At 46.5% G+C, this 60,948-nt stretch overlaps 1 protein-coding gene, 4 long non-coding RNA genes and 1 pseudogene across 5 annotated transcripts; 1 reads left to right on the plus strand and 5 right to left on the minus strand.

Annotated features, from left to right (window-relative positions):
* The first annotated feature begins 42,316 nt into the window (after positions 1–42,316).
* LOC115320375 lies at positions 42,317–46,569 on the plus strand (annotated as a pseudogene).
* A 3,166-nt stretch (positions 46,570–49,735) lies between these two features.
* LOC115320376 lies at positions 49,736–52,260 on the minus strand. The gene is made up of 2 exons (XM_029980485.4): positions 51,466–52,260; positions 49,736–50,452 (listed from the first exon to the last, which is right to left on the minus strand). The coding sequence occupies exons 1-2, from the start codon at positions 52,217–52,219 to the stop codon at positions 50,232–50,234; spliced, it is 975 nt and encodes a 324-aa protein (XP_029836345.3). The 5' UTR covers positions 52,220–52,260; the 3' UTR covers positions 49,736–50,231.
* Positions 52,261–57,214: 4,954 nt separating this feature from the next.
* Positions 57,215–57,708, minus strand: LOC115333046. The gene is made up of 4 exons (XR_003920690.2): positions 57,653–57,708; positions 57,491–57,574; positions 57,332–57,409; positions 57,215–57,249 (listed from the first exon to the last, which is right to left on the minus strand). It is a non-coding gene; the product is annotated as an uncharacterized LOC115333046 (long non-coding RNA).
* A 130-nt stretch (positions 57,709–57,838) lies between these two features.
* Positions 57,839–58,160, minus strand: LOC115333049. Its single transcript, XR_005716460.1, has 3 exons — positions 58,143–58,160; positions 57,984–58,061; positions 57,839–57,901 (listed from the first exon to the last, which is right to left on the minus strand). It is a non-coding gene; the product is annotated as an uncharacterized LOC115333049 (long non-coding RNA).
* Positions 58,161–59,184: 1,024 nt separating this feature from the next.
* LOC115333048 lies at positions 59,185–59,677 on the minus strand. The gene is made up of 4 exons (XR_005716461.3): positions 59,609–59,677; positions 59,447–59,530; positions 59,288–59,365; positions 59,185–59,205 (listed from the first exon to the last, which is right to left on the minus strand). It is a non-coding gene; the product is annotated as an uncharacterized LOC115333048 (long non-coding RNA).
* A 268-nt stretch (positions 59,678–59,945) lies between these two features.
* On the minus strand, positions 59,946–60,748 carry LOC121837480. Its single transcript, XR_006078171.1, has 3 exons — positions 60,690–60,748; positions 60,190–60,243; positions 59,946–60,023 (listed from the first exon to the last, which is right to left on the minus strand). It is a non-coding gene; the product is annotated as an uncharacterized LOC121837480 (long non-coding RNA).
* Positions 60,749–60,948: the final 200 nt, after the last annotated feature.

Below are 60,948 nucleotides of genomic sequence, written 5' to 3' on the forward strand. Positions count from 1 at the left end.
TTTTCGTTTAAACAAAAACGTTGATATATTATCTGTCACAATGCAAGATTTATATTCTTATTTGAATTGAATATATTAGTTTTCTGCGTTAGGTTATAATCTATTTTTTGTTTACAATGTTGATATTTTTGCTCTTCCTTCGTATTTTAATCTGTCATGTGGAACTGTTAGGGAGTAGGGGGCTCCGTCAAGCTGTTAAACAGCTTTTTCCCCCTGTTTCGTCCATTCCTCTATCTCATGGGAAATAAACTTCAATATTTTTATTATTATTATTATTATATTTGAATTCGACTCATAGATTGGACACCATAATTACGTGAGCGCTTGATTTTGGCTCGTGATTATCAGTACCTCGAGAGGCATTCGGGTAGTGGCCCGCGTCCAATGGCTTTAATGGCGACAATAGCCGGACCATAACAACGTCTAGAACTCGGCGCATTTCCTGAGCTTTGCCAACCTCAGCACGTCGATATGATCAACATTGGAGGCATATAAATGGCCCCGTATCACCGCTTCTTCTGGCTGCAAGTTGAGGGGATGAACGCTGCTCGTTTTTGCTTTAATTTTTTTTCGGCTTTCTTTGCGTGTGGCGAAAACCGGACACGTGTTTCATAGGTCATTTACAAAAATCGTTGCATCGCGTTTCTAAGCTGAAACAAAGTATAGATATGCTTCTTAATGGCTGTTTGAAATAAATCCCTCATGCTTACTTTATTTCTATTGAAATATTGTAAGCTTGATTTAATTTACTTTAAATACAAAATAAATGCCTGTGGGAAGCAAACACTGGTAAACAAATGGCAAATAGAAAACATTTTCAATATTAAGTTGCGGAAAATCGTCACATCACCATTTAATTAATCTCGATATTTATTTTAACCTGCGTTCTCACAGAGGCTAAGTGCATCATCTTCACTGGAGGCAGTACCCGATGACCTTTGGGGCTGACTGACTTCCAGGTGTCTAAAGAAACACTTAACACTATCGCCTTCAATTAAATTCGACGTGTGAAGTGATGCGCTGCACACGGCGACCCGTCCTGGCAGCTACACTAAACACACAGAAAATACACTTTAAAAGACTACTTCAAAAGTTATAATATGCGCCAGATATATTTCCTGAATCGGTTTTTAAAAAAAGTGCGTAATTCGTATACTTTTAAACTGTTAGTTGTCTTTGCGAAGGGGCACTGTTGGGGTGGAAATACACGGACGAATTTTGATTCGTCAGAGCTCCGTCCAGAAGTCTGGGTCACGTCCTGTCGATGCGGCGGGTCCTGACCCGTGATTCGGGGCCCGGCTTAGGGCTTGGCGTCTGGACATTCTGCAGTCGACCTGACCCAAGCATCAGACTACGTGATCCTTTCTGAAGCGGCAGACCCCGATATTGGTCAAATAGTTCCCGTGCGGATTCAGCCTTTTTACTGCGATAAAATAAAGCGCTGAAGTAAGCGGTATTCTACTTCGAGCTTTAAATTCACGTAATAAAAATAAACCAAAGTGCAGTTTTAAATACGCAAACAAATGTGAATGGAAAGGTTTTACGGGCTTACTTAAACTTTATAAATTTCATCACCTGATTGCAGCTTAACACGCCTTAAAGGGTTGCTACAGTTAAAAACATATTGAACTTTTATAGACCTAGAATAGTAATATTGCCTGCCTTTTGGACAAGCGTTAGGAATGGTAGTGCCAAGTTTACTTGTGGGTAAAAATATATATCCAGAAACTCAGTTAGATATTTACGTAAGACCTGGAATGATAAGTACATTCTCTAAACTCTACGTCGACGTCGGTTGTTATAAGCATTGCATCTGCCATTAAAAGTGTTCCCGCATCTTAAATAAAATTTGGACTAAGAAACTTAAAGGAATAATTTTGACAGGAGATGTACGCAGGGGCGTGGGAACCGTATTGGGGGGAGATGGGAAGGGAATTTTTTTTCTGACATTTTAGGCATTGTTGTGAATTATGCAACACATGAGTAAGCATCGCCGCCCCCCCCCCCCCCCCTTTTGCTATTTCGGCGCATCGGTAGTTCCTCAGGTGTTAAAGCATGTAATTATGTCTGAAAGACATGTTTTTACAATTTCCTAGTGGGTTTTTATTTCGGTGGTTGGTTAGTGCAAGGAGCAGTTAAAACGATTCATATCAATTTAAAATGCATCGAGTTTTAGGTTGAAGAATGTGTCACAAAGAGTGCAACATTTTTTCTTGGGAGAAACAAACATGCAATCACTTTGAGACAAAATGTTTTATGTTTGCGCAGCAGTAAACGAGGGCAGTATCTTCCCGTGGTGCCCATAAATAATAAAAGCTCGGGGGTCGCTTTTTAGTCTTATGTTTGACGGTTGCGTTTCAATAAATCAGAACAAGTCAGAGTGCTCTTGGTCCGTTAAGTCTATTTACAACCAACATAAAACTAGCTGTTTTCCTTTGTCGGGAAGATTCTTCGGCCGTCATCCGTTTAAGTCAAAAACTCTAACTAATGCGCCAACATAATTATGCGTGACCGTGCGCTAAAGATAGGAATAAACAGAAGACGTAGAAGCGGTTTGATAAAGCGGAACTCTGTCTCATGCAAGCTGCAGTCGCAACCACCCTACTGCGAATGTTGGTGGGCAGTTCCGGTGATCCAGTAGAGACAGTCAACATCCGGACGCCCGTTGTGCCGCTACCAGCTTTACGTCCCCAAATCTCGCACTTCCCCATTTTCTTCCCGTGCCGTAACTTTCCATTTATCAACTCCAACAACTTGCAAACATCAACTCTGCCAGCGTGAACGTTCGAGATTTTCCGGGAGGAAGCGAGACCGAAAAAAACTTCCTGCAGACGAAAACGAAACAAAAAAAAAAAAAAAAAACGGTAAAGGAGAAAGTGGTGCCGAAGATGCTCTTGTTTTCGAAGACGGGAGATGAACGGAAGAATTAGAAAGAGAAGCGACAGAAAGAGGAAAGAAACGACAAGGAGAGTCGTTTTAAGGGAAAAGAGCGACGAACGGGTTACGCATAAGGGTCGGCGCAAGTAATCAAGCGTTAGCAATGCGCGTCAGCAAAGGGGAATGTTTAACTTTGAGAACAAACAGCGCCCTGATTCCTGCGCGATAAAGAAGAGCTCGGGAGAGAGAAGCTTGACGAGTGGAAGGAGGAAAACAAACCTTTCTTTCTCTCTTACCCTGTGACGCCTTGTTTTCCCCTGAATTTTAAGACAAATAGAAAAAAAGCGTACTCTCGAGCACGTGGCTGTGGTACGTGTGCGCAGCGAGGAAGAGGCGAGAACATGTTCGGACATCAACGAATCTGTATCTTTTAAACATAACTTCCAGGAACCTAGAACGGGCAGAGAATTGTTTAACAACGGCGCTAACGTAATTTTTAAAGACGGATATAAAATGATAGAAAAAAGGGAACGGGGTGCCTAATTATTAACGATGAAAACCGCACATAAAGCAACAGCAAAAAAAGGGTGGTGTTGATATTCAAGTTTTTTATTCCTTTCATATTTTTTTCTTGTATACAATCTTCTGTCGTACTTTTTTGTTTTTTTGTTGCTATTTTTGTTGTTTTTGGAAACGTTCTGTGCATGTGCGGCTTTTGCGCGTGATCCAGTATATATTCTGATCGCCCTTTAGCTGTCAGTGAGGTGGGAGCTACGCAGTCGTCGGACCAATCAACCGCCGATCTTTCGTCACGTGACTTCACACTCCGCAAGCAGTACGGCGGAAGCGTGATCACGTGTCGAAAGATAGACATATGACAGGTTCATCGAACATGTAGCTTCAACCACACCGTCAGCTCAGGAGGGAACGGGGTATGAGAGGTTTTAACAGTGGCGTGGGGGAATTCCTGGGTCACGTATAACCGCACAACCCTCGCCGAACAATAAACATAAGACCGCAAACACGGACAAATATACATAAATTTGGTTCTATATTAAATTAATCTTATCGAAGAGTAAAAATCATCAGTAAGGAAAAAAAATAAGTGAGGGCGATAATACAGGAATAGGAAATTGAGTTAAGGGGCACGCCACGAGCGCCGCGAACAGAGAGTCCGAAGCCTTTTGCGCAAATATCGGACTCGCGTCTGAAATTTAATTAAGCGAGAAAGGCGTAATTGTAATTTATTCGAAGCTAGGTCAGCCCCGTCTTCGGTCATTACTCCAATGGAGACGCGAGAAAGAAAGGTTTTTCCCACCCTCGTGCTTTCACGTTTCGTGTGTAAAGCCACGTAATAAAATGGAAGCTAGAAGAGTCAGTGAAATACGTTACACTTCAAACAACAAAACTGTAAACGCAAAAAAAAAATTACTTCAAGGACACATTTCTTGTCCGCAGTTCAGGAAACGTTTTGCTGGACGTTATGCGTTCTGTCCCAAGTGGAGAGCAGCTTTGTTGCCAATATCTGACCCTCATTCTCGTGGTTTCTATTTGTTGATGGAATATAATTATGTCGCACAGCTCAGAATCCGATGGAAGTCGAAATAAAAGTCATAGACCCGGCTAGAACTGCCGCGTCCTAGTGGCATCCGCCAAGTTTAGCAATGTTATCAATTATGCTCCCTATAGCAGCTTTAAAGATTGTGCATTTCCAGTTTTAGGAGAGCAGTTAATATATTGTTAGAGGCCGACGAAGAGGAGGACGAGGAGTAGAATGGTGCCCTAGAGAACGTTAAGTGGCATTCTGTCAGCCGGAACTGAAGTTGACTCCAATGAGCCTGTAACATTTTGGTGGCAGCGGTGGGATCACTTCTAAACTTCGATGACGAATCCACCTCACGCCACTCACCGCCCTCACGGCCCTCACGCCACTCACCGCCCTCACGCCACTCACCGCACTCACGCCCCTCACCACCCTTGCGACAGTGAAGGCGGTGAGTGGCGTGAGGGCCACTCACCGGCCCTCACGCCACGGAACTTCACAGGAAACGTGAACTTTTTTGCGAGAAGTTAGGCCACCTGAAGGCGGCATCAGTGGTCTCCGCGGTTAGAGGACAGAGGTCCATTCCGGAAAAAACACAACGTCCCATATTTCTGTTTCGATAGATTGCCTGTCATCCTCCGACATACTGCACGTGAAGGAGCACCCATGAGCAGTAGAAGCTGTTCGCGTGTGTTTCGCATTTTGCCACTTTTGAACGCGAAGAAGGCTCGACGATCTCAATAAACGAGATACACGTCGGCTTGATTGAGTGTTCGTTTTTGTTTTCAGGTGTTCTGGGGGCACAGTGGTAAGAAAGCAAAGATCGTGCCTCTTCCGGGACGTACGGAGCGATCGGCCACTGCATACATCGGAGCGGCCCCACAATTCCTTGCGCCGCACGGTGGAGTGTTGGGTCGCCAAGAGACCTCGGGAGATTTTTCGAAAAGGTGTATTACGTCAGCGTGGTAAGACTCCTCTGATGTACTGCTTAACGCCTGTTCACAACTTTGCGTTTGACCGTGAGCGAGTGCCTTGTGTCGGCTTGTAAAAGCTTAGGCCGAGAAAACACACTGGCACTCTAGCGCCATCTCTCGGTAGCCTCAGAACACTTCCGCTCTGCGTATAACTAGACTGAAGATTTTGCAGTATTTGCGAGGTCAAATATACTAATTGTATATGCAAAATAGCGCACCTACAGGATCGTCAAACTTGTTCAGAGCAAACTTTAAAAAATATCATGCGTTCAAAAACAAAATTTGAAAGAGAAACGCAGGTCGAAAGCGTTTCAGGGCTTCCTAAGAGATAGCACCAGCCTGGTGATTTCTCCTCGTAAGCGGTGACAAACGGACAAACGCTCCTCTGTGAACCAGGGCTGGGCAGAGATGCTTCAAAAAGTATTCGGAAATAGAAATACTGAGATACATGTGTTTTAAGGCCAAAATGCAGATACTGAGATACATTTGTCCTTTAAGCAACGGGATATCCCTGAGATACTTCCGCAATAACGGCAAAAAGTATTCCACAATACAGATACTCATGGAAATACATTTGTTCCCAATCGGTGCTCCGCGGAGAGGGTGCAGTTCGTGGCGAATGCGAAATGTAACTTATGCTTGTGCTCCTCTTTTTGTTTCATTGTATGCACTACCCATTACCTAGACCTCTTTATCTATCATTAACTCCGCTAAAAAACAAAAAACAAAAAATAAAATAAAAACATGTCACTCCCGTTGAACCTCATAGTTACAGAACGGTAAAGACTGCGTACCTCCTTGACAAAAGGCGTCTGCCCGAAATGAACCCTGTTTTGCCGTGAAGGCGCATCTCAAACTGCCATATTATAAGCTTCTGAGTCACCCATAGTGTAGGGAGGTTCGACAACAGGGCTATAGTTTTTCTCCACTCAAATCCTTTACACGCTCGCTCCGTTAAATTGAAAAGAGTGAAGGGCTTTGAGAAAGGAGCTGAACTTGTTATTCTTGCAATTGACCTTCTTCAGACCACAGTTTTTTTTTTTTTTTTTTTTTTTTTAGGGGGAAGCTTTTTAGGGTCTAGCCTTGTCCGTTTGGCGTCGGTGCTCACACAGATCTTGCTGGTGCTCGTGCTCGTGCTCGTGTTTGGGGTAAAAAAAATAAAGAATGAAAAAAGAAATTGTTTGCGTAGTCGAGAGGATTCGAACCTGTGCGGTGATTTCTAGTCCATCGCCTTAACCCCTCGGCCACGACTGTGGGAGGAGTAGGGGGCTCTGAGATGTGATAGTAACTCAAGAGCTGGGGATGTCGTGGATGAAACGTGTCATGTAGCCGCTCAAATTCTATACAGGATAGGGCGCTGCGGTCAAATGCGTATATAATCGCATTAAACTTTGCATGCGTTGGCTCAATGTTTATAGACGAGAGGGCGCAGCGGTCAAATGCTCAAATGCGTATATAACCACGTTCCATACCACACATTTTCTTTCTGAAATGGATGAAAAAGAACGAAAGGCTCGGCATGCTGCGGCACAGCGTCTACGAAGACAAGCACCACCAGATCTTCGCCCCAATCAACATCATTCACCACGTGGAGATGCGGTCAATTTCTTTATTGCTGGTTACTGAGATGAATTATGTTATAGGGCAGGTTTATATTATAAATTCCTAAGCAAGTTGCATAAAAAATATCTTTTTATCATTTAAATTTATCTCAAAAAGGGGAACAAGTATAACGAGATGCCTAAGTCGGGCAATGTATCGCGATATAAGCGATACATTGTAAATGCATTTCACTCCTGAGATAGAGATACATTTTACGAATGTATCTCGATACAGAGATACAGATACCCGAAAGTATCTCTAAGATACTATCGCGATTCATTTATATCGCGATACTGCTTAGCCCTGCTGTGAACCTACCTTTAACGTCTGCTGCCCAAGTGTATGATCAAACTCACCCCCAACACATTACAAAAAAAAAAAAAACACAGAAACAGGGGCGAGAATTAAAATCAACGAATTGAAGCGTACAGGTAATTTACAAATATAAAAGGAAATCGGCAAAAAAAAAACAATTCTCCTATTTTTTGAAAAAAAAAGAAGACAATGCGCAAATGACGAGGACACAGAGAAAAAGAAAGACACCGCGCTAGGCATGTATCTTTCTATTTCTTTGTGTCCTCGTCATTTCCGTGCTGTGTTTCATTTTTTGAAGGGCGAACCAACTAGCTCGCATTGCCACCCAAATTCGATTGTCGTGCCTTCATTCTTTTTTTTTTGGTGGTTTCCTTTTATATCTACATAACATCCAAACAAAAATTTAGAGCGCTTTTTTTTTTTTTTGCAAAAATAAAGCACGCATCGTTTAACACTCTGTCTTCAGCGAAATGTAGCGCTAGCGATCCGGACTGATGCTAGTATTGAAAAACCAACCGTTATTATATCCAAAAGTTATGTGATTTTCTGAAATTTTCAAAAAGGAAAGAGTGGAGTTATTTTTGGTAGGGTTCGCCATTTAGTCACACGTATTTGAGGGCGTTGTCGGCAATCATAGTTGCACTAAAATGTTTTGCGAATCCCTTTGGCAGCGGCAGCGGCGTCAATAGTACACATTCGGCTAAGGTTTTGCCTGTGTTGCTTTCAGTTTTCCAAGTTTTGCCGAGTGCTGGTGGCTGCTACCGGAAAGCTGCAGGCCTTCGGATCTGCTCCCGCTCCTCAACGTGGCAACTCATCCTCACAAATCACTCCACGTCATCGCCTTGTGCAATCCACCAATTAACTTTCAAAGCGTAGCCAGAGACACCATCGTCTGCGCTAAAAAGATCTGTTCGGAGACACGGACTTTCACTTTGGCAGCGGCAGTGGCGTCGATAGTATACAGTCGGCTAGCGTCTTTCCTGGGTAACTTTTACGTTAGTCTTACCGTTGATTTTATATAAATATGAATTAATTAAGTGATTAAGTGATTGCTGTTGCTGCTGCTACCAAACATCAATTTAGTTTGAATCCTTCCTTGCTTTGTTGTTTCTCGACGATGTAAGAGGAAGATTATGTTTTTTTTTTAAATATCGCACGGCGGGCAGCAGTGATGAAAATGCCTTGACGTGCTCAGAATGCGACTGTTTCTACCACTTGGGTGTTTGCTCTGGTGTAGCCGAGACAACGTATAAATCTAAAGGGGAGGGTTACAGGAAGTCTTGGCGGTACCCACGCTGCAAACCAGCGAAATCAAAGGGGGCATGCGGGAATCTTAATGTAGCGAGCTTATATGCGGATGTAAACCGTAAGCCGGACAGCCTGAAACATCTGAAAACGATCGTTGACAACATCAAAGGAAATATTCAAGAGCTTAATGACAAGTACGAAAACTTCCTAAAAACAATTTCGGTATGACAAAGAGAATAAAGAGTTGGGAAAACGCATAGAAACTTCCCAAAAGTGGAGCCCGGCTAAAGAAATCTAGCGACTGCAGAATGAAATCAGCAATCTTGAGTGTCAGTCAAGGAAACTTAACCTCCAGGTTCACGGCATTATCAAAACTGAAAATGAGAACTTCCTTGATATGGTCAATGAGGTTGCGTCCGGATTGCAACTTCCAGCCCTAAGAGTTAACGAGGTGGTTGCTATACAGGTATATTACCCACGAAACGAGATAGGGTGCAGGATATCTTCATCCGCATCACCAGACAAACCGCAAAAAAGGCTTAAAATAAAAATAAAAAAGTGGCGCGGAACTAAGCCTGAAATGTTTATTGTTGTAAATATGACTAAACAAAAACAGGGCACTCCTTTGACTGTCAAGAGAGAAGGCAAGAGGGGCTGCTTTTTGGTACGTATGGCAAGGCAGTGGGAGTATCTTAGTACGAAGGCAAGATGATGCCCGAGTGATTGGATTAGGGAGGCAGGATTAACTGTCCCTTTTTAGTAGGTGGACTGGTCCTACTTTCTCTCTTTGTCTTCTAATGTTTTTCTCTCCTTTATGGCGAGCAACGCCCTACTGCTCTACTGCTGCCTAACGAAGCAATACGCAATTTTGAGAACAAAAGTCGTTCCTATTTGACGTGTTTTCATTTAGATGTGCATTTATCGGTAAACAAAAAAGACTACACCATTGAACATTTTTTTTTCAATCTGTGTGTGTTTTTTTTTTACCGATACTTGTTACACTGATCATTCTGATGTCTTTCGTTTACCATCCTATAACACGTACTTTCTTTTTAAATCGTACTTCAAATTGTGGCTGAGGATTGGCTCTCCTGAAAAATAGAAGGCATAAACTGTGTTCTTCTGAGTGAATATGATAGGTTAGTTTAATGAATATTACCTCTGCGTCATTGTCAAGAAGGAAAAAATAAGGGGTTTATGTTTTTTTTTTTTAGAAAACCTTGCGTCTTTGAAGTAAAATTAATCAGCATGCCCCACTTTGCGCGCGGAGAATTGGAGGATAGTCACTCAGCGAAGAAACTATAGAATTCAAATGCTTAAATTTGCACGACCGGAATATTTAAACCTTTTTTTTTTCTTAAATATTGTGGATCTCGACTGTATAACTTTAAAGATTTAGGCTTGTATTTTTGTGCGTGATTTCTAGTTTTGTTTTTGTTTTCTTTCTTTGATAGGGTAAAATGCGTACTCAGGTGAGTTTCAATTGTTGCATTCTGTGTGTGTATTTCGGCATCTAATTCGCACCACATGCGCTACACTCGGTTGGAAACTAAGGACTGGTTCACACAAGCCGTTTTCATTTGCGTTACGCTACGTTACGAAAGCCTATGTTCAAGTCACCGGAAAATATGTGGATCAAATTCAGCGTGGCTATCAATTCAAGGAGATAGCTTGGTACGCGGCATTCTAAACACGAATGTTTCAGTGACGACGAGCTAAAACGATGAGTTACCGTGGCAACCAAAAACAGAAGGCTCGTCGTAAAGTAACGTAAACAATAGATCGATCTCGCCAAGCGCTCGGCGGATGCGTGACGCCGCCATAATTTTAGTTCGCAGGAGGCAGACGGCCGTGCATGCGAGGGCTCGTGCCGTCCTGTGTTCCACTCGCGCAGAGCTTCAGCGCGGTTTTAGCACTCGCAGAAAGACCTAAGTTTCCTCGATGCATTGCTGCAGCTGTGGCGTACTCAAACTGGCTGGTGAGATCGGTCTATTGAGCTTGGTTCAACTTTTCACACAGCACCGTTTTCTTACGTTACGTCTAAGTGACGGAAACATTTATGTCTCGAATGTCGCGTGCCATTTATACCACCACGAATTGGTAGCCGCGCTTGATATGAAGCACATGCACCCCGGTGGCTTGCACGCAACCTTACGTAACGTAACGTAAGGAATCGGGGCTGTGTGAACCAGCGTTAAGCGTTCGACGATGCGTCGCTTATTTGGAGAGTTAACAAAACAAACAATGTATCTTTTTATTATATGTTTCTGCGGGGACACCTTGCAAATTTAGAGCTTGTGATGTCTACTATTAAAATCGAACAGAACATTAAGTTACAATGGCTTGAGGTAATGGCCGCCTAACTCACTGGGTCAAGTCGTAGAGATCTTCGTTTAATAAGCTGAATAAATAAGACACCCAACACAATTGAATGCGAAATTTTTGTGCAGGAAACCTAAAGCATAACTAAATCTATGCAATATTAAACAAAACATGGCGACAGTTTTATTTTTCAGCTTCGTTTCAGGGAAACATTTATATGATGCACTCTCAGAAATGCCCAAGTGACCACTGCCACTCAGACTACAAATCTCTTCGTATAGCCGGTCATAGAGCCCCCAAAATTAGCCTTGCTACTTAAAATGTCAAGCCGGATGCCCAGCAATAGGCCATTTAGTAGGACGATAATTTCAGTGGCAATATTGATTCGCTAATGTGTGTACATGATAATTAGTGTGCTCGCCTTCTACAGTAGCCAAGGACTTTAAATTATTGATTGAATCCTCGAACGGTTTTGCAGGGCACTCCAAACGATGTAGCTTTTATAAAGCGAGAGAGAGAGAGAGACAGTGTGAGAGAGGAAAGTATAGGGTAAAAGGAGGATTGAAACAAATGCTTTGCCAGGGAATACATCTTATTCCGCGAAGATCCAATGGCTTTGGAAACGGCAAAAGTTGCTTAATTGGAACTGCTAGATGTGCCCAGCCTCGGAATTTTTCCCTTTAAAGTGGGAGGGGTGGACGCGTCCATCTACCGGCGTCAACAGCCTTGGAGACAGCGGAGACAGCCGTCTCTGCTGTCTCGGCGAATCCGGTATCTTGGTAGGTCTGCGGCAGCCGTTGGTAGGGCTGCGTTGTTCCGTGCTGCTCTTTGAGCAGCACGGAACAACGTCACAATAAACAGCGCGACGCGCATGCGCTCCTTCGGACGCGGGCTGTCTCTACCACTAGGGGAGGATACAGTGTTGTAGGCGCGCTATCTGACGCAAATTATTGAGCGGAGTAGAATGTATCATAGTAGTAAGTATATGAGTGAAATTAAGAAAAGTCAGCTTTAGCGATAGCATCTATTAAACCACTCTACCCTTAAGGGAAGTATTTATCGTACGATAGAACTGGGTAAGTTGAGTCGTGAAAGCTTTGCAAAATATAGTAAAATAAAAAGTGTAGAGCAAGGAGATATAGCGTTTCTATCTTCCAGCAAAAGCGTGGCTGTGTGCGTGTGTGTTTGTATTTTCGTTTTGTCTCCTGGAGTAGGAGTAATAGGCCCAACCGATGGAAGTTGTTTCACAGCAGGAAAAACAAGAACATACCGGAGGGTGTGTAAAAGGTTTAGGAAACCTCATTTCGGTTTTTACCTCTAAGTTTCTTTTTCTTCGCTTATAATCCCTTAAGGCGGTTTCCTGAACACTGTGCTGCTGACCAAACAGAATCAGTGGGGCGTAAAACGCACTTGGCATCGTTAGAAAACAACCCGATCAGAAATAAACACGAAACAAACCAGAAGCTTAACGAAAAAAATGACACACAAAAACTAGAAACTAAAAACCTACCAAGAACTGACTTTCCGGTCAAAAACTGCTGCCTCGCGTTTTCTTCTCTATAATGAAGCTAAAAATAAAAGCTTCATCAAATAGAATTTCCGGGTGAAAGAGAGTTAAATTAGAAAGACGGAATACCCAAAAGGCTTGGGTTTAGGAGCCTTATCTGCTGCTCTGACGGAAAGGTAGCTGATGAACCAAAATGTGTCGCAAGGCTTTTTACTTGATGAGACATAATATAATAGTAATTAACCGATAGCTGTTCAGTGAGGACCTGGGTCCTTGAACTTCGGAGATGAGCCGAAGTTTTGACATTCGCGATGGTTAAACAGCGTTCATCAATTCTAGAACAATTGAACAAACTGAAAAAGAACATTAATCTCATCCTCAGTACCATGACATAAAGAGACAGTCGTAAATACTGACATGTTCTACACGATGTGCGCAAGGACTTGCAGAAGGCTGCTCTTAGTTTTAATTAATAAAAATGCCTAATTAAAACCAAATGTTTATTTATCACCAAGCGTTTTCGCTGTAAATAAATGAAACGAATATACAGCTATAATGAAATGGCTGTAATAAAAGGCTCAAACGTGTCCTGAAGAGGTTTCTGAGATTGCCAAGATATGGCGAAAATTTCCTCTGCTGGCTCAAAGTATCCTAGAAATCAATTAATCCTCATGATACGCGTCCGATTTTCTCAATAAAAAGCAATCAAAGAACTTAACACCCCGAGGTCATCTCTGGCGATTGAAGGACCGTGTTCTGAAATCAGTCAGCGAATAGAAAGCGAAGGATGCTCGCGCATCCGACCGGTGGAACCGCGGAGTGATATTTCGAATGCCCGCGGCTAGGTGCCCATACAGCCCGAGCTAGAGCTCTGTACGGGCCGGGCCAACCCGGAAGCCAGGGACAGAAACGGCCCGCAGGCCGGGCCTGGGTCGGGTAGCGCGGATTGTTTCAAAGTTCGGGCCGTGTAGCACGGATTGCTCCCGGGCTCGGGCAGCGCTCGGGCTATGGTGTAGCATACTTTCGAAAACGTTGAGAAAAAAAAAATGCTAACGCATTGATCGTTTAGATTGAAAAGAAACGAAAAGCTAAAGTGAGAACTGGCAACACCTACACTAAAAACAAAAACAAACAAAAAATATTAAAAATAAAGAAAGCTGCCTTGCACTAAGCAAGTCCACAATGAGACAGAGAAAATCCTGGGGATTTTATCAGCATAGTAGAACAGCTGCCAGCAGGCAAGAAAACGAAGGCAATCCTGGCACAGACAAAAGTACGATGCCTTCCCCTTTCCTTTTCGAAGAATTAAGAAAATAAAGAGAGCCCTCTGGCTACCAATAACAAGTTTTATCTTGTATATTTGTGTAAGCTTCCGAAGGGCCACCACGTGACTGCGATATGACAGCGTCGTTCACCCAAATTAGTAAACCAATAAAATACACCTACAGTTTCCCAGGGAAGCTTTGAAATTAAGAGATGAGGCACGCCTTGGCCTCTCACCGGGCGGCCCCACACCGGGCCTGGTCAGGTAGGCATCCCATCGGGCCGGGTCCGGGTCGGGTAAGACTAAGAGCCGGCGGGCCCGGACCGGGCCGTGGCTCAAAAAGTAGGCATATGCAGTCCTCTAGCCCGTGCTACGATCCAACCCAGCGAGCGCGTGCTGGAGCGCTGAAGAGATGACGACTGGACAGATTCATGACCTCCTCTGTACTCATAAAGCCTGGCAGTTCGACGACGGAGCCATAGAGTGCCCGGTCGCAGATTTGGAGCGTATGGATCTGGTAGCGCAGAGCATCAAAGAGTCATTTCTCGAGGAACCTAGACGTCAGCGCACAGCTTTTGCAGCGGCGAGGACCCCAAATATACTTGTTCGCTCGGGAGAAATGTGTTTTGGTGTCTCGCCGCAGCGGGGCGCCAGTCACGTGGCTCTCTTCTCATTCGTTGTCTGCCGTTCCAGCTTTTCCATTTCGGCGGCCGCTTCTCGTGGCGATCTGCTAGATTTTGTCAGTTTATAGATTCAAACTCCCTTCGGAAAAACAACAACAACAAAAGGCCCGCGTAGTTTGCTCTTTTTGAGACAATGATTGGGGTATTATGTTCCCCCTCCGGCGAAGAATTAATGTTTTTCGACTACTTTTTACTTCCTTCTGTCATCTACAAAAGAATACAGATTTTGTAATAACAGCGTTTGCAATCTCAACGAAATGTCGCGTTTTCGTTGGTCATATGCCGTCCTGACTGCCGGTACGATGCCCATCGCCGGAGATGATGCTGATATTTGATGGCTTTTTAGATAGCGAAATCGGCCGCGGATCGTTGTTGTTTATAAATTTCTAGGATGCTTAGAGCCCGCGGGGTGAGTTATCGTCGAACCTAGGCGATCTCAGAAACCTCCTCTCACCTTTCAGGAAATATCGAAATAAAAACAACAACAATATATCTTTAATAAAAAGTGGAGTTTAGGTTTTACGGTGTTTCTCTAATTTTAAATCTTTATACTTCATATACAGAAATAATTAAGTGTCAGTTTTGATTGGAAAAGTAGTTAAGTACTCATTTGCGAGCCTCCCGGCCACCGAGAACGGCATGAACTTGAGTTATTTTTCTGTGCGTTGTTGTTGAAACTGTGACGACGCGGACCATCACATTTACATTGACAAGCAGACCAGGCCTGCCAGTTTTCATCGCAGTATGCTGTAGTTTCAATTTCTCGCAGACAATTAACAACATGCATTTATTTCCTCCGAAAAAAACGCGTTCGAATCTTTGGTAAGATTCGAACACGTTTTCCTCTTTATTTAACTTTGGGGGATCTTCACTGGTTGCTCACAATAATTTTCGTTCCCAGTATCGCCCTACCACAACCCTATTTCTGATGCATATACCTTAAAATATGTAGAATATAGCTTTTTGGGTTTAGTTAGAATGCATATTTGTTTTATATTTATGAATCATTTAAGAACTTTACTTTCCTTACGCCTGCAATGTTTAATTATTTAAATATAATATAAGGTTCGCAAAGGTTTTACCTTGTTCATTACACTCAGTCAATTAAAATGAGCGAGTATGTTTATTCTACTATGTTTTTTTAGCGTGTTGCCATGCCCAACCTGCGCGCAAGAACATGTTTCTTTATATTCTGAACGTGCATTGCATTTAAAATATAAAAACAAGCTTTATCAAACCTAGCACCAGATTTATAATAAGGACATCAAGCACTTGAATACCTTTCCCGCGCTTAACAGCTGGGCGAAAAATGCCGAGTCACTGAGCTGTGGATGCTTGCGCACCATCTGGTATAATAATCATAATGCTTTATTTTCGGTGTCCTCAAAGAGCTCTACGCCTTTTTAGTTGTGCACAACGGCGCAACAGAGCGCATGCTCAGGCGTTCCACAGCTCAAGAGACAAGGATGTTAGCGTGCCGAAGGCGATTTTTGGAAACGTCTATAGACTGAAAATTCCCTTTAGTTATCATAAATTGAAAATCGCCTAAGACACTTAAGACTGTTTACGTATAGGAATGCTAAAGGATTCCTACACGCTGCGCATTCGTACAAGCAGCGCGCCTTTTCTTTCTTTTTCACACGGCGCTTTGGCGGTGACACGTAGAGTTATTACAGCAAACGCTAGAGGCTCAGCTGGCGCTAGTGTGCTGTTGCATTTTGAAGCAGACAGCAAGCAGTCAGAAATTGACTTCCGGTAATGCATTTCTATGGGAAAAAGCGAGTGCATTTTTTCTCTGCGCTCGATTATAAGAGCAAATATCGCGAATAATTTGTACGTGCTAGGCACATTGAAACATTTCTCAGTCACGCAGACGAAATAATTGGTCAGTTACAGCATTTTTATTTGAAATGCGTGGCATGAAAAACGGTGTTAAAACCGCTTCGTACGTGTATTTATGTGCACTGTCGGACACTGTTAGCGCGAACACGGCGTGGACGGTTTCCAGCGTGGGAATATACGTGCCAAACGAACGAAGAACATGTTGAAAACCAAGAGAGACGGCAAGAACTACGCAGTAGCACTGGAGAAGTAACTCCTTGTGCACGCATACGATCAAAATATATTGAAAGCCACGTAATATAATCAGATTTGCAATAAATAAGTAATGCTTTATTCGTTTTGCTCATGAATATGTGCGAAGATGCTTGTTCTGGGATCAAATCATCACCCGCACGCTCCAAATCTTTGCAAATAGAGGAAGCCAGAGAGCAGGTGCCCGTTAAAAACTGCCCGACATAGGAAATAATAAAAAGACGCACCTTTCGTAGCTCACGTGCTTTATTTTTTATTTTGCGTTCGAATGTTTCTTTAACCGATCGTAAAGATGCACGGCAGAGTCATTTTCATCCAATGACAGGACGGGAATATTACCAATATATAAGCACCACCGAAATGTTAGCAAACCTTGAACACACTCTACATTCCTTTCGATCGTTATTTTGCTTAGAATCGTCGCTCGTTTTCACATACCTTCTTTGAAACAGAGGTTTGGGCCTGAAATAGAGCGACAGTTAACATCGTTCAGTGGTAAAAAAAAATGCTGCAACTAAACCAATTACACTTTCGCAATACCAATAAAGGTACATACTATCCGGTACAACCGAAATGACAAAAGCTATTCATGTTATTTTCCGGCGAAGAGACAAAATGCACGCCCGTTTTCCTATAAGAATACACAGGGAGGCTGGAAAAGTAGACTGCATGCTGTCTGCTTCAATTTGCAGCCGGAAGTGCCGTAGACACTAGCGCCAGCTGAGTCTCTAGAGTTTATTGTAATTATAACTCTACCACGCCCCCTGCGCAGGCGGGGCGCCCCCGCCGGTTCCACGGCTTCCGTGACGAAGCATCTGCGTCGCTCTGCTTTTCTTTGTGTTTTATTTCTGAGCCGCGTCCTGTTTGACCTTGAGTTTGATGACGTATTTTTATGGCCATTTTTCGGGCAGGACGCCCACGACTTTTCGCAGAATTACAAGCAAGGCTTTTGCCTTAAAAAAAAATTGTTTCACCGTGCCCCTGGCACATGCTTGTTTAACGCTACACTACATTCCACAGTATAGTCTGTATGTCCTACCACATGCAATGCTACTGCCCGTTATCACACGCAGGGAAAATAGAAGGCTTAATTTGCATTCACTGCACGTGATTGGTTCATTCGATGATAGAGAAGGCACAAAGACGATGAGTGCCGTGACGATGCACTTTTGGGTTTTCTCGATTGACGCCATTGGATCCTAGCGTTGGCTGCGCTAGGACTTAGAGTGAAGTAGAATTTGCAACTTTACATAATGAAATATGCAATCATTATTTGCGGAACACTCCAGTGGTCCTGAGGTCATTATCGTACGCGGGACAGAGCTAGCGGACGACGTTTTGAGTTCGATACTTTATAAATTAAACTAATCACGACAAAGCACGATTTGGAAAGTTCCTAGCGAGGATTGCACTAAGTAGCGCTTCCTCCAAACTTAGGGAAGGGACCAACACGCAAAGTTTGACCGCTCCTCCACCAATTATATTATTTCACATCACATTAGTTCGAAGCATCACACGTTCCAAAACGAGGACGACCGTAATTTTGAATCGAACAATCGCGGTTGTGTACTGGAGATGCCGGAGATGTTCGTCGAGGCGCGAGCCATCGACGCGTATCTTCAACAAACTCCTCGGCTCAGAAGTTAGCGCACTAATGGAAACTAATCTTGAACACACGTGATTTCAGAATGTGCTCGAAGAATCGCTTAGGTGTGTGGCGGACGAGTTTCACTAATCGTTTGCTCGAAACAACGACTCTGCAATGGTCGGAGTGGTAAATCGTTTGATGGTTCTAAGAGGCCAATGTACGTTTCGCACGTTCCACTTTTGCTTCCATCGTCATACTTCATATCATCTGCCTATTTTTTCTACCCCCCCCCCTCCCCTCTGTTTATCTTTTTCTCTTTCTCTCTCTCTCCTTCTTCCGCAGGATTTTGAGCTCTTTTCTATTTCATGATTAGCGCAAATTTTGTATTCGAGCGAGCGGGTGGCGCCTGAATGTTATTTTCGGACCCCCTTTTTTTGCAGCTGGCTACACTTCTTATAGGGTGCTTGCACCAGATTGTGATGCAACACTGATTCCGGCTAAACATTTTCGCCTAAATTTACCTCGGTGACAGCTAATTGTGTTCTTTCGTCCTATGACCGCTACGCTCGGAAGCAGTGTTTCCTAAATTGCTCGAGTTATTTCGCGTCATAATCGACTGTGCCAGCCAGAGTGGTCGGGATCCATACAAGACCAATCGGGTGGTATGCAAATTTTATGCACATCGGTTTTCATCGTAATTTACACGATCCGGCGCATCTGAACTTGGCTCGTCGGCTGCCAAAATGGCTCCAGCAGACACCACCGGGTGGTTCCAACGAGAGAGAGAAAAAAATATGCTTGGGCCTAGGCGTCACAAATACGTTCCTGATTGAGTTTTCTCATTGACTGAGCCGTCTGACTGCTCCAAAATCGACGCTAACGAATTACCGCACACGTGCATGCAATTACGAAAAGTAGCGAAAGATGTAGCGTGGGCGTCACCGACAGGGCCGCAGACGACTTATTGACGTTGGATTTCTTTGTTTGCGAACACGGTTTTCGGTGGCATATCCAAAGTGACGTCATGTGCAGGACCCCTATTGGAAGTGTGCGACAGTAGTTAGTGCCACGGTGCGGTTCCTAGCGGAAGTATTTTGCATTGACTACGGCCGGACTGCATATACGGTGTAGCAGCCAACCTTGAGGCTGAACATCATGGAGCGAACTACGCGACGAATAAGTGACGAACGCCGCCCGACGGCACGCTCGCTTTGCGCGTGACGTAGCAGCCACTGTGCTGATGCCACGCGCAGAGCAAAACCGGCCGGCGAAACTCGTCGATTATTCGCTGCATACTCGTCCCATGGAGTTCAGCCTTTAGTTTGTAATAAATGTCCGCTTACCCCAGCACAGCTCTACGCAACACGTTCGGGGCCACATTCGGCGCTAACTTTTTTTTACGCGAGACCCGGAGGTTGAGAAGACAGATCCCCTTAATGCACGGACGAAAACCGCAGTGATCATCTCAGTTCCAGTACCCGATCCGCAGGTGAGCGAAGAACAATCTGATGAATTGTGAGCGGAGCGAGACAGACTTATCATGTAGATTTTATCAATTATTGGTGCTGGTGAATGTCTTCCAGTAGTGATCTTCAGACCGTCGTACACACGAACGCTTCGTAAAAGCATATTCCAAGTTTCAAGTTTGAAGTTTATTTGTTCCTCTTCGTACAAAAAAGAGAGGGAAGAGGGTAAAAGCGCAGTACAAAGACTGATTGACAAAGCCCCCTCCTCCCCTACAGAAACAGCGGTAGCAGCATTTTATTGAAATACCTAAGGTAAAACATATCTTGTACATACAATCAACTTTTTATGTTTCATGTAACGAAACAAGTAGCGATAATACAGCTGTCGGTGGAGCACGTTCAATGCAAATACCTGGTGACAAAAAAAAATAGTTTAACACACTGGGGAGCGGATGCGAAGATAAACGGAAAATGAGCCCCGAAGATAAACAAAAAAAAAAAAACCGCTTCTAGTGTCACACTACGGTACAATCACAGCGATACCTGCGACAAATCACGGCGAAGTCGTAGGGCATCGCCGTCGTGTTCACGCACCGTGGGGTGTGTGAACAAACGCGTTTGGAACCAAATAGACATCTAATCATTTTGGTTAAAACGCTTTCGTTTCTTTTCTTTTCCGTAGCCCGTGAAAGCAGGTCTCCCGGCACAAGCTCTTGACACTGACAGTGCTACAGCGGCATTTTGTTATCCTCAATTTTTTTCCCGGACAGCGCCTCCACTGGGCTTCGGGTACTACAAGATCCCTAAGTATGAAGTGGGTTGTTACGTAGTGGCGTAAGTTCGTGGTAACGCCTCCGTTTTGCACGTAGCAGGCCCAGGTACAATTTCCGCGAGCGGCGTGCGATCCTTTGCAATGATTTGACAACATCGACAACGGACGCCCTACAACGCCAACTATAACATCAACAACGACGACAAGTACAACATAAAAGAAACTACAACAACTACGACATCAACAATGGGCATCATAAGAGCCCGTAACAACTATCGTTGCACTGGCGTATGTATACACTCGCGGATTCGCGAACGGGTCCGCGCAGGCGGAAATTCGATTGTGGAGGCGGGTGGCGAAATCGACTTGTCGCTGCAGGAAAACCTGGATATGTTTCCCGGACCGATCCAGATTTTCCGGCAGCGACAAAGGAGTTCATTTCGCCCAGCCGCCTCCAAAATCCACTCTCCGCCTTAGGCGATCCGCCCTCGAATTCGCAAACGTAAATATACCATAAAATATGGCAGTGTTTATTGCCGCCCTTGCCGCATGAAACTGTGGGACGCACAATCGAACTCGAGCTCATGTGCAACTACTCCGGGTCCAATGACGGAAAATGCATCCAGAGGAACGCTGGACGTGGGTAGGTTTTCAAATGTCAAGGTGCCAAACATTTACCCCGGAGCGAGATCGAGACCGTGTTCCAAACTTTACTCGATTTCACTCTAGAGCATATATTGTGTACATTAAGTTCGAAAACCTGCCCCCCTCCAGCGTTGCACTGTCTATCTTGACACGTGCCATGATACACTGGAGTAACTCGGATTCATTCGAGTAAGATTTGGAACGCAGACCGAGACACACGGCCGCGGGAAAGCGCATGTAGACGCGGCTAAGACGTTGCGTAAGGAGCCTGGAGCGCGCCTTCTTCTCCTCTGTCTAGCGTCCTACGCTTCCGATACTTCAAAAGTGGTTCTGAAGTGTCAACAAAGGACTTCACAAAAGCCGAAGTGTCATGTTGTTGCATGTCGCGGTGCTGGCGGTTGGTGATAAAAATTCTAACGAGAAGCTGCGAGTAACGCAACCGAACGCGAGTGTCGCTGTCGCCCCGGCGTCCCAACTTCTGGCTGCCGAAGCTTCAGTGGACGGCTTTACTGGAGGACGACCTCCAGCAAAACAGCGCCTGCCGCACACGCCACAGCTATTAGGACGCCGCCAGGATCGCGACCTGAGACACCATGACACTGCTATAACGTGATAGGGTGGAAATTGAGGAACCACTTTTTTGGACGCGGTAAACACACCAGTCGGAGACGCGTTCCAGGCAACATAGCGCTGCGGGCGCATTAAAACAGGTTGAAGCGGTCAGCACCTCACTACATTTCGACGCAACGCGGACGATGTCGTTGGTGGCGCTACCAACCAGATCCCACTAAAGCCTCTCAATGTGTTTGCGCTGGCTTGCAAGTAGCGTCAAATGCGCGAGTGCACGAGGCCCATGTCTCGAGCGGCCCTTAGAAGCAAATGGCAGCGCAGCACTGAAACGAGCGGGCCTTGGAAGCGAATGGCGGTGGAGCACCCGCTCATGGCCCGTGTCTCACGCGCTTCCACAACAATGGTTGGCGGTACTTGTAAAAAACGCTTTTATCAAGGGGCTTTAGATTCCACTAAATAGACGTTTAAGAAAAAAGGAAAATGAAAACACTGGTTATGTGGCGCAAGCTGCCTGCCTATTAAAATGTATCAGCCCCATCACAGACTATCCTATACTCACAAAGCCTGCCAGTTCGACAACGGAGCCATTGAGTGCCCGCTAACAGATTTGGAGCCCGAGTATCTGGTAGCACAGAGCATCAAAGAGCCATTTTTTGGTGAACCGGACGTCAGCGCAGCTTTTGCGCTGACGTCAGCACACGTCAGCACAGCTTTTGCAGCGGCGAGGACCAGAAACACACTTGTTCGCTCGGGAGAAGCGTGTTTCGGCGACTCGCCGCAGTGGGGCACCAGTCACGTGGCTGTTCTCTCATTCGTTGTCTTTCGGTGGCCGCTTCTCGTGGAGAGCTGCCAGGCTCTGTCAGTGTATAGGAGGCTATGGCCTCACCTATTGATCCATCCTAGGCAGAGCGGCGCGCCCCCTTTAGGTGTCGCACGCCCCCAAAAAATGTTCGCACGCAGCCAGATTTCAGTCTAACCTGGCCAGCGTGCATAAAAATGCTTTGTTTGGGTGCCAGGCTCGCAACCGTGGGCACGCCTTAGCGATGCATGACTGTCACACGATCTGCAAGCGCCGGCAGCAAGATGGCGGCGCCCAGAGGCTGTATTTGCAAACCTCCATATCGAAAAGGAGGAAACTAAGAGGTTCTTTTCCCTCACAGAAGGTTGAAGTTCTACCGTTATCTTACACTCTAAACAAAAGTGCCGATATGACGTTTTTTGGGGTGTAAGTGGCTTGCCACTGAATCCACTCTTTTAAAGAGTAACTCTAACTCTTCGAAGGCAAGTGTAGCTTTAACTCTTTCGATTAACTCTTCTACACAGAATGACGGCAATACTTCTTCAAGAGTACAGTCAACCTCTAAAGTAAAGTCGTATATACTCTACAATGAAGAGTCAGGGCTACACTCTCCGCAAGCGTAGCGAGAACCCTAGGTTAACCCTTTCACGCAGATTAATGGCCGCACTTCTACAAGAGTAGAGTCAACACCTGGAAGTAGAGTCGTAGATACTCTGCAATGAAGAGTCTCGGCTACACTCTCTGCAAGAGTAGAGATAACCCTTAAATGTGCGTTAAGGTTGCCCTAGGTTAACTCTTCCGCACAGAGAAACTGCAGCACTACTACAAGAGTGGAGTAGATCCTAGAAGTAGAGTTGCATTTACTCTCCAATGAAGAGACAGGGCTACACTCTCCGCAACAGTAGGGAGAACCGTTAAATTTGTGTTGAAGCTACCCTATGTTAACCTTTCCACTCAGACTAACGGCTGTACTTCTTCAAGAGTAGTGTCAACCCCTAGAAGTAGAGTGATATCTACACTACAATGAGGAGTCAGGGCTACACTCTCCGCAAGAGTAGGGAGAACCCTTAAATGTGTGTTGAAGTTACCCCAGGTAAACTCGTCTTTACAGAGTAATGACAGCACCTCTACAAGAGTCAACTCCTGGAAGTAGTCGTATCTACTCTACAATGAAGAGTCAGTGCTACACTCTACAAGACTAGAAAGAACCCTGAAATGTGTGTTGAAGTTACACTAGATTCTCCTCCATACAGTGTAATGGCAGCACTTCTACAACACTAGAGGCAAGCCCACAGAGTTTTATGCTCTACAAGGGACATATCTGAGAGAGCTCTTCAGTAGTGTTCAAATTACTCTTTCCTGCTAGGAATTATGTTTACCCCCTTGAGCACTGTATTCAGACTCTCCTTCAAGTGTAACCGGCACATCAAACAAGTAGCAACTACATATACTACATGAAAGGGTCACAACTACACTAACTACATCAAGGATAAGGGAAGTGTTCCTAAAAGGTAATGCTACACGTGATTACTCTTTCAAAGAGGGTACACTTAATCTATTGAGGGGTGAAGGAAGCGTTCCGAAGAGCTCGAAAAAGTGTTGCGCACACTACACAATGAGCTGTCGCTCTCATTCTCTTATCAAGTGAAAATGAACCTTTTGCAGTGCCAATATAAACCCCTTATACTAGGGCAGAAACGCAGTGAAAGGATGTGTGAAGAAAGAGTATTCTATCTTTTTTAGAAAGGGTTTCATGTACTCATATAAAAGGCACGTGTTTTCCCACCCTGTCAGTGAACTGGAGGTATTCTTATCACGATCTCTCCGGAGTCAGATCTTAAAAAGTTATGGATGTAATCACGGGCGGATAGTTGGGAAATATCCCTGTTCCAAAATCTCGACGTTGGAAAGACGATGGAAAAACCTCACACAAGCGTAACCGTAATATGGGACATCGTATACCGGCGAAAAGGCGGCCCCAGTATAGTGGATTAAGTCGGAACGATACAGGCCGGCGGAACCATACAAGTGTGTCTTATTCTGGGACATCCTATACCAGCGTAGTGGATTATGGCGGAACCATGGAGGCGGACGGAAGCATACGTGCACAACGTAATATGGGACATCCTATACCAGCGAAAAGGCGATACCACCATGGTGGAGCCATATGGCTTCAACATGTTGCTATCGCCTTTTCACTGTTGCACAGGGCGAGTTTTTTAAGCTTTACATATTTGTTTAGAAAGGTCGTGTAAGCTAAATTAAAGCGGTTTAGGCAGGCGAGCTATACGGCCAGGCGTACGTAGTATAGGAGCCTAGTTGTAACGATCAGTCAGATAATTAAATACAATTTGTTAATTAACTTTTTAATTAGTGAAAATTAACATATTGTTTCAATTAGAAACTTGCTCAGTCATTGAAAACCACAAGATCAACTCTTTTTGGAAGGATATAATGCAGGGGTAGCGTTTTACGCGTTCTGTAAAAACGCTTTATTTGGGCGAGTTTCTAGGTTTCAGTTTCTTATCGGAGCGCATCTCTGCGCCCACGGTCCTGTTCCCCAGAAGCATAGACGCGCAACACACGTGCGCCTTGCTTCCCTCCATCCTACGAGGGAGGCAAGGGGGCGGGGCTTCGCGCTGCGGTCACCGGGCAGCAGGACCGCAGGCGCGAAGATGCGCTCCAGTAAGAAACCGAAGTCTGGAAACGCGTCCAAATTGACCATTTTTTTAGAACGCCGTAAAATGCTGCTTTTGTCTGATATCTTCACAAAGAAAGTTGATTTAGTGTTTTTGATGACGCTTAGCGAGTTTCTAATTGGAACCATGGGTCTATTTTCACTGATTAAAAATTTCAGGAACATACTATACTTAAAGAGAGGCTGAAGCGGTTTTGTATTTGACAAAACACTTTTAAATCTTCTTTATTTGACCTCCAGAATCTCAAATATCAAAAGTATTTGGTAATTTGGTGAATCGAGGCTGCATAGAATCATTTTTAAAGCGCTGTGAAGGCACTTCCCCAGAGAGTGACGTCACAGAAGCAGCTTTCGAAACCTTTGCTCACGCATATTCAGCGCCTATCAAAGCTATGCAGGCACATGCTATATTTAAAAGGGCAGAAAAATAGGCCACGACCGGTGCCAGTGAGGGAGAATATACCTAGAAAACTTGCGAATGGACGCGCGGCCCTTAAGCGATACACGCCTGGCGGCCGAAAGGTCTTCTTACGATGTCACTACTGGTCGGATGTTTTTTTTTGTGTTTTCTCACGTTTAGTTATCTTTGTGGAAAACTAACAGGATATTCATATTCGTGGGAGAAAACTGCGCTAGAATCAACCTCCATCTAGCTTTCTGAAAGAAGTCTGCAACTTCTCTGTAATAAGCCAACTGATCATTACGAATTAGCCTTTTATACTATGCCGCCCTGGCCAAATAACTAATGTGCACGTACCGCGTAAATGTAGCTTTTACGGCTTTTTTTAAATCTGTAAAACATACAAAAAACACCCTGTAGAATGTCCCCTGATACAATACGAGTGTGTGGTTCCTTCCCCGCTTGCATCGTTCAAGAAAGACTTGTGGACATCCAGCGTTTCATTGGAATGCTGGATGTCAGCGAGTCTCTAGATCAGTGAGTGGTTCCAAACAAGCATGATGTTTGCACACCAGTAAGCTCTTATCCGAGACCCTCCAGGAGCACTAAGAGCAGAGGCGAAATGTAGTGACCAGTAAATTTAGTCGCAGGTATTTATTTTTAGAAGAATTGCATGCAGCAAAGCTTAACATTGCTCAAAAAAAGATAATTATAAATGCAACACTGAGCAATGGTGTCCCTTGAGCTGTCAGACCGAACTCCCACTCTTGCCACTCAGGAGTTCCTAAATTATGCGTAGAGGATCAGCACAACCCAGATTTGTGCTGCGAGCGCACCTGCAATATAAAAGTTGAATAAACATGCGATGAAAAATGAGACGTTTAAAATTCTCTGTAATGTCAAATTAGAGCGCAGATCTTAAAGAGGAGGATGGGTGGGTATGCCCCTCCTCCCCTCCTCCTCTTCTGCTCCATCCCATTTAACGGGAAATTGGCCTGAATTTAGCGGGAAAATTTCCCCACTAAATTTAGCGGGTTACGTTTCCCACTAAATGTACCGCGGAAATAGATGTCACGTGACCTGAACACAAATGCAGTTTTCCAGCTAAAAGTAGCGGGGAAAATGACGTCGTATGACCGTGTGATGTCATACATAAAAAAAATTCAGTTTCTCAGCTAGACTTAGCGGAAATATTAACATCACATGACCGCAACATTCATTCAATTTCCTGCCAAGTTTAGTTGGGCGGTTACGCCGACAGCGACTCCGCGAAACGCGGAAAGGGGTGCTAAGAGTTGTGCTAAAAAAACTAAATACACCAGGTGAAATAAAGTGAAAATTAGAGATAAGAAAAGGTAAAGAGAATCTAAGATATCGCTCTCAGATCCTTCCTTTTGTCCGTTCTCAAATGTTCTGATTTCAAGAAATGTTTTTCTCTTTATTCATACCCAGAGAACCCCTCCCAGTTTCAGCATGAATGCAATAAATCAATGCAGACTAGACCTTGTAAAGTATAATGCACAAGAAAATGAATGTTTGCCACATAGTCATGTATGAATCAGTGGCTCAGATCTCGAAATACATTTGTAGTGAGGAATATTCTTGAATAAAACTTCTAGGCTTCGACTTCGACAGTTTGAACTTCCATAAGAAACACTGTATAGCACTGATTTTTCTTGTGTGACACATCAGAAACGGCACAGCACTGTCATCCTGGCATACCTAACAAGAATTAGTTTTTTTTTAGCATGTAATGTGCTATTCTAATACCCATACAGGTCCCTTTAACAAAGTTTCTTTGTAGGGCTTTTTATTGGTTCTTATTTAACTCGCACGACAGATTCGGTACCTTGAATTCTCACTCGCCATCAACAGTTTTGTATATTGATGTAATAGCGAAAGACAAGATGTATGGGCTTGACTACGGCTCAACAGGGACAGATGTTGAGAAAAGTACTGTCGAAAACTCAAATGTCAAAATAAAAATTAGGTAGAATGTGGATACAATTATGGATATGGTCACGAATACAGTAAGCAGATTCAATATGAAGAATATGTGTTAGACGCACGCTCAAAGAAACCTGTTGCATCTATGTTCATACAAATTACTTCGCAGAACCCAGCGCTGTAGTCTCGGGTGAAAGTTCGCTGAATGAGTCTACTGAAAATAAGTGTAGACGGAAAAAGCAGTTTGATCGGCGACAATGAGCATTACATAAGCAAGTGACATGTCATTATTACTGTTACAGTGCCGAATGTTTCAAACTGCCAGTCGCATCATTCTGTGAGTTCCCTCTGTTCATTTACAGGGTTTGGCTCTCTCGAATGTTTTGCGAGAAAAATGATGAACTGGAAATGTCTAGCGTAGTTCTAGAAAAACTACTTCTAGAATCTTATTTCAGCATCGTAAAGAATATAAAAAGTTTCTGGAGATAATGTTAGTTCAGGAGTTGAATAAACTAAATACTTAGTTTTGCGAAACCATCTTGCCGAAGTAAACGTATAAAGATCCCCTAGGTAGAGCTAGTCATTACGGGTGATTGTGCCCATTGCATAATATAAAAATTTAATTTGCGACCTACAATATTTAGAAACTCAATTAACTCTGAATAAGTGGAACATTTGGCATTAAAGATTGGTCTCACCATGACTGTCTGCAAACATCCACATAATAATTTCCATAAGCCTACGTATTTCAAGAAAATATTTGGTGCGAGCTGTTTAAAACGCCAGAACCCTTTTTAACACTAATGGAAAGCCTGTAGTGGGCCACAACTTGTGGGGTTCTTTACGAAGGTCCACTACTATCAATCGCCGCCCGATCGGTATACGTTCCGCCCGTCACCCAGGGAGTTACCCACTGCAACGAAAAGACAGTGAACGGGCTTACTGTACCTCTCGGTTGCCCGTCGTCGAGAGCCGGCAGTCCGGGCCCGTCGACCTTTGTTGTCGCCCGTCAATCAGAGCTCACAGTCGGGGCCCGTGTCCAGGCCTGCGGATCGCCTTTCCCACGCCAGCGCTGCGTAGGCTGGCTGTCCCGGGCCATCAATGCCCGAGTCTCGCTGCGGAACCACCCCGGGATCGTCATAGCCCAGGTCATATGGCCCGGGCTCGCCGTTTTCACCGGTCTTGCTCCAGACCTCGCTGGTGGACCGCTCCGGGGTTCGTCATGGGACAGGCCAGGCCAGCTTGGCTTCGATGTTCCTTGTCCAGCTACCAGCCTCGCTCAACTCGCACTGTCTCGCGCCAGCTCGTGACTTCTTCGCCGGCCGCCTGTCACGTGCCCTCTGCCTCGTCTTTCACCCCCGGCTCCCACACTCTCCCCCCCCTCCAGGCCCGGACTTCGGGGGACTTCATGAGCCTCACGGAGCCGCTGGGCTTCACGGGCGGCCGCTGTTGCTGTTGCCGGAGCGACCACGTTGCAGCGTCCGAAAGCGGCGTAGGTGGGGGTGGCTAGCGAAGCCGGCAGACAATGCCGACCTGTCTGTCGCTTGCGGTCCCACTCACCGCGATGCAGCAGGGGACTTGCTCTAAGCTGGTCTGGCCGACGCAGACGGACTTGTCCCGTTCCGCTTAGAGGTCACAGCGGGCTTAGAACTGCGCGCCTGAACCGTTCGTCAGGCCGAACAACTGTCAGCCACCCTGAGCACTTGGGAAAACGAATGGCCAGTTTTCCCTCCCGGTTGGCTTCCTGAGCAGGAAGCGAAGTGTGCACTTTACGGCTTCCACGCGTAGGGCTGCACTGAGGGCAAGGATGTGACGGGGTCCTTGGTGGTCAGGACCTCAGTCGTGGTGCGAGAGGTTCCCTGTTACTGGCGGCGTCCGTGCTGGGCACCACCGCAGCGAGGGCGCTGAGGGGCTTCCCGACGGTGTCCCTGGTGGTCGGGACTACCGTCGTGGCGGCGGACCCCTTGCGTGTGGCGCTCCGCACGGGCACGTCTGCGGCGGGTTCCGAACCGGGCGACAAGGCGCTGCCTCAGAGCCTTCCCCCTGTCCGGGAGGCGGACCGGAAGGCCGACCGGAGGGCCGGCAGGAGCCAGCCTCTCGGGAGCCGACGCTGACCTCTCCGAGCTCGGCTCAGAACCGTCCGAGCTCGGCTCAGACTCCAACTCTGACTCTTTAGGGTCGCAGTCTGACTCCGGTTCTGGCTCGCTCGATGCAAGGCAGATGTTGTGGAGCACTGCACATGCCGAAATAATGGCGGTGGCTGTTGAAGGGAAACAGACACCGGAATCTGTTTTTCAACAGCCCGATGCAGCGCTCCACAACAGACCTGATCGAGGAATCCGCCTTATTAAACCGGCCGCAAGCGGTGGAGGTCGCGTGGTTCCAGGGGACAGGGGTGATGAGCCAAGGCTCCAAGGGGTAGCCGCTGTCACTTGCACATGTAGAAGATGGAACATATTACATTTTTTACTTTTTAAAATAAAAGGCAAGAAAACAGCTGTGTGCAACTATGTCAATTATAATGTAACTTAAGTGGGACTTAAAAGTGTGTTAATACTTCTGCACTACAGTATCAGTTTACATTATGATTAATTAGCACCAGCTTGCCTGCAAACTCCCTGTTATTTCATGTAACTATGTGTTTTCCTGGTGGGTTGTATGGGATGTGTGCACGATTCCTTAGGGGTGCTGTGTTGTATGCAAGTGCATTATTAGACCCTTGCATCCGACAGATAAAAGCTCTGTTGCTTTTGGGAGTGTGGCCGTGACCTTAGGCACGGGCAGAGCAGAACACGCTGGCCTTGTCTTTGGCAAGCAAGGGGATAAGGCGCCAGTTCGACGAACCTTTTTCCTAATCCTCGGTGGAGTTGGAGATGGGGAAAAGAGAGGGGGTGGTTAGATTGGAGAGGAGTCAGGTCCTGTTGGGACACGGAGGGTCTAATAGGAGGAGCTATATAAGCAGACCGAAGAAAAAGGGTCAGGGAAAAGAATCCAGTGTGTGGGACAGAGTCGACCCGAGGACAGATTTGGCGAGCCCCAAGTGGCCAAGGAGGAATTGATGCCATTCCGTACAAACTGACGACCGTAAAAGCGACCAGGCGAGCCCCCAGGTATCAGTGAAAGAGCTCCAACTTCATGCAAAAACCAACCAGCAAGACGGTACAGGCAGACAGTAACAGTGAGTGGGCCGAACCGGACAGCGACTCGCACTGCGGTCGCATGCCTTGCATAGTCTATCACTGTCGTGAGATTGGTGTAGTGTGGCTTTCGTAGCCTGCAGAGTGTGAGAGTTATGTGGACATAAACAGAGATTAATGGCCAAACTTTGGGTGTTGTCTCACTTCATGGAGTTCCAGCAACTGTGTCTGTGTGCCTCACAAAAAGCACCGTATGTGTGGTACTGTGGCTTTCAAGCAGTGGGAGCCACCGTGTGCGTAAGGAATGAATTTAGTATGCTCACCAAGCAGGAACCGGCCGTCGCGTGGCACCTGCCCTTGCTCGAGTTGGTTTCGGAGCCAGGAAAATTGCCACACGAAGGAGTCGTGCACCGACCCGGGATACCGTGGGTCGATGCACATTATCCGGCAGTCGGCGTCACACACCTGAAAGTGAGAGAGATATAGACATGTAATTACCTGAATCCACAAGTAGTGGATTGTACTTATGGTTCACAAAGAAGTCGCAATTTCAGAACCTTTTAAGTTATTTTGTCTGACACATGCATGTCAACACACCTTCCTGGAAGCAAGGTACAACTAACTACCTTGAAACAAAAATAATGTATTTTTTTCTTTTTTTTACGGAAGCTTGCACGTTTTAACAGACAAGTATTATTTTTGGGAGAAGAGTCTCACGGCTCACATGCTACGTGGAGCACACGCTCGCGCAGTCGTGAGACCCCACAGCCCGCAGTCATAAAACGGCATACTTAAACCGTATCGGCAATACGTTTTTTTTTTTTTTCTACAGATTTGGGGCGCGTTTTGACAACGTAACATGAGTGTACTTACCACCATCACGTTGAGGGCGTAGAAGTACTTGCGGCACCAGTACGCCGCCTTCGTGACGGTGGGGTCGTTCTTGGACGGGCCGACGATGGAGACCATGGTGCCGTCCATGCAACCGATGACACCGGGTATCCTGCCGAGCAGCCTGAAGCCCTTCTCCGCGTCGAACCTCTCGCTCGGCGTCTCGGGGAAGTGGATCCAGCCACGCTAGACCCCGAGACGACGCACGATAGCGACGGACACGGCGCGGACCGCAACGCTGACTGTCTTTTGGTCCCGCGCTACGTGTTCGTCGCTCGCCACCATGCCTTGGAAGCTCCCCGTGCCGTAGAAGCGCAGTGCACACAACACTTGAAGCTCCACAGTCATGACGTGGTACGCACTCTCCTCACCTCCGGTTCCTCGCGAAGTTCGTCGCACAACCACCGCACCACGATCTTGGGCAGGCGGTATTGCTTCCGAAAGATCTCCTCCGGGAGCTCGAATGCATCGCGGTGTTCCCGATACAGCCTTTCTGGCGAAAAAAAAAAGCTCTATTAAAGAAAAAGTCGAAGTGACGAGACGGCGACACCTCGCCGCCGAAAACATGCTGCCAGTGACACCTAGTTCCGAGCAAGTACCTTTTGAAACGTACTCGGTACAAAACGAAACGTCATTTTGTTGTCACGTCCGGTAGCCGACTCCGCCCAGTTTTGCCGACTCCGCCCACATTTTTCTAGGGAAATTACGTCACTTTTGTTTCCAACCAATCAGACGTGATGACGTCACTTCCGTGTACTAAAAGAAGGTACATGTACAATGTCGAACCTAGCTATCCTGGGGTGCTATGTTGCGCTTTTTGCACTCCCAGAAGACTTGGAAGAGAGAAGTGACGTCAACGACTAGAGCAAACGCAGATTGGATGTTGACAGAAGAAAACAAAATCAACATCCAATGTGCATTTGCTGCGTTGTTGACGTCACTTCTCTCTCCCTAGTCTCCTGGGAGTGCAAAGAGCGCAACATAGCCCCCCTGCTGAGCTCTGCTGTGAGACAAGTCGTTTAGCGAAGGACCGGCAACCAATCCTGTGCGTCGCTGGCCGTCGCATCTGTTCTATTACAGGTAAAAGTATTGAAAAACAATCAAAACCTTTTGGGCGTTGTTAAAACAAACCACTTTTTTGTACCCTTTTGCAATACATTTAAGAATTAATTGGAGAGAAAGTTCTTCCAATATTATGCGGGATGTGCGCTACGCGCCTTCTTCAAACAAAAATGTCGAACCACGAGGAGCCGGGTGTGCCGGGGGCAGCGGAGGGGTCCGCGGAACCAACAGGGAGCGCGCGAGTGACGGCTGCTTTAGTCAGAAACAATTTTTTTATGTTTCGAGAACTTGCTATTGCTGTGCTCAAATAAGAATGTTTGGCGCAACATCTGTGATAATTCTTTCAAAGTGGTCCAGTGTTTATATGGTGGTATGCTAGTCAGAAAATATATATATTTTTTTCCTTTCGAAATTTAACTATTGTGCTCAAATAGGACCAGAGTGTTCACCAAGATATCTGTGATACATACTTAAGATTGCCCAATTGCTTACATGGTTCCAGTCGATGCTCAGTTTTACTTCCAAGAATGAAATATTACATTCCATGTTATCACACTTTTATTCATGAAGTCACAGGTTTTTCTTTAAGAAATAAAGCAATTTTTAAAACAAACTACATGTGCACTGTCTTGAGATAACACAATCACCTAACTTTGATGAAGTACCATAAAAGAGATAATAAAATGGAGCAGAAGGCAAGACGCTTTGAAGCATTTGTAAAATGAAACAATGTCCATGACAACAATATTCCTGGTTCAATCAGCAACTAAGAAAGCAATCTCTGCAAAAGCAAGCATTTCTTTCTAGAGGTAGTCTAAATTGCTTCTGAGTTCTTTGCAGGGGCAATCCAGATGACCTGTTGGTTTGGCAACTAAACCTCCGAACCTTTTCTGTCAATGTCGACTGCGTCTCGTGCCTTCTGCTCATAAAAAGTAAAAAAAAGGCTGTATCGATTTCACCGCGATGCACTCGACACGTATCCGGAGGCAGCACGCTGGCTGTGCGACGAACTTCACAAGGTGTAGGAGCTGAAGAGAGTATGTAGCTTGTGGACGGCCATGACTGTGAAGCAGGAAGCGAAGTGTGCACTTTACGGCTTCCACGGGGAGGGCTTCACTGAGGGCAAGGATGTGACGGGGTCCTTGGTGGTCAGGACCTCAGTCGTGGTGGCGAAAGGTTCCCTGTCGCTGGCGGCGTCCGTGCTGGGCACCACCGCAGCGAGGGCACTGAGGGGCTTCCCGACGGTGTCCCTGGTGGTTGGGTCTACCGTCGTGGCGGCGGACCCCTTGCGTGTGGCGCTCCGCACGGGCACGTCTGCGGCGGGTTCCGAACCGGGCGACAAGGCGCTGCCTCAGAGCCTTCCCCCTGTCCGAGAGGCCGACCGGAAGGCCGACCGGAGGGCCGGCAGGAGCCAGCCTCTCGGGAGCCGACGCTGACCTCTCCGAGCTCGGCTCAGACTCCAACTCTGACTCTTCAGGGTCGGAGTATGACTCCGGTTCTGGCTCGCTCGATGCAAGGCAGATGTTGTGGAGCACTGCACATGCCGAAATAATGGCGGTGGCTGTTGAAGGGTGGTAATACAGAGCCCGGTGCCTTTGCAGACACCGGAATCTGTTTTTCAACAGCCCGATGCAGCGCTCCACAACAGACCTGATCAAGGAATGCGCCTTATTAAACCGGCCGCAAGCGGTGGAGGTCGCGTGGTTCCCGGGGACAGGGGTGATGAGCCAAGGCTCCAAGGGGTAGCCGCTGTCACCTGCACATGTAGAGGATGGAACATATTACATCCTTTACTTTTTAAAATAAAAGGCAAGAAAACAGCTGTGTGCAACTATGTCAATTATAATGTAACTTAAGTGTGACTTAAAAGTGTGTTAATATTTCTGCACTACAGTATCAGTTTACATTATGATTAATTAGCACTAGCTTGCCTGCAAACTCCCTGTTATTTCATGTAACTATGTGTTTTCCTGGTGGGTTGTATGGGATGTGTGCACGATTCCTTAGGGGTGCTGTGTTGTATGCAAGTGCATTATTAGGCCCTTGCAACCGACAGATAAAAGCTCTGTTGCTTTTGGGAGTGTGGCCGTGACCTTAGTCACGGGCAGAGCAGAACACGCTGGCCTTGTCTTTGGCAAGCAAGGGGATAAGGCGCCAGTTCGACGAACCTCTTTCCTAATCCTCGGTGGAGTTGGAGATGGGGAAAAGAGAGCGGGTGGTTAGATTGGAAAGGAGTCAGGTCCTGTTGGGACACGGAGGGTCTAATAGGAGGAGCTATATAGACAGACCGAAGAAGAAGCGTCAGGGAAAAGAATCCAGTGTGTGGGACAGAGACGACCCGAGGACAGATTTGGCGAGCCCCAAGTGGCCAAGGAGGAATTGATCCCATTCCGTACAAACTGACGATTGTCAAAGCGACCAGGCGGGCCCCCAGGTATCAGTGAAGGAGCTCCAACTTCATGCGAAAACCAACCAGCAAGAGGGTACAGGCAGACAGTAACAGTGAGTGGGCCGAACCGGACAGCGACTCGCACTGCGGTCGCATGCCTTGCTTAGTCTATCACTGTCGTGAGATTGGTGTAGTGTGGCTTTCGTAGCCTGCAGAGTGTGAGAGTTATGTGGACATAAACAGAGATTAATGGCCAAACTTTGGGTGCTGTCTCACTTCAAGGAGTTCCAGCAACTGTGTCTGTGTGCCTCACAACAAGCACAGTACGTGTGGTACTGTGGCTTTCAAGCAGTGGGAGCCACCGTGTGCGTAAGGAATGAATTTAGTATGCTCACCAAGCAGGAACCAGCCGTCGCGTGGCACCTGCCCTTGCTCGAGTTGGTTTCGGAGCCAGGAAAATTGCCGCACGAAGGAGTCGTGCACCGACCCGGAATACCGTGGGTCGATGCACATTATCCGGCAGTCGGCGTCACACACCTGAAAGTGAGAGAGATATTGACATGTAATTACCTGAATCCACAAGTAGTAGATTGTACTTATGGTTCACAAAGCAGTCGCAATTTCAGAACCTTTAAGTTATTTTGTCTGACACATGCATGTCAACACACCTTCCTGGATGCAAGGTACAACAACTACCTTGAAACAAAAATAATGTTTTTTTTTTGTTGTTTTTTTACGGACGCTTGCACGTTTTAACAGATAAGTATTATTTTGGGGAGAAGCGTCTACGGCTCACATGCTACGTAGAGCACACGCTCGCGCAGTCATCAGACCCCACACCCCGCAGTCATAAAACGGCATACTTAAACCGTATCGGCAATACGTTTTTTTTTTCTATAGATTTGGGGCGCGTTTTGACAACGTAACATGAGTGTACTTACCACCATCACGTTGAGGGCGTAGAAGTACTTGCGGCACCAGTAAGCCGCCTTCGTGACGGTGGGGTCGTTCTTGGACGGGCCGACGATGGAGACCATGGTCCCGTCGACGCAACTGATGACGCCGGGTATCCTGCCGAACAGCCTGAAGCCCTTCTCCGCGTCGAACCTCTCGCTCGGCGTCTCGGGGAAGTGGATCCAGCCACGCTGGACCCCAAGACGACACACGATAGCGACGGACACGGCGCGGACCGAAACGCTGACTGTCTTTTGGTCTCGCGCTACGTGTTCGTCGCTCGCCACCATGCCTTGGAAGCTTCTTGTGCCGTAGAAGCGCAGTGCACACAACACTTGAAGCTCCACAGTTATGACCGTCCACGAGGTACGCACTTTCCCACCTCCGGTACCGCGCGAAGTTCGTCGCACAACCACCGCACCACGATCTTGGGCAGCCGGTATTGCTTCCAAAAGATCTCCTCCGGGAGCTCGAATGCATCGCGGTGTTCCCGATACAGCCTTTCTGGCGAAAAAAAAAAAAGCTCTATTAAAGAAAAAGACGAATTGACGAGACGGCGACGCCTCGCCGCCGAACACATGGTGCCAATGACACCTAGTTCCGAGCAAGTACCTTTTGAAACGTACTCGGTACAAAATGAAACGTCATTTTGTTGTCACGTCTGGTAGCCGACTCCGCCCAGTTTTGCCGACTCTGCCCACATTTTTCTAGGGAAATTACGTCACTTTTGTTTCCAACCAATCAGACGTGATGACGTCACTTCCGTGTACTAAAAAAAGGTACATGTACAATGTCGAACCTAGCTATCCAGAGCTCACAGTCGGGGTCCGTGTCCAGGCCTGCGGATCGCCTTTCCCACGCCAACGCAGCGTAGGCTGTCTGTCCCGGGCTATCAATGCCCGAGTCTCGCTGCGGAACCACCCCGGGATCGTCATAGCCCAGGTCATATGGCCCGGGCTCGCCGTTTCCACCGGTCTTGCTCCAGACCTCGCTGGTGGACCGCTCCGGGGTTCGTTATGGGCCAGGCCAGGCCTAGGCCAGGCAGCTTGGCTTCGACGTTCCTTGTCCAGCTACCAGCCTCGCTCAGCGCACAATGTCTCGCGCCAGCTCGTGACTTCTTCGCCGGCCGCCTGTCACCTGCCCCCTGCCTCGTCGTTCACCCCCGGCTCCCACAAACTTAAGTAGTTTTTACTTCATTATGAAGGGCAATTACACATATGTGAACCTTGAAACTAGGCCTGCACTGAAATGTTTTCTTAAGTTGAGCGTGCTATGCTCGGTTCACTATATAATCTTTGCCGCTGACAAAGTGCAAGTTCGGTTTTTTTTTATATTTCACATCTCCGGACTGCTGGGTATAGTAGGTACACAAGAATGATGACACCAACGTAACACAATGATTATTTTATGAAATTGTTTGGGTATAGCACTAGCGAACCCATCTGCGGGAAGTTATTTCTGTGACTCCGTCGAACCTACATCCGCGGGCTTTAAGTTCACATGTGAATAATATCTGCAGACTCCCTTTTGTAATCGAAACTCCATTCAACCCAAGATTTGAATGTTTTTTGCATTTTAGGCTTAGTAGTGATTTTGCTGTTCTACTTAATAGGTAAGAAGAATGCTTATTTCGAGTGGCCTACCTAACACCTGGTGGCACAAGGACTCCCTTGTGATGCTAATCGAAAGTCACAAGCAGGGACATACTGTGATGTTCTTGTTGCTGGGACCATGGACCATGGCGGCAAAATCTCCCCCATGGTCCTGGCCGGACCACAGAAGAAGATTGAGTCCAAGCTTGTGGCCACTAGGATTTTCAGATCTTGAGGCACCCAAGTAGCTGAAAATAAAAACAAATTACAATCAAGAACTTGGCAGAGCTACATTAGAATGGCTAACATATTCTTTCGTGATCAGCACATAGATCCTTTTGTTTGTATACTTTGTGCTTGTACCTATTAAAAAACTGCTCCTTCTCAGCCACAGTGATAGTCACACCCCAGGACAAGGCCACACAGGCCTTGAAATGATGGGTACCGAATTAAGGCGAATGATCAAATGCATTCATTTAACCCTCTTTCACCCCGGCCTGAGAGATTTCTGTCAAATATTCACATTTAATTCTAAAGACTATAAAAAAACTACTACTGCAATGCAGAGCCGTATAGTGGGAGAGTTTAGCCAGGGGGTGTGGTGACGAAGGCGCCGGAGAGGTGGAAAGGGAGGAGAGCGCAGAAGGAGGGAGAGAGAACGCAGCAAAGAGGGGACGACCGCCATTTTGACGCAACGCTGTCGGCGCGGAGCACTGTTGAGGCTACGCGTCGTCTGCTACTGGCTTATTTCTTTTGTGCCTGAATGAAAGTTTGTGTTCAAACATGAAAAAACTTCTTTCCTTAGGTTTTTAAGCCAACGAGGAATAACACTATATCAGTTTATTGCCAGAGCCTGCCAAATAAAAGGAAAGGGCAGGTGTCTGGATAGAAATAGCTTAGTTGGCGCACCAAGAGGCTAACCAATAAAAATGGGTACAACTCTCCGGAAAATGCCTAAAAAGCGTGGATCGCGACCTGACGCTAACAACGGCACACAGCATCTATTTTACTGACTAAAGGGTACTAAATCATTATTTTCAGCTAACTAATCAAACTAAATATTCTTCCCGACTTGCTTTTTAGGAAGATCTCTAAATTTACAAGAACTATTAAGACAAACGGCTAAGAAAAATGCAATGGCAAAACCAACCTGCTCTCCAGTAGCACGGTATCTATAGCAGGCAGACCTGCAGAATGAGCAAGCAGTCTAAAAAACAGAGTATGTCCTATATATAACTTTTTTTCATGCTGCAAAGCAAGCGCTGAAAGAGGTTTCACGACATTAACAAATTTCTTGCAATCAGTTGAGAACAAGTTAGGGCATTGAACTTGTCCTTACCCCTGTCTTAACGTTTTAGTGTTGCCCATGGAAACTTAAATAAATTTGAAAATAAAAATGAAAGCCGTTTACAACTCCTTGTAACGCCGAATTAGAGCGCAGCTCTTCAGGAGGAGGAGGGAATGGCACTGGGGGGGTCAAGTGACCTCAGGTGGCTGGGGGGGGGGGGTCACGTGACCGTAGGGTGTCATGTCAACTGGGGGTCACGTGACGATGCCGATGCCGATGCCATCATCAGCGACGTAACTGATGACGTGACTGATGACGTCATCAGTGATAATGACGATGCGAATGCCGGTGACGTCATCAGTGACGCCACTGATGACGTCATCAGTGGCGATGACGTCAACAGGGGTCAAGTGACCTCAGGGGGTCACCTGACCTGGGTACCCATCGTGACCCTCGTGAGGGTAACCCTAGTAACCCTTGGGAGTGTAACTCTCGTGACCCTCGCGGGGGTAACTCTCGTGACCCTAGTGAGGGTAACTCTCATAACCCTCGTGACCCTCGTGAGGGTAACCCTTTGGAACGTAACTAACCCTCGTAACCCTCGTGAGGGTTACGAGGGTTAGTAACCCTCGTAGCCCTCGTTATCCTCGTGAAGGTAACCCTCGTGAGAGTAACCCTCGTAACCCTCACGAGGGTGACGAGGGTTACTCGCGGTTACACCGACGGCGACGCCGACGGCGACGCCGCTCAAGCCGGGAACGGGCGCCTGAGAGCTGCGCTTTAAAACAAAAACGACTAACCTTCATAAAAAAAATCTAACTGTCGCAAAGAAAAGTTATCTTGAGCAAAATATGTGGGATACAGTTGTACAGCGTCAATTTGTGTGCTCAACCAATTTTGAGGCAAATCTGCGACAATGAATCTGCGACAAGACAGAAATAATGCATACCTACAACAAAAAATTTAGAACGACCACGGGCAGGAAACACGGATCAGGCTCTCCGAGTGACTCCCTGCAGTGGGCCTGCGCAGACCGGAGAAGAAGATCGGTCAGAGCTTGCAGCCATAAGGTGCTTCATACCATGAAGTTCCAGAAATAGCTGCAATTCTAAGCAAAGTGCATTTCATTTCTCTGCAGAACGGAGAGTTTAGTAGCTAGTATGCATTCATAATGTGGTACAGTCGTGAATGCAAACTTTTCAATGCAGCACTATATCACCAAATTGTTAACCGTGCCGGGCAACACTAAAAACCGAGAGCATTATTCCAAACTATCTCAGCTTAAAGTTAACCACCCCGAAGGAAAAATCCATCAATGTAACGCTGTTTGGCAGCCAATGTTCTCTAGTGGACCGCTGACTGTGCCTGACTGTACGTCAAGCATGTCTGATTGGCCAAGAAGTTACTCTGACCGACAGTCAAACTCCAGTCAGACCCCGCTTGTCGGCTTTCTGATGGTTTCCTGGTGGCAGTCGGCCGCCGCGAAATGCCATCAGGATGTCCTGGTGGTGATTCTGACTGTACATCGATTGTCTCTGACTGTGCGTCAGAAAGCTTTGACGTGCAGACAGACGTACGGTCAAAGGACGTAAAGTTCGTTCGGATACCACCATTTCGTCAAATCTATGAATACGAAAAGTAATCTATGCACGAGAAAACGATTTCGGGACGTGAGCCCATAAAACCGCTGACATTAGAGATATGACACGCAACCGACCGACAACCTTGATCAGAAGCCCGCCGAAGCGCCGAACACGACACTTCGCACTTCCCTTCGCTCATATCTTCGCCGAGCTTTCATGAACGATCGCTCTCGACTCGTTTTGTTTGCCCGCTTGCTCCAACCTGTCAATCCTGCCCGGACTCTACAATCTCTTATGTTTTAGTATAGTTTCTACTCGACAAGACCCAGCCTGTTGTGAGCTCTGACGATGTAAGGGATTTTAGCGCTGTAGTTGAAGACGACAAGGTGTACCAGGTCTACTGGGCCGGAGACGCGCGAACAAAAGGATCGTTCTACGACGCGAAAGTACTCTACATGGCAGGTGAGTAGAGCTGAAGTACGGCGAGTGATGTACGAGTGCTTTGCATAACATGCTGACGGCTTAACTGCATTTTCAGCCGAAGCATCTCGTTTAAAACGAATAGTTAAATCGAGTTTCTGTAGCGGTGGCGTGGCGTAGCGGTTAAAATGTCCTATTTGTACGCAAGCGGTCGCGGGTTTGATCCGCGGTGGTGCTACATCTTTTTTTTTTTTTTTTCCTCGAACATTTTGTTTTATTGAGGCATTTGGCGATATTTATGAGTGCGTATAGCTTCACTCTTATATAAATGCTGCCCTTGTTGATGAAATTCCCTTGGCAGTGGCAGTCAGACGTCATCTGATGGACCATCAGATGACGTCTGATGGTCCATCACGTTCCACCAAGGCTGCTGACTGGCAGTCAGTGTCCCAAATTACGTAGCTTGATGGAATTTTCAATAGGGACGGCAGAAGCTACAAGCCATGTGACCTTGTAGTTGGATGCCATCGTACGTCGAGCTTATAATCTTGTGTCATGCTGTTTTTGCTGCAATGGCTTGTAGTGTCAAAAGTGGTCCAGGTTAAAGAGACGCAAAGAGTAGACGTTTGTGAGTGGGGCCCTGACCTAGTCTTCAGCTATATAGGGAGGTAGGACGTTCCAACCGGGATGTTTGCTGCCTGTAACCACACGACCAGCTTGTGCCGAGTAATTGTTCGAGACGAGTACATGTCCTCGACAGTGCCGTTATTTGACAAGCAGTTTTATGAATGTTAAACATGACTGACTTACAGAGAGACTGCATCTCAACGACTAATGACTTGGGATACCTAACTGAATACTGATATATTAACTAAATGCAAAACAATTACCTGGCAGGCATTAAGTTTCTCAACAGGGACGGTCGACTCCGCATTAAGTTAAAGGAGTCGATGCGTAATAGGACAATACAACCACAAATATGCCTCAGAATTCCTTTTGCACCCCCAAAATGATGTGTTTTTGAAGGTAAGATACACAATGTTCTTGATTCAGAAAGTGCCTCAGCTGTACAAATGCACATGCAGTAAGGGCGCTCGCCAAGCCTATTCTCCTCAGCTCTGTCCAGGCTAAGCCGAGTTAGAGTATAGTAGCACACGCTTACTGACAGAATGAGAAAGGCAGGGAGAAGTCTCGGTTGTTTCGTCACCAGCCCCCCTGCTACTTTCGATGACGTTTCAGCGTCTCATGAGCTTCGAGCGAACACATCCGTCCACAGCGGGGTGAAAAGCACAAGCACGTGCTGGAGGACGCCCAGCCATTCTGTTTTTGTCATCGGCTATAGACCTTTTCCGCAAGGGCGCCGCCATCTTCCGGTCGCGGCGTCTGGGGCGCCGTCTATCGGCTTCGCGCCGCTGATTGCGGCGACAGAGCAGTTATCTGGGTAGGCAACCGTGTGGGTATGGGCGGAACTTGGCTAGACTTGGCTGGGCACTTGATGGGCCCCAACCGAGCTGGTTTGCAGGCTATCACCGGAACATCCGGCGAGCGTTTCCCGTTTCCAAGGGGACGCCACGCAGGGCCAGCCAGGCGCTCGCACATGTCGCCGAGTGCTAGCTAAATTGTTTCGTCTTTTGCCATTTTCTTAGTTGAATTTACCCCGAGAAACATTTACGTCTTGTTTCCGGTAGAGTAGACAATCGTCATGTCGCCCGGCGCGACATCGGCGATGCTGAGCTCTTCAACACGGACAATTGACATCGGAGGTGAGACATGCCAACTTGTTACTAATCGCTTATCATCTGTGTGAATTTTGATGAGCTGTATAATTGAATGAGGGGTTGCTGCGAACGGAATGTCGCCAGCGATCAAGCCTGTCTCGGGTGGTGCGGCAATTAAAAATCGCAAGCAGTGCAGTCTGTCCGTGCTCGTCAACTCATTCACTCATAAAGTTGATAGTCAAGCCTCGAACGTAGTGTCTAGAGTACCCTCCGACGGCACTCTTGCAGAGCGTTCAAGTGGTGTCCGAAAGTCTCATATAAAACGAGTTCTCAAAACGAGTTTTTTTCGAATCTGCAGCGTAGCTTAGTGGTAGGATCTGTGCCTGATAAACGAGCGGTGCCGGGTTTGACCCTCAGTGGCGGCTTACTCTTTTTTTTTTTCTCGAGCATTTTGTTTTGTCGACGCATTTGGCGATATTTCCATTTCTTTTTTACGATTAACACCGGAAAAAAAAAGACGAATGTTTCCGACGAAACTTCGCTGAACAAAACGGTATGGGATTTCGTTTCCGGAGGTGCATGAGGGACAGCGGGGATGGTTTTGCCGGCTGGACGCCGCGAAGCGGCGTGTACGATGGGGCCAAATGGGTCCATATTTTTGTAACCTGCAGCCGCATACTGTCACCGCGAAGAGGCGTGAACGCAGGGAGGGGGGGGGGGGATGTTAACGAGCTCCAGTGATGCACGCACCGTTGACCATCTTCCGGATGGCACTTTTAGGCGCGAGTGGAGAGCCGTCGGACGGCACTGTAATGTTAGCCAACATCGAATGACATCCCTAAGATTATGTGTGCTATTAAGCACACTCCAGAAGCACACCACCCGAGGTACGAAGAGACAGGCACGTAGCCAGGGGGGAGGGGGGGGGGGGCGCCCCCCCACCCTCGAAATCTTCCATTTTGCTGGGGCCTCCTCTCTCCCCACTCCCTCATACAGCATCTTGTCATGGGCGCCCCCCCCCCCCCTCCCTCTCCAAAACAAAATCCTGGCTACGTGCCTGCGAAGAGAATACATTTAATGACACTGGGTATGGGTGAGGAGCTGCAGACAATGAAAATGGAGCAGATGGTCTGCTTGCAACATTAATTAGTCAATCATGTTGTTTTTAAATCGCTGATGCAGCGGCATCCCGGTACCGCTGACATGCTTCCGGCAGCGATACTGTGACATCGCCGTGAACGCTCATGAGTTCTCATTTGTGCATCTTTCTACATATTTTTGACTTTGCTTCAAGTTGAGTTCGGAGATAATGTTTTGATAAAGCGCCATGCGGAAAAACAAAGAAAAATATCTCTTCCAATGCATGTTTGTTTTACACGCACGTCTCGGGAATTTCCATCGTGATAAACATGCGCCAGCTCGTCTGCACCACGACTATTTTTTGCTGTTGTGTGTTGTGTGTATCTTTCTCTGCTAACTCTTGTACCTTCTGTTTGCAGATAACTGCCAGTATCCTCACCCTGAGCGCATCACAACGTGGGAAGACAATATGAAAAAGTGGCCGGAGATACGTTCAGGCAATATAGTTTGCTACTTACTGGACACTGAAGCATGCGATCTCAGACAAGCGAAAGCATACAAAAGTTTAGATGCCTACAACTATGTGATCAGTGGCTGGGTAGGACAGCTCCTCATGCACGAAATCGACGGAGACCTGATACTGTTGAAAGCCTGCGTACAAGGTTCGCAGTCAACAAAGAAGCTGAACAATGCTTGGGTTTGTGCCAAGAAGGATGGTGAAGTGGTCACAGCAGGCTGCACCTGCATGGCTGGAGAGGCTAGGGTGTGCAGCCATGTTGGCGCATTGCTCTTTAAAGTTGATATGGCAGCGACTTTAGGCTACACCGGGCATGCCTGCACCGATGAAGCTGCCAGATGGAATCAAGGGACAAAGAAGAATGTGGTGCCCGCTGCCCTCTCCAACATTGACTTTAAGATGGAGACAGGGGCATCCACAGTCAACAGGAAAGCTCCCGAGGCAAAAAAGTATCATGCCTTTCGTGACGACAAGGAGCTATACGAATTCCTGGCGACAGCTCCGTCCCAGGGTCTGTTCAGGGTGCCAGGCAAGTACACGCTGTTATTGCGGTGACATGCCTATGTGTCTGCCCCTGCTCAGTTTACTGTGGCTAACTCCACATTGCAGTTTCATTTTAATTTTAACCAATGAGAACTCAAGAAACAAATTGCAAGTTTGGGCATGGTACATTGCATTAGATAGTTCACAGAAAGGAATATTTTTTTCTTGGAGAACAGAAAAGAAATGCTTTGGGTATTTGATACGCAATTGTTCTGAATATGAAATGCTTTTGGTGTTTGATATGTGATTGTTCTGATTTCAATAACAAGTATGTGATCTAAGTATTAAAATTCACTGCATAATGGGGTAAATTAGTAATGGAACTCCACAAGGAGCTGAACTTTCTTTTGCTGTGGTTTTTGAGGGACATGTTCTTTTTTTTACACGAATTACAGTATTTCAAATTTAAAAAAAAACTCTATACTCCCAAGAAAGGATGCAAATATGTTGTATATATTCATAGAGCAACGACACCAGGTCCAATAAACTGGATGCAGTGCTTTGTTATGATATTTGAGATTCAAAGGTTTTAAACAGGCCTAGTCACGAAATATTCAGGCAAAAATTTACAAGTGGTCTTTGAATAAGAAATCGCTTCCACCTGTTAATACAGCGATTCTGAATGTGGCGTGTGCACTCAGTCCCACTTGTGGATAAGTATGTAATGCCAGACTTTACTGGCTATGTTAACGCCACACATCCGCTCCGTCATACTTGTTCAGTAACCTGCCCGACACATGGAAAAACATGAACATGGAGTGGAGCATTCAGGCCCCTGTGCACTGCATCCAGAAGATTAACATGTGAATGCTCGCAGCTGTCTCAGGTGAAGCCTCCAATGTGTGTTTCTTTCCCCATCATTGCAGGAACGCTGTTCTATGAAACCCTCACTGCTCCTGTCCAGGTGCCAGCCTGCCCCTCTGCACCCGACCCGCTGCCAAGCCACCAGGGCCACACCGATGTAGACGGCCTGCCAGAGAGCTGCCCACGCTGTAATGTTTTTTACACAGACTTTGTGGTATTGAGTAGTGCTGCGGTGGTACAGCTCGAAAGCCAAACAAGAGGCACGACAAATGCCTTGTGGCACGAGTCAAGGAGGTTACGTGTCACAGCATCTAACATTAGAACAGTGCCAAAAATGCCACATACTCCCCATGAGAGGGCAGTACTGTCGCTTACAAGCAGTACATTTCGGGGGAACGCTGCAACCAGGCGTGGCCAGCATTTCGAGCCAGTCGCACGTGCGCAGTTTGTGAGAGAGACCGGATTAAGTGTTTCTCTATGTGGAACAGTTGTCTGTGCAGAGCTGCCTTTTCTCTCTGCTACTCCCGACGGTATTATTGAGTCTTGTAATGCCATTTTAGAAATTAAGTGTCCCGACACAAACGATTGCAAAGCGCTGATAGCACGAGGAGGCTACGAAGTGAAAGGTCAAGGCGACAATTTTTTCTTGGACCCCGAGCACGACAAGGGGTTTTACAGTCAAGTGCAGTTCACGATGCTATGTGCTAAGAAGACACTCTGTTTTTTTTTACGTATGGTCACCCTGCTCTGTAGCATCATTCACAGTGAATTTCAATGAGATGTTCATCATGCAGAACATGGCTCGCCTGACGAAGTTTTTTTTTTCTTCAATGTTGCCATACCTTGAAGAGAAGTACAGGAATGGTTCGCACCAACTGTCCTCAGACTACAGGCGGTTGACACAAATGTAATGTAACAGCATATATGCATCCCAATGTGTACTACCATATTTTCGGTACTATAGTCCGCATACTATGCATGTTTGCCCCAGTTTGTGGTGAATGAAAAAATTGACTTATGAACTCGAATAGCATCTTTCTCATTTGGCAACCAAATCTGCGAGAGCTGCTTCACGCAAAGTATTAAGTATGTATGTGCAAGTTCTTTTTTTTTTGTTGGGTCCAATTAATTTCTCGCTGCCTAAAAGTTGACTTTACTTGTAACACTGTGTTTTTTGTTGAATGCCGTATTATTCCGAGAGATGCCCTACCCCTTGTCTAGAAATTGCACTGTTCAGTATGGTGACCTGCACAGGAATGGGGTAAGCTGCGGGGAGAGGTAGGGAGTAATGTTTACTGGAAACTAGTTATTGGTGGTTAAGTTGGTCTTTGCTGCAATAAGAGGTTTCACAACCCATTGAGTGAACATAGCATCATGAAGGTCAGAAATAGGTAGGTTCACCAACCCGACCACAAATAAAAACTTGTTTAGAAGTCTGTAACTGGCCTTGCTTCGACAATGTTTTTCTTTTTCCGGTCGCACATAGAAGGTTAGCCCACCCCTTATTTGCCCCCAATTTGCTCTTGAATTTCGGTTTGGCCAATTTAAGTTCTATACTATGTGTTCATTTATATTGTACACCTTGTGGTGCTGTAAGCATGCAAGTTTCTATGCCTTAAAAGTATGTACCCCTTTCGTTTCTGCAACCCACATCATCAAGTGATGGCTTGTGAAAATAAATCAATTGCTTTGTGTGACCTTGCTGTTGCGTAGTTGAGTAGCCAGCAATATGAAAAACCAGTTTTGGGCATGCCCTAGAAAGGAACTACTAGGGAAACAGTATGTTATAGGCAATTCCTAGGAAAGAAGTGTTCTTTATCCATACATGACATTCATGTTTTTACAAGTAATACACAGGAGAGACAAAAACTTTCATATAAAAGTGTGGCTTGTACTTCTCTTGTCCATCTGCACCACATTTCTAATCAGTTGTGCATGGTCATGCTCAGTCTATTGCACGGTACCAGACCGTACACGAATCTCAGGGTGTCTGCAGTGGCAGCCATGCCAGACAGCTCAGTCAATAAAAGCCATGCACACAGACGGGGAACGAGTACCAAGCCTCATTAGGCGACTTCCAATAATGCCTTCAGCACAAGGTCTATAACTGCATCACGAAAAATGTTGGGGTGTCCGAGACTGTGCTTCCTCTTCCATTCATTCACAACTGACAGTTCTCCTAGTTATGTGACATATTTAAAGACAACAGTCCAAATAAATATTTATTTTTCCCAGAAACATAATTTATTTGCTCTAGAACAAGTGGATAAAAATAATGGTACAGGACTGAAAACAACATATGTACACCAATGAGATGCTATGGCACACTTGGGAATTACATCGGTGCAAAGGTGGAAATAAGTAAATATCGGTTCCACTCCTAAAACTCAAAATATGTTTGCATCTCAAATGTAGTAAAAAAAGACAAAAACAATCCTTTTCAACAATAATTCATTTTGTGCCGTACCTGTCCCGTCCAGTCAGTAAACAAATTATGTTTTTCACAAGTTCAGTGTCCCTTTGAAGGGCACGCTGCAGTGATTTCACAGCAGATAAGCTTCCAGGACAGTCATTAAGCTTCAGGCTGGAACAACCTGGTGTGCTGGAGAAGCCCATGCAACATTTGTCCGCGTTATCTTTGACAGAGGGAGACAGCAATCATTTCTTACAAAGAATGAGTCCGAAAAACTCAAGTTGCAAATATTGGGACAGGAGAGACTGATTGTCAGATTGTTTAGTGGACACCAATCAGAATGAGTGCTTAACAGGGTACTGGTGCTCCTAACGGCCCAAAACTATGATATGTACACATCGCGACACTGTTAGCGCGGAAACAACATCGGTGCATTTTTGCATTTTACTTCTAAACAGTGTTTGCGATCACGAAATTTTATCGCTTACATTATAGAACTAAATTAGCTCTTTCCGTAGCAACCATAACTTGGACGACATCTCTTGGTTTCAAAGAGAAAAACTGGAAAAACCGGCGAAAGCTTGTTCGCGCTAACAGCGTCGCGCTCTGCACCACCTCAAAGTACTGGAAACGGACCTGATCTCCGATCAGAAGATCCCGATCCTTGCTTCAAGAAATTCCTTGGTAAAATGAAGCTAGCCGACATGACTCGGTGATATCTGGCACTGTGCACAGAAGGGCACAACCGCGGTGGTAAATAAAAAGACAACAAAGATTATGCCTGACTAAGCCAGTCAGTGCGGTCTATGTCTTCAATTTGGAACATTGTCCCTGACAATGACTCAGGCGATGTGCCTGGCATGGATTATCACAACTGGCAACGAGCGATACATAATGGACGCGCACGTCTTATCTGTTTGTCCTGCATCAACTCCAGCAGCCATGCCTGCCATTGGGAAGGTGGAACCGTTCAACTCTGCTACGTCGGACTGGACCGAGTATCACAAACACGTGGAATTATACTTTGCCGCGAACGACATCGCGGCAACGATGAGGACTGCCGTGTTTCCGACGTGCTGCGGGTCAGAAACTTACTCGCTGCTGCAGAGCCTGCTCACCCCTACGAAGCCTGCCGATACAACATTGGCTGTGATGTTCGAAGCTTTGAACAAGCACTACTCGCCGAAGGTATCGTAGGTGGTGGCGAGCTTCAAGTTATTTTTTCTCGATATCGGCGGGACGAAGAGCCGGCCAACGATTACATCGCATCGCTTAAGAAGCTTGCCGACGACTGCAAATTCACATCGTTTCGGTAGCGGATGCTACCGAAACGATGTGAAATTATGTGCTCGGCTGGCTGAAGCGACGCCTGTGCAGGCCTGGGAGTGTGCAAATGTTGTAGAGACTAAGCCGACCAGACAGCAGGCAAGTGGTTCTTGCTTCCGCTGCGGGGGTAATCATCTAGCACACCAGTGTCGTCACGTGGGCAGCATCTCTTTCAAGTGTGAGCAGAGAGGGCATTTAGCACAACTGTGCAGATCAAATACATCTCAAACGGAAAAGCAAGACAGAGGAGTGGATCGAGACCTGTCCACAATGCGGATGACGAGCTGGCAGCGTACGACCTTTGGGTGCTTCAAGCGACCAGACCAGAGCCAATGCGTGTCGAAGTTGCCGTCAACGCATGCGAGTTGGATACCGGTGTCAGCGTGTCAGCCATCAGCAAGAGGAAGTATCCAATTCCTTCCGACGCTGGCGCTGTACACAAAAGGGCGCCACCATAGTAAATAAAAAGACGACAAAGACGACGCCTGACTGGGCCAGCCTGTGCGGTCTACGTCCTCAATTTAGAATGTTGCCCCTGACCTTGACTCGGGCGATGAACTTAGCGTGGATTATTACGCTTGCAACAAGCAACGAAGCAACGTTCAGCTTCTTATCGGCTTGGAGCATCACTGGAACCTTGTGACAGGAAAATTCAAACCATTCGAGGAAAAGCTCGGAGCGGACGAGAACACCTTGGAACGGATTATCCCAGACCTTGGGAGGGGCAATGCTTCATGACGCACATTGCATGCAGACGACAGCCCTGAGAACATTGGTGGTGGAATCTGAAACTATGAACTGCTTGGAACGAATCTGGAGACTGGAGTCAATCGGAGTGACAGACAAGGAGGAGGCAACTCTGCAAAAACAATGGACGCTTGGGTCATTCAAAGAAAGCAGCAAACAAGTTGGTTTCAGAAACAAAGTTGATGTTCCCCGAAAACCAAACGTCAGTCTTGATGATAAAAGGGAACCAGTGGAAAATGTCAGACCCATCTCACAAATTGTCTTCAAGGAAACACCACACCTGCTTCTTTAGTATGGCACTGCAATGAGACAGTAATGCTGCTTGGCAGAAGCGGTAACGATGATAGTCGACAAGAAGCCGTCCTACTCCATGCTACATGAGGTGGTGCTCAGGAAGTTCTGCATTTGACTTTGAACTTATTGAATCAGCTTCTCATGTTAGCTGGCACTGTGTTAGACCGCATCATTTTGGTGTGCGATAAGTGGTGCTTTCAAGTTACACAGACCAGCACACACAAAAACCATGTCGTTAATAGTTTTGCGAGATGCTATGGGCAAAGCAGACTTAAAAATACGATACGTTTTGATGCGGTTAATGGCCCTTTCCACGTGGATCCGCACAGACGCAATACGTCGAGTCTTAGTCACCTCAGTCTCCGACAGTTGGGGCTTTCCTGAAAGAAAAAAGTAAATATTGATAGTTACAAAGTCTGGTAGGAGTGTGCCACTGCATCTCTTCCCACTCTTCTCATACAAGCGAGGTATACCAAATGAGAAAACCACCAACTGAGCAGAACCCACCACCAATTTTGTATATCCAACGAGTACCACAGAAAACTGGAAGGGGGATAAAAAACCTGTGCCGACTTAAATATAACTAAATATGTTGGCATAGTTTTATGCCAATGAGCTTTCCTGTCATTCTTGCTGCTTGCATACAGGCAACACTTTAATCCCAACAGATATGTTCCTCGGATGCCCAAAGGCCATTTATAGGAGGTTTGAATGTCTTCAGATGTCTGCAGGAATAAGTGCTTTACCTGTGTAGCTACTCATTAAACCGAGCATCTGTTGATCATGCAAGGAAATTGTGGCATGCTTTCTACAAAGCATTCTCATGCAATGCTTATGCACCATTTTCAATTACACTCTTGGAAGTATCCACTCGTAGAACAGCAAGACTGCACATGGTAAAAAAATGGGGTTAATGGTGAAATATTCGAGGATGCACTGTTTTCCAAAAATATCTTGGCTGCATAAAGGTTATTGTTGCTAATTCCTTACAAATATTATACACCATTACACATGGTTATAACAGCAAAATTTAATTTAAAAGTTTAACTGGTCCATGCCACACATTTGTATGATTTATCAGCTTATTTGTACTTGTCTATTTTAAATGCCCAATAACGGCTGGAGCCGACGTATTGGTGCACTTGTAAGCTACAACACAGAATACATATAAATACAAACAAGAAATGTTACATCAATTCACATATAAGCAGGAATTGAACAGTTATGAAGCATAAATGCTATTTCAGAACATGATGCAAGCACTCCTGAAATTGAGGTAAGTTAGTGTTGAAATTTAACATATCCAAATTTAGATTGAAATTAGTTGTCATGTAGTATCCAAAGCATTTCACAACATAAGAGTAGCTTTTTCGAAACAGCCAATTTACCATACCCCTCGTGAATGCAGGCACATTCAACTTGATCCCCCTGGCCTCCAAGTGAGCTTCGAGTGCAAAGCCTCGATCAGCCATGATTTCGTCTCCTCTCTGTAGGAAGTCCTCAACACCGCAGGTCCGAACGATGTGCTTATCAGAGGCTCTCCCTCCGTAAACATCAGAAACATACATGAGATGCCCATTAGGTGCAATCACAGTAAGAAACTTTAAAGTGTTTGCAGCCTTATATGCACTGTACGTTTGCGCACGGGCCATTAACTTCCGTGGCCTCTGCAAGGTGAGCTCTGCGCAATCGAAGATACACGTTGTCCTGCCATAGCCATTCTCTACAAAAGATGCTGGCATGGTGCTCTGAATGCGTACACGTGGCAGCCAGACCACGATATACGTCATAATCTTCTTTAAGATTCCAAGTATCTTATCGAAGATAGCACAAATGCGAGTAACAGATATGGAAAATCGCCTGGCGAGATCACCATAAAGGAGGCCCAGACGTAGCCGCATTAGAGAGAGGAGTAGTTGATCCTCAAGAGGGATTCGTGAGTTGGCTGTTGTCATTAAGGATACCATTTCGACTAGAGACAAAAATGCATCCCTTGAAATGCCAGTGTAAAACTGAATGTCAGCGTCTGACATCGTTAGCGAAACTGCAGCTTTAGATGGCTCCTTCGTGCAGTAGTCGTGGTCAGCTGCTTGCTCGGCGTCTGGGCTCTTCGTTGTTACCTGAATGGGCAAAGTGAGACCACACATACTACTTACAAAGAATAGTAACTCATGCTGTTGCTTCAGTGCTCAGTATATTAAAACCTAGTTGGGCAATACATTACCGGCTCAAAACTTAAAGACCAAACTACAATGATAAGCTACACAAATTCCACTTGTTTCTGCTCAAACCCGGTGAACAGGGTACATCTCTCACATGCATAAATTTGTAGAGAAGACAGGAACTTCTGATGTCAAATATTTTCATCAACGTCTCACTTCTTTTTGAGAAGGGGTATTCATGCAAATCGCAGTGATGTGATTGCGTGCCAATTACGCCAAAAGGCTAACCCTGCTAAATTTTGCCAAGCCTGCGCCAAAGGACCAATTTTGGTCGCCTTTGAAAAACAAAACTAAACTTGAGCACACATGAGCTAGGTGGTGCAAGCAGCTGCCCGACTCAAAGTACCATCCATCAATCGCTCATCCAGTTCCCTTGCATGGCTTTTCCCGCCACCTCTTGTCTTGCGTTTTTTTTTTTTTTTAATTTTTTTAATGATAGACATGGGCGTGTGTGGACTCTCCGACGCTAGCGTGCTGGGGACCAGCCATGCCGTCATGCTGTTAAACGAAACCATGTTTTTGCGCGGTAGGAGTTAAGTTTATGGGCTGAAGCACTCGCTTCTAAAAGCAACGGCCGTGGCCAAAGCATATGTGGTCCCTGCTTGTCAGTCACCGTCGTCGCGCAACGTCGGGTGTTGCCGTCCCCACGTCGCTGCAAATACAGTAAAACCTCGTTATAACAAAACGGGATATAACAAACTAATGGATATAAGAGAGCAATCATAATTCCCCTTGCTTGCTAATAGTGGGAAGAAATGGACATTGGCTATAACAAACTAATGGTTATAACGAAATAATTACGACCGCTCCTTCAACTTTGTTATAACGAGGTTTTACTGTATGCTGCTTTCTAAACTGAAACGTAAGGACTGCCGCATGTTCATCAACATTCCTGTTCAAGTTTAATACGGTAGTACGGAAATCTCTCTAGCTCAAAGACTGCTGTGTCAAAGTATTGATTACCTAGGTTTCTCTCGGTAGGCTTTCTTTCAAGACGGATCCCGGTACGTGAAAAATCTGCCGCGAAAGAAAGTTATTGAAGTGAGCTAAAGCAAAGAAGGCAATGTCTGCACGCTGAACCAGCACAGCGCGCTTGTTTGTCCCGATTTCAGTTCAGCGCCCCAAGGACTTTTCGACCCTGGCTCACGGTGTCTTGCATCGATGCGCTGAGGTTGTTTTTTCATGCGTTTAGCTTGTATACCTCGCCTGCCGGCCTTGCAAGCACGTGCCGCTGGACTGTTTTTTGTCGTATGCTGGACAGTTACATTTTGCATACAATTTTGGGAACCATGTTGGCGACGGAGTGGAGTGGCATGGTTTAGATCGAACAGCCATCTCCGCTCGCATGAGAATTTTGCATTGTACGGCAGTAGTTACGTATTTGATCAGTCCGAGTCTGCTTCTATTTATTATATTACTAGTCAAGCTAATGCTGTTATATTTACTACTAAGCTGGTCATTTTCGGATTTTAATATGTGGAGTTTGTTTCTTATTTACCTGTAGCGGGTACATATATATTGCTACGATAAGAAAGTGTAAGAGAAAGACGATGACGGGAACTGAGAATGGGAAGGCTGGACTGAGTGACTGAGGAGTGACGTCGTTCAAGACGTTCAGACATGCGAGCACTGCCAGTTCCGGGAGACATCTACTACTAAGTTTGAGCTAATTGGAATTGACTTTCTCAGACCTTTTCCGAAGTCTCGGAGCAGAAATCGTTATGTCATAGTCGCAGTTGCCTACTTAACCAAATGGGTAGAGGCCCTAGCGGTGCCAAATGCTACTGCAGATTTCCTAGAAGAGTTTATTGATGTCTACATTGTTCTCAGACATGGCCCGCCACGCGCAATAATTTCAGACCATGGCACACCGTTCATGTCTCACCTTTTTAGAAACTGTCTGGCGAGACATGGCATACGACCTTCTCCGACATCCGTGTACCATCCTCAAACGAACAATCTAGTTGAGAGGAACAACTGTACACTTACAGATATCTTGTCTGCCTATGTAAACCCCACGCATATTAATTGGGATAATTTTGTCCCACACGCCATGTTCGCACTGAACACATCACAGGAAGAAACCACGAAGGAAGTACCGTTCAGATTCTTATATGGTCATGACGTGACGCTGCCTGTTGAGACAAGGCTTGGGGTGAACGGGACACAATATTGCAGGGACACTCAACATGCTTCTCTTGATGAAATTCATAGACAGGCACGGGACGCCATTCGGCGAAGTCAGGAAGAGACTGGCAATATGTCAGAGGCCGGTATCCATAATGTGCACGAGTTTCAAACTGGAGATAAAGTTCTGGCGAAACGGACCTTGCAATCTGTCTCTTGGTAGACCGCAAGGTCTGCCGAGAGACAGACCTTGGGTTCGATAAGGCCGGGGGCCTTATTGAGTCTTGGAACGGGTTGGGCGTGCCACCTACTTCGAGGACCTCACTGATGGACGACCTCCCAGCACACACCGCTGCTTTCCTGAGCATGTATCACATCTCAAGCTATACATCCCACGAGCGCGCCAAGTTAAGTTCCGTAAAGAATGAGAACATCTTTTGCAGACGGACTACGATCAAGATCACATTAACTGTATTTTTAAAAGAGATTACCACTTTTGTTTCTTTTTTTAGTGGGAGGGGGAGAGTGCTACGATAAGAAAGTGAAGGAGAAAGAAGACGGGAACTGAGATTGGGGCGGGTCGACTGAGTGACTAAGGAGAATTGGGCCACTTTCGCTGCTCCAAAACATGGTTTTGGCTGCTCCAAAACGCCTTAGGCCAATAACATCACTGAAATCGCCATATGAAGGGAAATTCTACATAGATTGAATTCAGTTGTGCTAACTGATTCAAACAGCTGATGAGGCTGAAGTTCATTGTCTGTCGCAGAAGTCCGTACCAGGGACCGCTGTTTTAAGGGGGATGTGAACAGTCGCTGACACTGGACAACACAGGGTGAATCGACAAGCAACCGCGACTGTCTGCTTACTGTGCTGGATAGCGTGGACTCCACCGCAACTGTTGGCGTCCGTGGCCCATTTGCAGCAGCAGTGCTTGCTGGGGACTGTTGTGTCAAGAAAGAAGCAAAGTCATTGATACCGCACTGTACAGAACAAGCTGAGAGGCAAGTGCAAAAGTCTGCCTACTACTTTGGGTAGCGGAGCGACTCCTGCAACAGGTGGTGTATGTTGCCCGATGCTTGTTGCAGAAGGGCCTGCTGGGGACTGCTGGGCAGGGAGAAAAGCAGAGTCATCAACACCGAACAATGCAGAGGGAGCCAATAAGTCAGCGCAACTGTTTCCTTACTGTGCTGGGTAGCCTCCCAGGCGAAAATTTCTAACTGGGACCAGTTGGCACCTCAACTGGTTTCAACTGGGACTAACTGGTACCAACTGGGAAGCAACTGGGACCAATAGGAGTCCAACTGGGACCAGCTGAGGGGTCAACTGGTTTGCACCATTCCCAGTTGGGAGTCAACTGGTTTGACTTCCAGTTGGGAATGGAGTGAACTCAGACCAGTTAGGAACGTAACTGGTTGGAGCGATTCCCAGTCGGACTTCAAATGCCTTTCCCGTTCCCAGTTCACACGGGGCAACAATTTTGACAAGTTGGGGGTGTATTGACCTTTGCTAATTAAGAAAACTAAAAACAGTTACATTTTTAAATTTATACAAATAGGGAAATTTTTAATTACTGGGGTACATTTCTATATTTATAAAAATAATATAAAAGTTTTAATTAATAGAATATTTTTTTTAATTAGAAAATATAATTAGTGACAAAATGTGTTCACCTAAATGAACATTTAGTGCATCATTAAAATATATTAAAACATTTATTTAAACACCTACAGTATTTGTTTTCTTTTTACTTTTAATAAATAAATTTATCTTTTGGCCAATCAGAGCTAGCCAGCCACCGTGGCACGCAGGTGCGGATTAATGGTACGCGCTGTCGACAGATAGCGCTGCCTATGCTGACGCCGCATGACGCCGGAGTCGGACGGACGCGGTAGAGAAGGGTCGCCATCGCCGAAGTTGGCGTCGTTATGAAAATGTCAAAACTACAGCTGCGCTTCTTTGGACCTAACTGCACACACACCATGGTTGCGGCAGTGAACTTCGGGGATGGAAAGATGCAGTTCAGCGATCGGAGGGCACCCAGGAAAGACCGGACGGAAGAAAACGCCGCGGAGAGCACAATGGCAAAAATGGCGGGAGGTCTACCTCGAAAATGTACGACTGTTGTGACAGAGATTGCAAGGTGGGAGCGCTACCGCATCCTATCAGGACTTCACCTGCGCAACGCGGGATCACGGGTGAGCACCTTTCTTTATGCGATGGGGAGAGAAGCTGAGGACGTCTTCACTAACAGACGCCAGCGCCTGATCTTCCTTCATCTCACGAATACTACTTCTGAAAAAGCGATTCAACCGTCGCAAGCAAGTGGCTAAACTCGGAGCGTGTACATCACCGAATCTATTATTTAGTTTCATTCTTCAAGTTTTTGACAATAAAGTCTTATCAACCTTCCATTTTGTGCCGTGTTTCATTGTTGCTGAAGTTGGTACCAGCGGTAACTGGGACCAACTCCAACTGGGACCAGTTGGACAGCTCCAACTGGGACCAGCTGCAACTGGGAATTGTTCCATAAACCAGTTGCAACTGGGACCAATTGGTCCCAGTTGAAAATTTTTGCCTGGGCTACGATTTCCCCCCATAATCATAGATACGGTCGATTGAGGTCCAACCCCTGTGGCAGGAGTGCGTACCGGGAACTGATGTGCAGAAAGAAAAGTGAACATTTATCAACACTGGACGGCATATTGGGAGCCGACAAGTCAGCACAACTGTCTTCTTACCGTGCTGGGTACCCTACCAGTTCCCTCCACAATCGTGAATGTTGTCACTTGTGGCCCACCGTTTGGGGCAGGGGTGCATTCCGTAGGCTGCCGTGGCAAAAGAAAAGCAGAGCCATTAACACTGGACAGCGCAGCGCATGCCGGCAAGCAATTGCAACTGTCTGTTTACCGTGCTGGACACTCCCCCTCCAGTCATAAATGTTGGTGAGTGAAGCTTGTCTGTGGCAGGAGTGCATGCCAAGGACTGCTGTTTTGAGGGAGATATGGACAGTCGCAGACACTGGGCAACACAGGGCGAGCTGAGAAGTAATTGCGACTGTCTGCTTACTGTGCTGGATAGCGTAGGGGTTCTTCCCCCCACCGTGACTGTTGGCGTCCGTGGCCCATTTGCAGCAGCAGTGCTTGCTGGGGACTGTTGTGTCAAGAAGCGAAGTCATTGATACCGCACTATGCAGGACAAGCTGAGAGGCAAATGCAAAAGTCTGCTTACCATTCTGCGTAGCTGAGTGAGCGCAACTGTTGGCGTCTGTGTCCTAGCAGTTGTTGCACAGGGACTTCGTGCTGGGGACTGATGTGCATTGAGAAGAATGAACAGTCATCAACAGTGCACCACACAAAGGGAGCCGAGAAATGAGCGCAACTGTTGCCTTACCGTGCCGGGTACCCTACCAGTTCCCCCCACAATCGTGAATGTTGTCACTTGAGGCCCACCGTTTGGGGCAGGGGTGCATTCCGTAGGCTGCCGTGGCAAAAGAAAAGCAGAGCCATTAACACTGGACAGCGCAGCGCATGCCGGCAAGCAATTGCAACTGTCTGTTTACCGTGCTGGACACTCCCCCTCCAGTCATAAATGTTGGTGAGTGAAGCTTGTCTGTGGCAGGAGTGCATGCCAAGGACTGCTGTTTTGAGGGAGATATGGACAGTCGCAGACACTGGGCAACACAGGGCGAGCTGAGAAGTAATTGCGACTGTCTGCTTACTGTGCTGGATAGCGTAGGTGTTCTTCCCCCCACCGTGACTGTTGTCGTCCGTGGCCCATTTGCAGCAGCAGTGCTTGCTGGGGACTGTTGTGTCAAGAAGCGAAGTCATTGATACCGCACTATACAGGACAAGCTGAGAGGCAAATGCAAAAGTCTGCTTACCATTCTGCGTAGCTGAGTGAGCGCAACTGTTGGCGTCTGTGGCCTAGCAATTGTTGCACAGGGGCTTCGTGCTGGGGACTGATGTGCATTGAGAAGAATGAACAGTCATCAACAGTGCACCACACAAAGGGAGCCGAGAAATGAGCGCAACTGTTGCCTTACCGTGCCGGGTACCCTACCAGTTCCCCCCACAATCGTGAATGTTGTCACTTGAGGCCCACCGTTTGGGGCAGGGGTGCATTCCGTAGGCTGCCGTGGCAAAAGAAAAGCAGAGCCATTAACACTGGACAGCGCAGCGCATGCCGGCAAGCAATTGCAACTGTCTGTTTACCGTGCTGGACACTCCCCCTCCAGTCATAAATGTTGGTGAGTGAAGCTTGTCTGTGGCAGGAGTGCATGCCAAGGACTGCTGTTTTGAGGGAGATATGGACAGTCGCAGACACTGGGCAACACAGGGCGAGCTGAGAAGTAATTGCGACTGTCGGCTTACTGTGCTGGATAGCGTAGGGGTTCTTCCCCCCACCGTGACTGTTGGCGTCCGTGGCCCATTTGCAGCAGCAGTGCTTGCTGGGGACTGTTGTGTCAAGAAGCGAAGTCATTAATACCGCACTATACAGGACAAGCTGAGAGGCAAATGCAAAAGTCTGCTTACCATTCTGCGTAGCTGAGTGAGCGCAACTGTTGGCGTCTGTGTCCTAGCAGTTGTTGCACAGGGGCTTCGTGCTGGGGACTGATGTGCATTGAGAAGAATGAACAGTCATCAACAGTGCACCACACAAAGGGAGCCGAGAAATGAGCGCAACTGTTGCCTTACCGTGCCGGGTACCCTACCAGTTCCCCCCACAATCGTGAATGTTGTCACTTGAGGCCCACCGTTTCGGGCAGGGGTGCATTCCGTAGGCTGCCGTGGCAAAAGAAAAGCAGAGCCATTAACACTGGACAGCGCAGCGCATGCCGGCAAGCAATTGCAACTGTCTGTTTACCGTGCTGGACACTCCCCCTCCAGTCATAAATGTTGGTGAGTGAAGCTTGTCTGTGGCAGGAGTGCATGCCAAGGACTGCTGTTTTGAGGGAGATATGGACAGTCGCAGACACTGGGCAACACAGGGCGAGCTGAGAAGTAATTGCGACTGTCTGCTTACTGTGCTGGATAGCGTAGGGGTTCTTCCCCCCACCGTGACTGTTGGCGTCCGTGGCCCATTTGCAGCAGCAGTGCTTGCTGGGGACTGTTGTGTCAAGAAGCGAAGTCATTGATACCGCACTATGCAGGACAAGCTGAGAGGCAAATGCAAAAGTCTGCTTACCATTCTGCGTAGCTGAGTGAGCGCAACTGTTGGCGTCTGTGTCCTAGCAGTTGTTGCGCAAGGGCTTCGTGCTGGGGACTGATGTGCATTGAGAAAAACAAACAGTCACCAACAGTGCACCACACAAAGGGAGCCGACAGACAAGTGCAACTGTTTCCTTACCATGCTGGGAAGCCTACCAGTTTTGCCCCCAATCGTGACTGTAGGCGACTGAGGCCCAATGTTTGTGGAGGCACTACGAGCCAGGGATTGCTGCGCCGAGAGAAAAGTGAACAGTCAATAACACTGCACAACCAATACAGAGCAAACTGAGAGGCAAGTGCAAATGTCGGCTTACCGTGCTGGATAGCCAGGTAGTTCTCAAAGCAGTTGATGACTGAGACCCAACATATGTAGCGATGCTTGCCAGGGGTTTCTAACACAGTGTAACAACAATTTTGAATGTAATTTAGCACTTTTGAATGTTTATACTCGGGACAGAAATAATTCGAACTGTTTAAATAAATTGCCCTAGAAGGATGCCAACCAAAGTAAGAACTTGACTACATTGTGTTTGTTCAGAATATGTCTATGCAACTTACCTTGCCTCCTTGAAAGCATGAGGACGAAAGCTGTGGGGCGTTTTGGTTGAGTTTCTACAATGAAAGAAGAGACTTTAATGAAGCCTGTATAGACCCTTTTGCTGTTTACAAACATGAGCTGCCTCCTGCGTCCCAAGCGACTTCCGGTCGTTCCGTGCTCGCGAGCCTGTCGAGCCTGCTTATGTCACCAGTGCTAGAAAGCACAAATGCTACACGTACATCAAACTTGGAGATTTAATGAGGGCTCTCGGCTGGACAATCTAACGTCTTAAACAAGAGAATTTGGTTTACAAGAATATTCGAAAACGTTCAACACATCTCGCGCTTCTGCGTTCTCTTGGCGTTCACATGGAGAATTGGTGGTTAAACGTTTCATCTACATTTCAAGCAGCGGTATTAAGGTGGGCTTTGTTCATTCTTTTTATGAACCGGAAGTTCTCTGGGACGTCAAAAGAATGGAGCACCGCCTGGTGGTGTTTGCCGCTCTTCACAACTGGTACCTGCATCTTGAGCGGTGGCACATAGACTCTGTCAAGCCGCCTTCGTCCTACGAGAACCTGCAGAAAATTTCACCGGCGTGAATAAAGACGAATCAGATTATGTGACAAAAAATATGATTAGGGAGTTCGCATAGCTTCACAGAGACACGCTTCATCGTCGCATGTTAATTTCGTCAACGTTTTGACGTTTCAGTGAAACTCGTTGGACGAACCGCACGCAGTAGACACGTTTCGCCGACACTTTTTTTTTTTTGCTGGG

This window comes from Ixodes scapularis, unplaced genomic scaffold (assembly GCF_016920785.2).
Source record: "Ixodes scapularis isolate PalLabHiFi unplaced genomic scaffold, ASM1692078v2 PGA_scaffold44__24_contigs__length_19508400, whole genome shotgun sequence".
In the NCBI taxonomy this organism is placed as follows: domain Eukaryota; kingdom Metazoa; phylum Arthropoda; class Arachnida; order Ixodida; family Ixodidae; genus Ixodes; species Ixodes scapularis.

Coding starts and splice junctions, on each gene's coding strand:
- LOC115320376 (XM_029980485.4), bottom strand. CDS start 52,219: ATGTGTGGTCTCACTTTGCCCATTCAGGTAACAACGAAGAGCCCAGAC. Junction 50,453..51,465: donor TGTGCCTGCATTCACGAGGG/GTATGGTAAATT, acceptor TTTTTCTTTCAG/GAAAGCCCCAACTGTCGGAG.